A 71,155-nucleotide genomic window follows, 5' to 3' on the forward strand; every position below is an offset into this window, starting at 1 on the left:
ATGCAATTTCGCGCGTAATCCATAGAAGCCCTCCCGGAGTCGAGAGCGTGCGCCCGTATCGACAGAAAAGTCACGGACGAACAATCGCCGCCGCCCCTCGCAGAATTTCCCGATTTACAGACCAGTCCAAATCGCTGAGTCGCTGTGCTCCCGTATCAAATTCCAAATTTTCTATCTACATCGAGCTTGCGACGCCTTCTTCGATGTTGCCGTTTCATTAGCCTTACAACGTCTGATCCATTTTACCTCGTACTACTTACGAGTCACGTGTTGTTCCACGCGACGAAGAACGAACGTAAACATATTTTGAAGACGGATTATTAGAGAGTATTCCCGTCTGAGAGGGTCGACACCCCTTTCGGCTTTTCATAATCGTAAGGGCTGTAAACACGAAGGTGCGAAGGGGCCATCCATTGCATAGCGGGCCGCGAGCGGGTAAATCGCCCCCGTAAACTGACTCGTCGTTTACGAGCGCTCTCCTCTCGCGCGCTGCGCACGTACGTATCTACCTCTCTCGTTCCCGACCGGCGACGTTAACGATATCTCGTTAAGCCCCGTACGCGATCGAACGATTTTCTCGCAAGGCTAAGCATTTTCGCGCAGGCTAGAAGGGCTTTTCCCCATTCGCGAAACTGCCTTTTCCTTCTATTACGTTTACCACCTCTCCGGTCCTCTTCGCTTAACGATCCCCGATCGGATCCTCGGTTTCTCGGTTTCGCTTTAAAACCATTCTTCTAACGACGGGATCTCATAAAAAATTAAATTTCATCTCGTCTCTATTATGGACTTGAGTATTTCGTGCAATTTCAGACGTCGAAGTCGTCGACGTGCAAACGTGTCTTGTGATATCGAACATAAATACGTAAAAAATGAAAACAGGAAACCAGTGGTTTCATGCATCTTTTAGTTCGTCAGTGTGCACTGTTATTATATTGTCTCACGTCGATCGTCGACTATGAAGTTTTTGCCGGTGGCACTACGAACTGTTTCAATGCGCGCAAAACGATATAGATTTCCTGCCACGGTTCTTAATTTGATCGGCAACCACCGGCTGCGGCGACAACGTCCGCCGCTTCGATTCGGTCCGATTAACCGGTGAAAGGACGAAATAAAAAAGGAAAAACAAACCCGTAATTAAGGTTGCGCTCGGGTGTTTCGTCGAACGATACCCGACCAAACGGGTCATCGAATAATCGATAGTTTTAGCCCGGCGTGGCTCGCCCCTCGGATAATCTTCGACCTTTTCCACTGGCACGAGGACGCTCGGCGGTTCGTGTCGGGACTCGTAATTCAAGGTGCTTAGATTCGCGCGTCTGTTTTCGGCTAATTCGAGGTCGCCGTTTGCGTCATCCCGTCCCGCGTGCGGCAATGGATGTTCGCGTGTTCCGCGATAACTTCTCAACAACTTTCGACACGGCAGTCAGCGGGTTCCATAAAATCGAAAATTCCCCCGCACAAAGAGCGGACATTCCTCTTGAACGGTTTTATAGTCACACGAGGATCGCGCCTCGCCATTGGAGTGCTTTTAATCGGCCGATTCGACGGGGACGATAGTAACGTCGCTCGTAAATTAGCCACGCGTCTCGAGATTCGAGGAATCTCGGTGGGAGGGAGAGAGTTCTTTCCAAACACAGTTTACCGGGAAATTTTAAGGGAAAAAGATTGGATGGACGTTAAGAGGATTGTGGCGATAGCTCATGGACCGTAGGGAACCGTGAGTCTTGCCATCGAATTAAGAGCGGTAAGAATTTTCTTTTAGTGGAACCGAGAGGAATGGTTCAACTTTGATAATAAATTTTATTAGTTATCAACGCGTTATATCGTTCCAGACGTAGTACCGAGTTTGAAATATTTTTTACGAGTGATCCTCCTCCGAAATCGAGGCCCGCTTCATTCTCTCTCTCTCCCTCTCTTTTGCTTCTTTGGTCGGATTTCCCTTGACGGAAGGAAAATTTAAATTACGACGGAAACGGTATATATGTACAACTAAGGAACGTAGGTAGGGTAACGCTACGGTGCCGTGGTGGAAAGAACCCGACGAATACTGTCCAAGTTTATTTTATCTAAAATGCTTTTGATTCGGTATAGCGTGGTCCGTCCGCTGGAACGAGAATTTTACCGGAATCGAGCGTTAATTGCGGCCCCTTTAAAACTTCCACCGCCAGCAATTAAGGCAGCACGAATTAATTAATGTTTTTCAGCGCCCGCGGTTCTTCTTGCCATGGCTTCTTTGCTGTTCGTCGTGAGTACACTCCACGGTTACAGCCGACACCCAGGTATCGCGATCCCTTTTTTCCGTTTCCTTCCATCTTCTTTATTTCCCCGCCTCGATTTCCGTCCCGTTTTTCCCTCTCGTTTGTTCGACAAACTTTTAACGTAATTTCGATCGAGCGTGCGAGCTGCGGGAACGAGAAGCCGATCGATTATCAACGAACGGGATATTCTTCCTTTGTGCCTTTTGTACCCTTCGCGGTTTCCCCGGTCTATCTTCGATTTCCGTGGGCTCAAAGCGAGGCTCCCAGGTTGCTCTTAAAGCCGCGAACCACCAAAAGACTACCACCGGCATCGGTTGATCGTATTTTTCGGACGGAGGGATCCTCTCCCTCTTTTCACGAACAATTCGTCCAGTCCCGGACAGAGAATCCGGTCACAGGGGCGATGGGACCTTGGCTCAAAGGGAAATCGCGTATATCCTCTCGTTTGACTTCGCCGTTTTAATCGAACTTCTTTTCCTTCCTTCTTTAATCAACTCTGTTCCGACTTGTTTATCCGAGGATACCGTGTTCACTCACCCGAATGATCCTCTCACGTATCGCTACTGACCAGAGCATTTGTCGTTTTGTAAAAAAACGATTTTCTATTTTATGAACCGACGACTCAAATTCGAATCTAATTCGTCACGAGAGGTTCCCGCGCAAAGGCAGATCGAAAGCGCACGCGGCAAACGCTCAGGAAACGCTTCGTTGCAGCCAGAGATGAACCTTGAGATTGCGGTTTTCTTTTATGCCAAGGCTGTCGAGGCCTACACGCGTCCTCTATCTCTGTGTTAGGGACATTGCGCGAAGTCACGAATGCTGTAATTGAAAATCAATATTTGCGCTCGCGCTCGCCACCCTCCGGCTCGCCCCGCGTGGACGGAATACTTCATCCGACCGATCGAAATCTTTCGAGCGTGCACGGGCCTCTTACGTTTCCTCTTTGTCCCCCCCCCCCTCTGACTCTTTCGTTAAAGTAGGATGACGATTTCCGATCGATTTTTTTCAAGGACCTTTTGTTACTTCGACAAAGAATCAAAGTTCTGCGGAAGGAGCCTCGTCCGGAATTGACAAATTGCCTGATGTTTATTGATTCAGCTCGAGACAAGTAGCGACTGATTAAGCGGAACTTCGGCCAAAAGTTTAATTGTTCCTTATTCGAACTAATGCTAATTGTTCGCCGGCAGCGACCGTCGCCTAATTTAATCATAGACTTATTTTACTTACAATTAGAGGCTGCGCGAATAATTTGAGAAGTTGTGGATTCGGGACGCGTTTTCCTCGAGCTATACGTACGTACGTTTACCGGGGAATTGAATCCTCGAGCCGGGGAAATACAGTTGTACCGAGTAACTTCAATGCAACCAAAATCGATAAAACCGAAAAGAGTATTTATCAACACTGAAGGGAGATGAAAAAATATTCGATTTAATCTCTTTGCCGCGTCGCCTTCCTTTTCAGAGCTCGTGAAAAGGTCCGAGTACTCTGAGGAAAATCGTGTCGAAGCATCTTCGAGAACATAGATAGGCGAAAGGCTTTTCGCGGTTTGTTTCGAAGCTACGCTTTCCACCTGGGATTCCTATCTCGTCCATTTGAGAAGTCAGATGTCTATCGACTCGTCCTGCGGGTTCTCACCTTCGGACGCCGGCCAGAGGCATCGTGTAAAGGATCACAAAATTAACTAATTCGTGATCCGACGAAGGCACACGTCGTGGGCTTTTTAACTTGTTGCTTTTGACACGATTCCAAAGTTTAATCCATCAAATTAGAGATAAAAAGTTTGGAAAATAGTTGAGAATAGTAAATGCTTTAGGTAGAAAATAAACGATGCACAGGATTTGAACATTGCACTTTATACAAAGTTAATTACAGGTGAGCTAACCGGTAGTTCGCGGCTGTCGTGTAAGCCTGCTCGCTTATTACCCTACGAACGAGCATAACTTGCTAGCTGGCTAAAGAGTGGAAAAGGGAGGTCCAAGTTGTCGGTCTAACGACGTGGGCGTGCGCCGAACAAAATAGCGTGGAACCGCGGCCGATCGTGGTCGCATAATCAGCTCTATTGAGCAATCTAGCCACTATGGATCGCGGGAGATCGTGTATGTATTACAGCCTCGTCGAGGAGCCAGTGGTGGTCGATGGTCTGGTTCGGTCTCGCGACGGCTCTCGGTCGGCCCTCGCTTTTCACCCACTGTTCGCTCCTCCCTCCGTCGTTTCCTGTGTCGAGACGCGCGCGTATCCCCTGCGACACGGCAAATAAACGGAGAACGCGAGCTTAATTGCACCCTTTCTCTCGCCTCTCCTCTCGTCCCGCGAACGCTCCGCTGCAGTTTTCGGCATTCGGACAAAAGCGGCCTTTTTCCAAAACGAATATGCACGATCGTCGTACAGTGGTCGGAAATCCACTTACATAAAATCTTCGGGAAGTTGTATCGTAATGTTTATTATTAACCCCGTCCGGTAAAATGACGAGTTTAGCTTATCATTGATTTTATTATTAAATCGTTCCGGAAAGGGTTGAACAGGAAATTTATTATTATTAAACAATGACGATGGTCTACTATCGTATTCGCGTAGTTTATTTCCGATTCGGTGCTTTAATCAATACGAAACAAAGACTGAATGTGTTTCCGAAAATTGTACAATTCTATCCGAATTCGCGTGGAATAATTCCAGCCGCTCGGTTTTGAAAACTTATCCTCCGTAATTAGAGTAACGGTTCGTCGATTATCAACGTTCGTGTTTCGTTTCTTATAATGCAGATTTACAGGCGGAAAGCTGTTTGAACTATAAAAATATTGTAACGTCTGGCCGAGAATAGACGAAGCTAGTTTTAGGCGCATTGCGGCAGTTGCATCGGGTCTCTACTCCTTGGGCAAAGTTCCTTTCTCGTTTCCCGCGTACGCTAATTATCTTGTACTTTAAATTGCACGGCTTTGAAAGTTTCCCGGGCATCTGAGAAGAAGAGTTTCAAAGGTATTTCCATGGAAATTGTACTCTGATTGATTCTGACTTATCAATTCAGCTTGATCGCGCTTCACAGCCTCGCTTATCGTAAAAGAATATCCGAGAAGGAGATTAGCGTTCCAAGTGTCACAGAGACGTTAACTCTTTGTCGCGATCTTCGTCTTTTTATCTTCAAATTCTTAATCGCAACGCGTATTCGATTCGACGTAAATTTAATAACGCTTCCATGAAGCGCGTTCCTTTGGAGGATCGTTAAAACGTTTCTCTCCTCCGCCACTCGGAAAAAATTGAAGCCCAGACCTCAGTGGTTCTTAAATTCTCCAAGGGACGAGTATTTACTTCTGCTTTTAAAAAATTGTCGACCAATCGTTCTAGAGTTCTTCCCGCGAGATAAGCGACGACGCTTGAGCATTATTATATAGACACGCAGTCACTTACCTTTATCTTCGGACACCTTTGAAACTGTGTCGCGAACTTTCCTGCTGTAATTACAGCCGTGCTCCCTTCGATGTCAAGTTTAAAGATAATCGATTAAAAGAGATCGGAGAATTTGTTGCATCTCTTGTAAACCTATCTCCTTGGCTGACTTTACTATTCTGTTCTGCATACAGTATCGGGATTGGCAGGCGTCTAAAATGTATGGCAGTGGTCGGAGATCCGATCGATCCGAGTGCGGTTTTTCGCGAGCAGGTGCGCGAGTAGCCCGGCTCCGGCCTGGCTCGCTCGACATTTTATAATTCAGGATGCGGGGCGAGAAACGGAAGAAATTACGGGAGAGACGTTGAATGATCGTCGGCTGTACTCTCGTGCGGCACGAAACTTTTAAAGCTCATATCGATGATTTTCGGTCGCCGGAACGAGACCCAGAATCCGACCTGCCTCACCATTTTTTTAATGCCTATCGAATAGATATTAAAAACGTCTAGTGCTCTTCCTATGATTACTCTTCTTCATCGCTTTGTCAGACGTTTTCATTTGGATAATTGCAAAGTAAAAAGTTTTCCGGTCTCGATTCAAGGAACTCGTACACGCGTGTCATGAAAATGACGGCCGATCGAGATTAATGCCGTCGCGGAAGAGAGGAGTTTAAAAATCGGGTGAAAGTGGCATCCTCCGAGGCGAAGAAGTTAATTAAAGAGTCGGTAAGACGAGGCTGCGCGTCCGGAATATCGATTAACCCTCTTCCGGTAGGATTCAATTTGAAATTTTCAATTCAATCCCGATCGAAACGTGGAATTTATTATCTCGGCGTGGTGTCTCGTGCTATTATAATAATTTTAATAAAGCGATTCATCCTTTTGGCCGTCCCTTCCATCTATTTTCAGTTCCTGAGGCCGGGTCACGAGAATGCTTCGAAGAAAGATGACTCTAGGGCTTCGCGGCCCTGCGTCCTGACCTAAAACCGTGGTTCCGGGTTACGAGTCCCGTTATATTTTCGATGTACACTGACGAACAGAAACCCGATGATCCCGTCTATGCGAGAGGGAAAATAGATGAGAGACGAAACGACGACACGGTTATAATTGCCGCGCATCGATTTCCTCGTCTCCTCGATGCCAAGCCCCGTCTCTCGTTTCGTCGACGCCCGTCCGACACACTCGTCCTCTTACAAATCGAACCGAATTCGACACGGCGCCGCTGTTAATCGTTCACCGCGCCACGATTCGATGACTGCTCCGCTCGTCCCTGTCACATAGCTTTTCGTCCCGCCGTCCCATCTGATTCCTGTATCCCAAATCTCTAGTTAAAAATATTTTTCAATATGACAGGAGCGGAGATAATTTCGATATCGGTTTCACGGAAGCTTCCCAGTCTCACGGAACCTTGTTAACGTTCCTGCTATCTGTCTTGCTCACTGATCCGTTTTAATATCTTGCGGGGGTCTAAGTAGGAGTCTCAATTTTGATATCTTAGCGGTGGTCTGTTTTTCGATAGGCACAGGGCGAAAGGAGCACGCGCCGATACATATTCAAAGGACGGGAGGGTGGCCGTCTGGTCTGGCACGGGCCATTAGCATCGATCGTCTTCCGGGAGAGTCGGTCCGCGCGTCGACCGACCGTTTATCCTCTCGAGAATTTCCCCGAGTATCGAGTTAAGGTCGGACGGTGGTGCGCCTTGGCTCCGTATTGTCCCGTGGCACGAACGACCATTAATTCTTTCACGACCGGTTCGAAGCTGAAACGGCGGGGTCGGAGATCCACCGACGTGTCCGACTAACGAAAGCCGATCGTTTGCCTCGCGAGCTACCGAAGATCTTCGTAATCGCGCTCGTCCGTTCCGCGTACACGTAAATGGGTAGAGATAATGGGGCCAGAAGTGCGGCAGGCTGGAGGGAACGACCCTTTGGCTGTGTACGCGAATGGAGTTTCTTGCCCGAATGGCTATGGCGATGGATATTATTATTTAGCCCGGGAAACGGGGTCAAGAATCGCTCTGTTAATGAAACACACCAATTATCTATTCAACCCACCGTGAGCCCTTGCCTTTGTTCCCTTAAACGCCTTTGCCTGATATTAACGTGCAAACGAAGGTTAATTTATTAATTAACAGAAAATATAAACGATATTACTTAAGATCTAAATTACGAACTATCTCGGGGGAAGAATTGGGTAATCGCTTTTAATGAAATACGATTTATTTACTAAATATGCGAAATATATATATGTATATACATTAGGCCATACACACAAGTACGTAATCTCTTTCCGACTTTCGGGTTTCGGGATCGTCGACTGAGTGGCGGCTTCGGGATCAGCGCGGTTCTCTTTGCGCCAATCGTTTTGCCTAAGTTCTACGGAAAGCACGATTAAAGTTCCTCGCGAATTCACTTCAACGTCAACAATGTTTGTCCAGTTTCAATTTTTTCTAATTTCTTTTTTTCGTTCGACAAGGTACGTGGTAGATACGGCAGGTGTATACGCGCGTCGTAGCTATTTACAAAGTATACACAAACAGAGATAGAGAGTGAAGTGTCAGCGAAGAGGGAAGTCTAGGATCGCGATCGATGCGAATCCGCTCGCGCGAACACCGAACAAGTGAAATCACGTACTTAAATCAAATTCATAATAGAACGAGGAATTATTCAATCCGTTGAAGATCGAGTCTACGTTAGGCCCCAGTAATTAATTAGGTTCGTCAGAATAATGAGCGTGAACGGATTCGCGTCCACAGTGATCGCAAGCTTAAGATTAGGTCCTCATTACCGAAGCTTGTCGATTACTCGAAGGTATACGGAACAACAGAAACGGATCCTTCTCAAGGATTTCGAGTAGCCGACAGTCGGGCGGAACTTCATAGGCGCGAGGGTTTGAGCGTGAGCCGCGCGAGTATCGCTCGTCTTCTTACGGAAGTGTACAACAGAGGGTCAGAAGCTTCGAAGCCGTACAACAGGGTAGGTACACGTAGGTATCGTTGCGTGCTACGCGAAGGTGCGCGTCATGCGAGAGAAACATGGATATGCGCCGCAAGGGGATCGTGTGTCGGAGCCGTCGAGACGCGGATCGCTCTCGGTCGCGGCTCACGCTTCGCGATCCAGATCTACGCGCTGCGAAAGCCGCACGGCGCAACTGTTCGGTGTGCTCGCGTGCGAGCGAGCGAGCGAGTGAGTGACCGGGGACAGAATTTGGTGCGTCGCGTTAAAAGAATACCCTACGCGATTTCGAACAAATATTTGCCCTGGCCCCCGGTGGTGCTCGTCGAATCGTCCAAATTAATCGGCTTACAGGCTCGTAAATCGTATTTTCGAGTCGCGTGCCGTATGAACACGCGGACCGATAATCCTCTCGGCATCGATCGTCAAGATCGATGCGAGCCGATCGGGTTGATTCGAGTCTCTTAAACTACGACCTCGACCTTTAATTCCGGACTCGTCCCGTGACGATACCGATTAAATACCTGTGTTTTGAGAAACAAAAGAAAAGAAAAAGAATGAAAACCTGACTTCACGGTGCCGTGGAGATTCGATCGAGAACAGACTCCTGTTCGGGTCGCGGCCGTCGATTCCCTCGTTCCCGCCGAGAACGACCGATCGGCCGACGATCATTACTTCTCTGATCTTCTTCCCTCGCTGGATCAGCTTCTTCTTCTCTTCCCGCAGGAGCGCGGCCGGCCGCGTTCGTCGCTCTCTTTCCTAAACCGGTGGCAGTAGCCGTAACAGCAGAGCGCTGGCCACCGTCAGGCAGACGGAAGGCGCCGCGTTGCTCGCGTGTCCCTCCACTGTAACATGTCATAGAAAACCTGCTTCGTCTCGAACGACGACGTAGCCTGCTACGATTCATCAAGCGGAGGAAGGAGAAGGGACAGCCGGTGATTCGATCGATTCTCAAAACTGTTTACACGTTCGGTATAAAGAGTGAGAATTGAGTTGGTGTATCGTAGAAATTTCGTTTCGGAAGCGAAACGACGGCGTCGAAACTTCGGGCCAGGTCGTCTCTTTCGCTCGATAGTCGCGCGATGGAAAAGTTTCGCGCGGGGGAATTCGACGTCGTTCTGAAACGATTCAAAGGAGGCGGGGAATAGATGCGGCAACGCGACGTACGTCGCTTCCAAGAACGACTCGGACTAACGAGAAAATCGAAGATCGTTAAGAGCAATTTCGTCGAGACACGCGCCGTCTTTCTCCTGCTAGTTCGCGCGAGACCATCGTTCCTTCTCCCGCGGTCGAAGCTCCTCTCCGTCCGTCCCCTTTGGCGATTTCGGGCCGACGTTTACCCTTCGCCTTCGTTCGCCGTCCGACCGAGCATAGACCGGAGACCGAATTTCCCGGTCCTTTTCGCCTCCCGCGATCGATCGCCGCGTCCGCTCGCGCTCGCTATCGCGTCCGATTAATTTATCCCCGCTATTTCTTTTTTCCTTCATTTACATTCAAATGGGGATCGCGTAGCAACGCGATTTCGCGTACGACGTGATCGGGCATAACTAACGCGGAACTGATCGCTCCCGTTTCGAAAAGGAAGAAAGAGTAGAAGGGTAGGTAAGGCAAAAGAGGTAAACGAGCGTAAATTATTGTTTTAATTTCGGTGGTTCGCGGCGCTCGTCTCGAGGGAAAACTCGTAGGTAGATTCTGCGGCCACGGACGACGCCGATCGTAAAGCATCCTTAATTCGTTAGCGAGCGGGGGGCGATGCTTAATATCCTGCGAAAGTGACTCCTCGCGTTCCCCCCTACCGCTCCTTCTCCTTTGCGTTCGTCGTTCTCTCTCGCGCGCGCGCCTCTTTCGCACGGAAATAACGAGGTAATCGTTCCTCGTGCCGTCAGGCTCGCGTTAATTAACGCGTCCGACGTTTCGACGCTTCCCTTCTCCGTTTCTTCCTTTTCCCTCCCAGCAACACCGGGTCGCAAAAAGTGGAAAAGTAAGAAGGTGCAGAGCATTCAAATCAGATGGCATGGATAGTCGAACAAGGAAATGTTAATTAAGCACTTCGCTATTTCAGACTTTGTACATTTTGATTTGACGGTCATCTGATATAGATACCCGTTTTGCTGTGTCGTCTACGTTTCATTGAGTGGACAAGTCTCGTCGTAGCTTACCAAAAAACTCCGTGTTCCGAGTTTCTACGAACGGCTCGTCCGAGTTCGAGTTCAATTCCATGGTCGCCTCGCACCTTGAAAATTTATAGAGATGCGTTAATCAGACGATGACGATATTATTATAGCGACGGTGGTCGGGTGAGAGATCGTTCTGGCTACGAAATTACCTGACGTTTATTTTGTCGCCGGCGATGTGATCCGGCTCCAGCTGAAGTCGTAAACTGGATATCACCGAGTAGAGTCCGTGTTCCTCGAACACCATTTCCGTGTCGGGCTTCACCTGGAACGAAACAACGGGAAACGGAACGCGTGAGCACCGCGAGAGTGCGAGCAGCAATCGCGACCGGAGTTCGTGAGACAGTTCCGAAATTATTGCGCGTTCAACTGTAAAACCAATCAGTGACGTTCAACACGTGTATGATTGGTTTCATAGAAATTCGACGATACGGGAAGGTGTATTCCTTGTGTAGAAACGGCAGTTCGTCGGAAAATACGAATCAGCGGGTGTCGTTTTTGTCCGATTATACGGTCCCGTTAATATTCGTATAGGAGGTAGCTGTACTCCGCTTTATAGTTACGACGATGCCGTATAATATCAGGAAAAGGAACGGGAACGGCGAAACGATACGATTCGCGCGATTTAACGCGATGGCTCGCGGCGAGGTAATGGGTGGCAAGTTGGCGCGGCGCTACGCGACGTTTCCGAGATTTCCTCGGAGAGAGTGAACGGGAACGAGAATTCGCTGCCGCGGGCCACGCGGGCAAAGAGCCTCGTCTTCCGTTTTCCCGTCGCGCTCTCGCGAAATGGAAGCTCCGGGTTTGCCGAGGAAAATTTGCTCGTTCATCGTTCGCGCGCGATTCCTCGGAATCCTCGCGGAAGACAATGCGCGTGAACCAGACGTCTGGAATCTTCTTCCGGGAGCAGGGTGAGAGATAAACGAGCCTCGAAATTAAATCATTTTTAAGCTGGACGATTCCTTTGATCCATCTCTTTGCTCCCTCGCCCCCCTCTGCGGACGGTCGACCCTTTAACGCGGTTCGCCGTGCAATAACGCTGCACATGAACGGACTCGGTATCAATTGGATTCGTGTTATTACGTGCATTTTGTTTATACGAAGAACAGAGATGATAGAAAGAAAATAAAACACGGTTGGACAGGAAATACGCTTTGTCTCTTTGCTCGTCCGTGGTTTTCAACTCCAGGATATTGATTTTCGGTAAACATCGATTCGACTACAGACATAGAGCGCGCGAGGGGCTTCGTAATTGAAAGAGAATCGAAGATTAAGTGCAGCCTGGGGGCGAGTCACCGGAGGAAACGTCGGAGCCTGTCGAATCTTTTTAGGAACGTTTCCGAGAACGGTACTGCCGCGCGCATTAAGTAGCGCGTTAGAAACTCGCTCAACTCCTTAATGGACATCGCCGAGGCAAGTTTTCGCCCGGGAGAGGGAAACTTTTCGCGCCGTCGAGCTCGATTCGCCGTGAAGCCCCGAAAGAGTCGCGACGGCTCGCTCATCGGAGTAATCTTTAAAGCGTGTAAAGCTCGCGCGTGTCCGCGCGTCTCCCGCCTCAAACGCCTCCACTTTGCGGATTATACGGGGTCGTTCAGAAATTAATGTCGCTCTCAGCCGTGTAAAAATAACGTTATCGCTTTACCTCGTTAATTCCATCCAATTACTCTGTAAGTCTTCGTGTAGCGAGAAGATCCGAGTATAAACTAATAAACTTCTGATATCATTCTTCCGATAATCCAATATGTAAATCTCAACCGAATCCGACCGGTGTAACTCGATTCATTTTCGCGTAAGTACGTGCGGCGAGGATTAATTAGCAGTTAACAGAGTTTCGTTGTTCCCACCGTCTATTCCCGACTTGTTTCACTCGCGACGCGAATCCACCCGGTATATCTCGATTCTTTCTTCCGGGAGTCAAGGAAAAGTCGAGTCGAGTTTCGACGCGAAGGGGAAGAGAAACTAGGCGATGGTGTGGTCGCATGTTTATGCAGACTGCGCGTTGTGCGCCACGGCTTCCAGTGGCGCTCGTTAATTGAACCTTTGGCTCATCAAGCATCGTTGCCGTCGACGATATCGTTGGCCCTGCTTAAGCTTCACCCGTCTCGCTTACCTTTAACGACCCCGTGTTCCCTTACCTCTACGTTGCTCTCAAAATTTCATAACTCCAGAATCATAACTAAGAGGCCAATAAGAATTTCATGAAGAAATATCGTGGATTGAAACGTGTCAACGAAAGTGCTGATCATAGTAGAATAATTGGTTTCGTATTAAATCGAGAGATTTCATTTGTCAGACGATTTCCTGGAGACGAGCAAACACGTTTATATATCACTCACCTGTTCCCCATTGATGAACCACTTGAGAGTCGCGCGCGGATGGGACTTGCCGCTTGTGCAATTCAGCCCGAGGACGTCGCCCGTGGCGTAAACCTTCTCTTCCCCGGTTATCCTCGGCCCGCCTTGTGGTAGAACTGCAATTACACAATTCCGCTTTTCCATCGTAACTTCGTGTACCAACGAGTACAGGCTTTATTTGTTCACTTTTAATCTCTGTCAGCGTCGGTTTCGATATTATTTCTGAGTATCGTATATAATTATATGTAAGAGGACGAGAACGGAAGGCGGGGCGGCGTTGTAATCCGCGTCGCGTATCTCACGCGCGAAAGGTTGATCGCGTAGCACAGCAGGGAAAGATCAATCCGGCCCGTAGCAGTCGCGAATGGCTTCGTTGAATATTCTAAGCGGGGGTTGTCGCGACAGCTTCTCCGGAGGCTTATCGGCCGGGGGATGAACTTTTATCGCGATCGTGCGCGCTCACGAAAACGATCCGCGTCGTTTCACCCTTCCTTGAGTCCCGCGGCCCGTCGAGATTAAATCCCGGGTCGTGAACGCGGAAAATCTCGCGCAAAGATGCTCCGCCGATAGATAGAACGACCGGATCTCGTCGTTCGATCGATTCCCTCCCGCGAGCTTCTGCGAATCTCGCAACCTCTGTGCATTGGTCAACGGAGATTTAACGAGGGAACCCTTTGCCGTTCCTTCACTCGAACCGTCGTAAAAGAAGTCTTTGGTAAAGAGAAACTCGTTTGTTTGCGTAAAATATTGGTACTCGTCTCGACGAAATAATGAACTCGAAGGAACGACCGAAGTCTCAACGGTTTAAATGCAGTTTTTGCGATCCAGTGAGAAATTATTTGATTATTCCGGAGGAGACATTGTACGGAATGATCGTTGCTGACTCGGATAACCCGTTTACGAGCGGTAAACCGTTTGCGGATTGACGTTAAGTAGTGTACCTTCGTTGGCCGTGTATTGCGCGCGAGCTCGGAGGCGATCCTTCGAAACCAGTAGCGAGAACGAGCAGCAGGCAAATTGAAATTTACGAGGAACGCGCAACTTCTCCGCTTAAGGGACCCTAGACACGCGGGGCGAACGTTTTCCCGAAGAGGACTCGAGAAACCGTGGCACGCGGTTTCCTCTCTTGTTATCCCTCTCTCCCGTTTTCACGAATTAAATGGGACGATGGGTTCGCGATAAATGAAAAACCAGAAACCTATATTAGCGAGTCATTCAAGTCCCCAAAGATCAGAGGCAGACTGAAACGATAAATGCCTTTTGCATTTAAAAAGCATCTGAGCAACGTCGAAGCTGTAATAACGAGTGGACGTAATCTTCATATTCGTTGGAGGTGGATCTGGGCAAGTTCATTGATCGACCGGACCATTGGGAGAGGAGAAAAAGAAAAGGGAATTCCACCGAAAGATGCGAGAGGCTGGAGACACGCGCGTCGAAGCTTTTACGGTCGAGAAGCCTTTCCTTTTCGTTTCACCTCCTCCCCAACGGTTCACCGCTCGCGTCTCGTTATGTCTCGGAACTTACGATGCCGTAATATTTATCGGACTTTACGCGATACTAAAGTTTGAACAGCCTCTCGGAACGCGGAACGAGAGAATTGAACTTTCCTCTTGCCGTAGGTCTGGCGAAGGGCGTCGAACGACGTTGTATTACCGCCTGACTATTTCACCAAATTCATTTGATATTAACGAACGTCGACGTGGATGAATATCGGAACGTCTTAAACGGTCGCAGTAAAAACGTTTGCAGATATCGTTGTCTTAATGCCGTCGGAACACCGGTTTCGTGCCATTCACGTATCGCAGTGATAAGTGGACGACGACCCTTGGAGCGAAGCCTCACGAGGCGGCGCGCACGACCAGTTTGTTCCCGTTTTCGTTTCGAGACTCTCGGGTACGACCTTCGCGTGCGGAAACACTAATCTAGTTTTCGGCTCGATCGATTCTCCTTTGATCCGAGTCGAGTCGACACTCGTTAACAGGAACGGGTGTGGGGCCAGGATCACCCTTTCCCTCTCTCGAAAATAGTAATTCCGTTTGCCCCGGCAATCCCGGGAAATATTTGGCCCGACGATCCTTCTCCTTCTCCCGAAACTCTCTCGTAACCATGAAAGCTTTGCCCAAATTATGGCGGTTCGATAGCCGCGATCAAAGGATTATTAATTAGCAGCAACCAGGAGTAGGAATATATATACGAGGTACGGGAATCATGGGGTTTTCGCTCACCGAGAACTTCCATGTTGGCCTCGGCGCTGACCGAGTTGAAGCTGGGCGCCTCGGCGCTTACCTCGCACTTGTACTGCCCGCTACTGTGCAGGCTGACGTCCTGCAGCAAGACCTGTTGGTGATCCGACCGGCGGCGCTGAAACAGAATCGACACCTCCCCTAAATCCTCGATTACGATCGTCCGTTAAACGACGATGAGAAAGACGAGGTGTCGACGCGGGGAACGTCTACCGATTTTTCTTGTCTCGTTTCCCTCGACGCGCTTCAAATTATTCTTCATAGACAGAATATTACGCCTCTAGATGGGTAAGAGGCTTACGTGCTTAGATCGATTTATTGCCATAGTTGCTGGCTCCCGCGAACCGAAAGTTATTTCGCTGAGATGGATGGGGCGGCGGGCCAAGTAGAATAGCTGCGTCACTGATCCGACGCGGCGTCGCCTCGGTCCGACCGCACTGTTTGTTCAACCACGCGAGTTTGGCGAAAAGACTACGCATCGAAAATCCTTGACGATGTGGACAGAACGGGCAGATTCGCGTGTCCGATGCGGCGTTGCGAACATTACCAGCAAAATAGATCAGAAATATCACGTTTCGCCTATTTTCGTATGAACCAACTAATCATTTTATTAAGAGCGACGTTACGAATTTAATAATTAATTCAGTGTAGATCTTAAATAGTCTGAATCCTGACTGGTTTATATCGTGATATTTTAAGGGAGGTTTATTTAACTTCGCGTCGATGATTTTGGCTTGGAAGAAAGCAAGGAGAGCGGTATCGATAGACACACGATTGCTACTTTATACCGCGGCGAGTGGAACGAGGAAAAAGAGCACGGAACGAGAAGACCCGCAATAGATGGAATCGCGACGCTGATAATCCATTTATCCCGGTGCGCGCGGGTCTTTTCGCTTTCGCGTGTTCGCTCGTTCTTTCCTCTCCTCTCCTCCCGTTTCCACGCTCGTTACGCTACTCCGTCCAATTTCAATTCGCCTGAATTTCCACTCGCGTCCGCGGAGCTCGTCGTTTTTTCAACACGTCGTGCTAGTTTCGATTGAGAGACACAAATACGCGTTGGTAATAATTCTGAATAGCGATAACAGCTCGTAGGGGCTACTGTCTGGCATTTTCGAAAACCGTGAAACGAGAAATAATGATGGGCCTTCTTCACCCGTTTTTTTTTTCTCTCAAGTAGAAACGTCGACGTTTATTCAGTCGCGAAGTTTCCGCTTATCGACAAATCGATTTAGCCCACGGGCGAGAAAAGTTGCGGGAAAACAAGTGAGAGGAATGTCGAAATGCTCCGCGGGAATCGCATTACCTTGTCCGGCGGACGCGACCGTTCGATTCAGGTCGACGAAAGGAGGAAGGAAGGAACGCGTGGCTGCCTGCGCGCCATGGGAGACGGTAAAACGTGACTCCCTGTTGTTTCGCGCGAAGCTACAATCGCGTCGCTACTAAAATCAATCGATATAACGTGTAGAGCGTAGACGATACTTCAATGACCGATTCAACGACTAAAAAACGATGGAATGAATTCACGTGTAGTTGCTCGGACAAACTCGTTCAACTAGTTTTGCATATTCAATAAATTTAGTTATTCATACAAACTTTCCGTCAGTTTCGAAAGTAGGGAATTGAAAAAAAAGAGTTCGGTGGGAGCGTTCGACGCCAGAGTTCGGTTCTCTCGTCGCTCGAGAAGTTTGCTCCTCGAAGACGATTGTGAAGTCACCGCCCTTGGCAAACAGACGTATTAACAACCGGCGGATTAGTCGTGAGGGGAGTATCGTCGGGACCGATAAAGCGGTTAATTACCTTTGTCTCGATCGTCAATTAGCTCGCTGAGGGAACTCGGATGCGGCAGCGGAGTCGAATAAACGTCGAGGAAAGTACGGTTTAAAATTTTCAGATAGCGAAATTAAGAGGCGTTACGTAACGCAACGGGGCAAAGGGGCGAACGAGAGGGAAAATTAAAAGTCGAGGGAGCCGGGGAAGTAGAAATATACGAGAGTCCGCCCGCTAAATCCACTTAATTCCTGCTACTCCAATAAGTGTCACGAGCGAGCGTATCCGAGCGGAGGAATGGCCGTGGGACGACGACGGTGCGGGAGCGAAAAGACACGCTCGCTTTTGTCCACGAGAAATTTCTTTGTCGATATCGGAGAGCCATTGGACCGAGCCAGATTAATAGCCGTGCTCTCTCTCCGTCCGCGTCCCACCGCCCCACCGTTCTCTCTTTCAGCCCGATCTCGAGAAACGGGCCGGAGTAAAGGGATGAGCCGATTCGACTCACGTAATGCTCGTTACGCGTTCGAGGCCGATATTAACGAGCGTCGAGGAAAACGGAACTTTCGTGCCTTCCAAAACGTGAATCGGAAGCGGACGTATCGTACCGAGAATAGACGATCCCCGCGATCCGCTGCGCGTTCCTCGAGACCGCATGATCCCAAAAATCGATCCCTCTATCACGAAAGCCGTGGAAAAATAATATAGATCCCAATTGCGAATCGGACATTGAATTTTTCACGATTCTGTAATATTCAACGATCAATGACTTCTTTGCACCGTCTGACTTCCCACGTTCTTTGCGATACATTTTAGGAACCGAAGGCGGTTTAGGGTTTTCAACTTTACGTCCTCGCCTCGTCCCGACTGGAACTCGGCAGACGTCCCGATTCGTCAAACATTTATTCGCGACGATAAAGGCGGACCGCTTCCCGCCCACGCGAGAGGACAAACGCGCATACATCGGAACGGTATCGCGAACTTTATATATGCTCTCCTTGCTCCTATCTTCCTTTCGATTCTCCTCGGCTCGATGAAATACTTTTATAGCGACGTCGAATAAAACTCGAAGGAGAAAATTGAATAGTGGGCTCTCGGTTCAAAGCCGCGGGCGATTCCGGTCCTTAAGCGTCGGAGTCTAATACGGATCTGGCGACAGCTGGGCACGGTTCTTGAGCGGCTCGTAATCGTAAAAATGATGTACGCGCGGTTAATTGAAAGTTAATATTATTATTATTATTGGACGACGTTCCCGGCTTGTAACTGGAAACGACGTGCCGGCAGTGGTATAACTTTACGTTTGGCGCGACGAGGCGGCGCTTCAATATTCGACTACTCTACTAGTTTATCGTCACGAGCCGGGGAAACGGTCGGCTTCACGTCTTTTCTTCTCTCTCGCGAGGCTCGCAAAAACGCGAATATTCCCGCCGCGGTGTTCACCCGCTCGTTCGACTAAACGGTCACCCCTTTATGATCGCTCAGCCAATTTCTTGCGCGTTAACGATCGTACATGACTCTGTGAACTGCGCGAGGTGTGCCTACCGTACGTTCCACGTGCTATGAATGAGAAAAAAATATTGCCGCGATGACTGTAACTTACTCTCTCTCTCTCTCTCTCTCTCTCTCTCTCTCTCTCTCTTTCTCTCTCGTTACGATTTACAATTTTGCTGGGTCGAAAAGCGCGTGCGTTTACCTTAGGAACCGATCTCTGCCGATGTGCATATTCGTGAAAGGGTAATTGCGCGCGTTTCAGCGCATCTCGTAATGCACAAAAGAAGTCTATACACCGTTGGATATTGAAGTTGGATGCCGAGATAAAAAGAACCGGGGTAACTGCGCGCGCGCTCTTTCCCTCTGTACTTTTTTACCAAACAGCGTCTCGTAAATGGAATTCCTGCCAATGCCGCTCTACTCGCTTTGTTAGTTCCCCGAATACGCGGCGGTTTCGTTTTTTTTTTCCTTCTTTTTCAAACCGATTCTCGAAATCGTAAGGCAACGGTCGATGCACCGTCTTCGCATCTTACTTCTAAATTCCACTTTTACCGACACATTGATTTTGATTATCAAAAGCCGTTTACGGCAAAACGAGAATCTTATCTGTTACGCGATGTCCTACCGGTTCCAACGACTGTTGGCAGATAAAAAGCACGTTAAACCGGAATCGCATACGCCGAGCAAGAAGGCGGAAGCAGATCAGATAGCGGAGCCGTGGGGGGTGAGGAAGAGGGGACTTTCGACTCACGTCAACTTTAACGCCCTCGACGCGATAGGTGTGCTTGGTGAGTTCCGATTTGGGCACATATCTGTAGAATTCCTCGTGGTCCTTGTACCATGAGATGGAGTAGAGCTTGTCCTTCTCCAGGTCGTACCTGAAACAAGGGGCATCGACTCTTATCGTCCGATCGAAAACGCATCTATCATTTAAACGTATAACGAACCGAACGCGCACCGACAAATTTTGTTTCCTTCGCCAAGAAAGAATATAAGCAATTTGTGGTTCTCCTTTGAAGATGAAAATTTATTTAGATACACTGCGAATTGTTTGCTTTGTCGACAGATTTATGATATCGTCGTTTCACCGGCGAGTCGACGGTGTCGTTGCAGGGTTAGTATCGATTGCGAGCGGAGAGGAAGGAGATGAAACGATGCGGCACGGACCGCGGAATCGTTTCTCGATTAGTCTCGGGCTCCGGATCGCGCGAGTAATGGAAACTGTTCCCGACAATGTATACCTCGACTATCGGGAGACGTATTCTTCCCTTTACATATCGGAGATTTTTCTCGTTTACCCGATATTCCCGCGGAATCTCATCAGCCCACCTCCCACTCTTTCTCTCTCTCTCTCTCTGTCTGACTGTCTCTCTCTTTCTATCGTTCTCTCCCTGACTTGCCTCGCTTCGTTTCGAAAAATGCCGCCCCGATCCGAAATACCGAATCGAACGATTCGACGTTTGTTAATCCAACGTCGTCTACGGATAAACGATCGAGCTTGTCGATGGGCGGGGGTAAAAAACGATCCGAGTCTCTCGCGCAGGATAAACGGGTGGGAAGCGACCGTTGCACAGAGTTTGTAGGTATGCGCTTTAACGTGATTGCTATGATGCCCGGCCGGCACGAAGGAAGGAACGCGATAGGCCACTGTCGCGTGACAACTTGCCAACCTACCTAGCTACCTACCCGACAAGGGGGAACAACAATTACCGTAATTGATCAACATCCGCGATCGAAGCGAAATGCGCCGCATCAATTTGCTAATCGAGTCCTTTCCTCCGTTCGGTCCTCGATTCCCTTGACTGGGAACAGCGAAAAATCCCTGGAGGATCACCAGGGGGTAAAGATTATTTGAATCGAACGAAAATTGCAGTCTTCAATCCCTTCTATCCTGAATTATGAAATTCTTATGCTCGTTCATTCACTGTCCTCAATCAAAACAACATTCTCGATTGGTAATTGGTACTAAGTGGATGGGGGTAAATTTTTAAGCTACTGTCATGTTAACCTGGTTCACGAGATTAAGGCTGATTAATATAGAATTTGAGCTTGAATTTGGACGATTATTAAGACACTTGACTCAGTTTCCTTCGGTGTAAGGAAACACTGACGGTCTGCCTAATCGGCGATTAGCGACGCGATCCGGCAAAGCGTAGCGCAGCGATCGTATCGACGATAAAATCGCGAAGCGCAACAGGCTACTCGCCGCCCGTGCGAGATAGCGAAGCCTGGATTTCGTGGTTCGGGTAATCCGCGTGATAATTAATATTCGGCAAAGTAATTAAACTAACGCGTTTACGTTGCGAGTGGCGACGGAGTCATCCCGCGACGCGTCGCGATGCAACGCTTCGCATACCTTTTTGGGATGTCCTGTCTCTCTCGTCCCTTCCTGGCAACAGTTTCGACCAAAATGACCACGGTTAATACGCCCGGGCGAAACTTGTCTCGCTGGGAAAACTCGAGTCCGGGATAATTCGAGGGATTTTCGAACGCGAATTTGATTACACCGGTTCTCCTCGTTTAACCACAGCGATCGTCTCGATGACAAAGCCGTCGATCCGCTGGCGATTCAATTTTATATTTCTTACAAGTGGCCAATGAAAGAATTCAGTAAAACATTCCTGAAGTTAATTACAGATTTGACGGGGGGAATAAACCGTCACGCGGTGTCTCACGTGTCGAAAGATTTATCTCCAATTAAGCACTGTACATAATTATAACTGTGTGTCTTTTATACGTACAATGCTCGTATGAGATATTACCCTTGATTTTAAACTTGATGATACGTGTGCTTCGGTTTATGGTTACGAGGATTAAGAGTACGATAAAGTGGGATGCACGACGTATCGTGCAGTCTGTTAGTCGAGCAACGAGAATACCCGCGGCATGGCAGTTGGATCGTTGCACCGTTGCAGGAGCGACACGGTCGCATCGTCGCATCCACGTTACCCAAGGGGGGTCATGGTTGCGCTCACTCCCTCTCTCTTTCCCTCTCTCTTGCTGTCGCCGTCGTCGCCGACGAAGCTCCCTAGTTCCCAGCTGCAGCTACCGGAAAAGGGATTGCCGCATTCGAGCGTAGGTGCACAATTTGGAGGGTTGCGTCGTGGGATTGATTTGCATCCTCCGGCTCATTTGCCGGGTCGTGTCCTGCGGGAACTCGCTCCATCTCTTCCGTTCTCTCTTCGCTTTCTTTCCCCTTTGTAGCGGCTTTCCCGAAGCTCTCCCTACCCCCCGTACAGAGCCCTCCAATTTTCTCTACCGTCGCGCCTGCTTCTTTATTTTTCCTTCTGACGTAAAGACTCAAGGCGAAAATTTTCTGCCTCGATTCGTGCAGTGGGCATTATATTTGTCGTGCACGACCGGAGAGAATTAATTATCGTAGACGTCAAGATTAGTCTCGCAATTAATTATTATCGCCATTGTTTTTCACTTGATGTTGGCATCCTTTGCACTTGGATCTGTTTGTCACGGCACCGGTATTACGGTATCCACGGTTGAAAGAACTCGGTTCTTTGACGAAATGAGAAAGGGGTACACAACAGCATGGCTCCATCGTCAATTAACGAGTAGGTCCGGCACGACGCAAGAGGTGTCTCGTCTTTATTGAACGCGCCGCGCACTAATTCTGCGTTTCGTTCGCATTCGCGTAAAGGCACTCTTTGATGTAGGAGAATCCGGCCGACCGGATCCCGGATCCGAGTGCCGACAAAGATCGAGGAGAGCGTTTTGTGCTCTCGAGATAACCGACGGATGGAGGGTTAATAAGGGAAGCTCGTGGCAGAATTTGTAACGAAGAAAGCGTCGACTGGGAAAAGTTACGAGAAGGAGACGAAGGAGGAACAGGGGAATGAGGTTGCAGCAGTACATCGGAAACAAATGCCTTTGAAGCTCGTTCTTCGGACTTCGCCTTTCGACTGGAAGGAGATCCTGTTCAACGGTTAGTCGTGCTCGGAAGAATTCGGCTCGCGCGAATTTCCCAGACATTTTCATGGCGAATTCAGAGGAAAGGAAGGAGATCCGCGGCCAGATTCACGGGGCCGAAGTTCGGTCGCGCGCGCATCGAGAGTCAAGAGCTTCAGAGGATGAAATAGGACAGAACGAGGCGAGGCGACACGCCGGATAAACCAACAAGCGAGCGTTCGCCGGGGACGGTAAACTAATTTGCAATTTATACCTACGCCGGGGAACGATCCCATCCTCTCTCTCTCTCTGTCTTTCTCTCTGTCACTCTCTTTCGACCCCGTCGTGCCCGGCTGGCACCTAATATCAAAGAACACCAGCCCATCTTTCTTATCTTCCCGGAAGAGAAAAAACAGAGATCATCAACATTTAGCTTTATTTGGAATTTCCAATGAAAGTCTGTTATGACAAAGTAATATGAACGTGGCTTTTCATTTGAATACTTCAAATAATTTTCCTTTTCCGTTGGAGTGTAAGGAGTCTCGCTCGATATAACCTACTGACTCGAATAACTCTGCTCTAATAGAAGATCTCGGTTAAACAAACGACGGTACGGGACCCCTGCTTCTCAACCCTTTCCGCCTCTTCCTACGGGAGGAGGATCGTCTCGATCGAATACGACGGACGACTCTCTGAATGGACGTGAGATTCGCCGGGTTCCGTTTGAATAAATCACGCCGACTCGGAGTTTACGAGAGCGGGTAGGTAGGTAGGTAGAGATGCAAAGTTCTCGTTCGAAGCGAGGAACGTCAACTCGGCCTCGAACCTCGTTAATTACTAAACTCGTCTCCGCTTCTCGTCCCTGTCACGTCGCTTGACATCCTTTTCTGATTCTCCTTTTTCTTCCATTTCGGTGCGGCGATCCGCCCCGGCTCGGATCGAAACGATCAGACGTTCGAAAATCGAGACGTGAGACACGTGTCTACTAAGACGAAATTAAGTGCGCAAATAGTTAGTGTGCAACGTTAGATTCGCGAAAAGAATGCTCTTCAGTTACGGCACGTGCCGTAACGAGCGAACGAGCGAAGGGAACAAACGATCGAAGGGTGCAAAGGCGACGAGCCGCTGCAGCCTGCCCCTTTTTACGTGTGATTCCTTCGAGGTATCGCTGAGACGCACACACGCCGAGGAGGAAAGGCGTGCACTCCAATTTGCCGACGCTTCGTGCACTTTTCAGCATCTCGTTTACGACGTTACGTGGAAAGCATACTGCACACTCCCGTCGCGTCGCGCTTTGACGTACGATACCGGGGCGAAATGGAAGGAAGGATTCTCTGTTACTACGCTCGTTGTTGCGTCGCCTCGCGTCCGGAGAAAGAGTACGCGCGGCTCAATCGACGGGCAAACTTTCCACCGGGCGATATTCTTCGGGTCCCGGGGGACGCGAATCGATCGACGACCAAGGATAACGAAAACTTTCAGAGAAGATATCGGCAATGAGGATAATACCTTATGAAATCTTATGAGACTTCCCACGACCCAACTCTTATTCACTCCTCGTTTTCGCGCGATCCTATTGCAACAAAATGAACCGTACCTATAATTGAGACAGCAACATTCTTCAAATGAACGCGCGACAGTAAAAGATGTTTGTCGAAGAAGGAAACTGAAAACGATTCGAGAGACGGGCAGAGTCATGACTTCGTGTTCCTCGAATTAATCTGAGGATTTCACGAGAAGGGATCAGAAGGTTGATTCAATCGATCGGATTCGGTCCAATTTGCGATGTACGATCAGTGAGATCTGCCGCGGAGGGTCGACGACACGTCCCGAACAGAATGATTTTTAAGTAAAAATCTCGCGGCCGATTCCCGCGACCCCTTTTCTTTTTTTCCTTACCGTTTTTCGCGCCGAGCACTCTTTAGACGAGTCGCGATACCCAACGGCCGACCTTATTTTGCTTCGTGAAAAGTCGTTGAGCCCCGTGCCGCCACTAATTAGAATGCATATTCCGCGACCAGCCGTAATTGTAGGACGCGCAATGCTACGCCATAATTTCATTACGTCTTAATTAACATGGTGGTACGAGCACGCGCACGTGGCCGTCGGTTTAAGGATTCGCGGAACACCGTCGAGGATGCGGAAAGGGTTAAAGCCTGAGGCACCCGGCTTTTGATCCTTTCCGATACGTACCGCGCTTTATTTATACAAAGCGTTGTGCTTCGCATGAAACGCGATTCGGTTTATCGAATATTTCCACTGATTTCATTTATCCCGTCGAAATTCCACGTTTGTCCGCTCGGTTAAAAGTTGTTAACGGGGTTATTGCGTTAAAATGCGAGCGTGCGAAGATAATGGAATAACACGTGTTTGGTTACTCGCTCCGAGTAACGTATTTAAAGCAGCTAAAACTTTGTACGATTATTACACGAAGGTTTTCCTTGTCCTCGTGCTGCGCGATAATAAGCTCGCCAAGAAAATGGAGAGGAGCTACCGCGGAACGACTTCGGTTTTATGCCGCCACGACGCAACGTTACATTCCTGAGATATCATCGTTTCGAAATGGTAACGTTCAAACGCTTTAACATCGACTGCTCGTGTCATCGAATTTTTCCTGTTACGTAACCGAGCTGTTCCGCATCTGTTATGCGGAACGGTCAGCCGGGATGGTGAGTCGATCGCGTTGTTTTTACTATTACGATCACGCGCATCCGTTTCGTGGAAACCTTTTCCAAAGGAATTCCACGCGAAGCGCCATTCGGCATTTTATATCTAAAGAACCAATTGAGATCTCGCGACGAGGAAACGTAACGTATCGACCCTTTTCGCCTTCGTCTTCCAATAGACATTGTGCATATTTGGAAAGATCAAAGACTGAAACGGGCGATAACGGCTGGCCGGAATTCAGAATCCGATCTACACCCTGGTGCCACTGGCCAGTTCCCATGAATCGTGGTTAATCGAGATTCGTTAACAGAGATTCGGTGAAACCCGTCGTCGTTTCCTACCGGAAGAAACTTTGATTCCGCACTAACTGGACTCGTGCAATTACCGGCCGGACGGCGACGCGACCCAGCGAGCGGGGACGGGGCTCGCTCGCAGAAATACCAATGATGGATGGTAATTCAGGAGGCAGGCGTATTCTAATTAGCTAGGGAACGAACCATAGAAGTTCGGTACGTTCTTCAATTTCCGTTTAAAATATTTACGAAATCCGTGAGACGGTAACGGGAAACACGCGGTGAGATCCGCGAACGATGTTCGAAAGAGATCTCGCGGGAGTTGGGAAAAAGATCATGGGCCGCGCGCGGCTCGATGCCTTTCGGAGGCAAGCATCTTTTTCAGGCGAGAAACCGAACGGAGGTAGAGGAAGAGGAAGAAGCTTTCCCGCTCGGATTGCGGTCTACGATATTGCGGAGTATAAATAAATAAAGCGCGAGGAGAGCGGAAAGATATCGAGATTCCTAGCTCCAAGGGATTGCCGCCGATCCATCCTCTTCTCCCTCGTCTTATTTTTAATCTTATTTACTGTCCGGCTCGGACGCTAAGCGTAAACTCGATACGTTATTGGCTGGCATCTTATCGATGTCTTTACGAGTTCTTCTCGCCCAGTTTCCTCTACCGTAAATAACCGAGAAAAATCGTACACGACCCGTCCTCGCGCTACCGCTGCTTCCTATTTTCCGACGCATGCTTACATACACCACTTTTCAAGTTTCCGGATGCATCGTGAAAACAGTCAGAGAATACTCTAATTGAAAGATCGTACAATGACTTAATTCGTGTGACAGACGATCCACCATAAATCATGAACAATTTGAATACGATTGTATTTGTAATACATTTTTACGATGTGTCCTAAGATTCATGAATAGGGGTGCACGCATATGGATCTTCTCCTCGGGCACGAACCGATTTATCTCGCGTCCGTCAACGTCGAACCGACGATTGAAAGTTGATGAATAGCAACACGACCGTTAGACAATGATTTCGGTCAGATTCCGGTTACGATTTTGGTTGATCGATCGGCGCGGAGATCGATCGTGAACATAAGACAGGCTCAGAGGGAATCGTCTCCCTTTGACGACGCGACCAACGCTCGACGTTGCACCAAGAGCACTCTTACCTGCACTCGAGTAGCGCGTTCTTGCCCCTGACGGAGTACGCCGGGACGGTTATGCGAAGCAACTTGAGACCAGCCACTGCAACAGAGAGAGAGAAAACAAATTTCTTTTAGATACGAGAACCAGTGTGACGAAGTTAAGGATGTATTGGCTATACAGTCAATCCCAAAAGTTTATGCACTTTAGAAACGCATTTTTTAAAAAGAAATCAGACGTCGGAAGAACATTGCNGTACTTAACTGGATATTTCCTTCTATACTTTTTAGCACTTAGCTATTTATTATTAGCATTATTCTTCCGACGTCTGATTTCTTTTTAATTATAGGAAATGCGTTTTTCTAAGGTACATAAACTTTTGGGATTGACTATGTAGCCAATACATCCTTAAGCGAAATATTGTCCAATAAGTAAGATATCATTATATCAGAATATGAAACGATGATTAAACGCATTTTGATATTCGTCAGCGAATGGACACACACTATTTGTATTTAATCGGCACAATTTTTCTATCTACGCCGGTCTTACGTTTTTTCCGGGCTCTGATCCTTGACCCACTTGGAACAATATGGGCATTAAGAAAACGGTACTCATCGGAAGGATACCGAAATCGTCGACCTTCGCGTGGTCGATTCGAACCAGACTCCACCGTAGCGAAGAAAAGCTTGGAAAGTTTGCAGCTCGATCGAATGAGAGGGTGGAGGGCACGAAGGGCGTCCGCGAGTGGATGTACTAGATGCTCAAACAATGCTCGGCAAACTCCATTGTGTCGTCCTTTGTGCCCGCTCTCCTTTTCTTCCCTTCTTCGGTCCTAAACCCCTGTGTAGGTCAACGCCGCGACGTAGAAAAGCAGTCGCGATTTTTTTCATTCAATTCCGGACCAGGCTCGCGTCAACCCTGATACGTTCTCCGATATCCATTTAAAAGTAAATCCACGTTTCCCAAATTAAAAATGCTTGAGTCCAGAAGTGATGTCGTAACGCTAGTGATTGGTCAGCGGCAAGATCACTGGAGAAGGAGAGGCAGGCCTACGGGGGCAGGTGGGCAGGCAGGCGGCCAGCCAGCCAGCCAGCCAGCTAGCCAGCCAGCCAGCCAGGTTCAAAGGGGTTTTGCGTTTAATTAAGCTCGCGCGATATTTTACGACGGTGACGGTGCGCGTGGCTATTCCACCGAGGGTCGGCCTTTCTCTGGATCGTAAAATATACCGACCGTAATGCACCGTTACGCGGGCACCGTGTAGAGACCGGCAGGTGAGTTCGGTTTGAATTATTCCCTCGGAGAGTCGCAATTTTTCGTACGTCCTAACGTGATTTTCGAGGCGAGCCCCACACGGGAGGGACGGCGGCGGCAGCGCGAAATCTCTCTCTGGTATCACGTTTTTTTCCCCTCCTCGCGAAGCGTAATTTCTGCGCCGTGACTTTCGGGCACCGCGACGGACATTTCGCGTACGTGGCCGGCTTGTAAGTTACCGCTACGGAAAGAAGAAACGTCGCGGTGCGCGGTTAATCTCTTCCACGGGCGCGTCGCTTAATCCGGGGCTCGCGATCCAAGATACATTGTCCTCCTAATTACGCGGGGCCACGATCTTAATGGACTTGGAAATGCCGGGCGCGTCAGTTCCGTGCGCAAATTACGCAAACGTGGCGGGACTCTTTGAAAAGAACGCATCCCCGAACAACGAGAATCGCGTTGTTTTAAATGCGAGCCGCGAGTTATCACCCCGGCACCGCGCGTTGTTTTTCATTGCTCGAATTCCTCCGCTCGTTCTAATTCATCGGAGTGGGTTGGGTCGACGGCTCGTGGAAATTATTCTGAGTGAATCGCGAGAACAAGCCCCGGGCTCTGCGAGAATCGATAATTCTGCGAATCGACTGCGAACCAACGATTTGACGTCTCGTTTTGGCTTTGCGGCGACCGAAGGTTCCCGGAACCTGGCCACGACAATAACGTCGCTTACGGTGTACGTAGCGCTATCGTCCATTGAATTAGAGTGCCCGCGGCGTTTCGAGACAAACCAGAAGGAGAGCGAGCGAGACCCAGGCTGGTGGACTACACGGAGCTTTTGGCCGAACGATCGTGACGCGGGTCACAAGTGCCGCCCTATCGGCCACCACGATTCGCTTTCTCCTCGCTCAGAAATTAATTGCACGCCGGTTCGACTTTGAATAGCCACTCCAAGTCGGTACCCTCCGCCAAACTCGTCTACATGAACGCGGGTTCTACGCGTTGTCCATCCCCCACCATCCTTCGCCTAACTACGAATTAACGCGACGAATTTCTCGAGTCGTCCGAAATACCGATCGTCACAGTCGCGTTTTGGAATTTAATTCGATCGTGACACGTTCCGTCGTCGAGTTCTGACGTCTCGATGACCGATAACAACGATCGAATACTTGAAACACGGTACAAGTCTACGGAGACCTTCAACGATTTCCTGGGAAGCCGACACGGAGAGCGTCCAAAGGAACTATCTTTGACGTGTCTTCAGTCTTCGACGCGAGGTTTCCCGAACGTCGACGGAAAAGAAGAGAACGCGCGCGTCGTGTTTCCGGACGAGAAACGAAGCTCAATGAGCTCCACTCGTTACCGGCCCAATTAATCCTGTTTATCTCGAATCGCGGATAAATCGTGCGTTCTTTTTTCTTTTCTACGTTTCGAACGAGGTGGAGCTCGAGGACGCGTCTCTCGAAAATCACGGGACAAAGAGCGTCGGAAAACGGTGCGAGCATCGTTTTCATTTGCACGCTGATCCGTGTAAAAAGGAATCGTGCGAGTAGTATTGACACGTGTTTGGTCCGACCCGCGGGAACAACGACACCGCGGTTTTGAAAGCGATCACCCGTGTCAATGCGCCATTGTGACAATGGAAAATGTGTAAAATGGAATGAGCCGGGCAACGATTTTACAAAATTGTTTGGCGACAATTTCGTTCCGTGGATTCGCGAGATCCAGTAAGAAGACGTCGTTTGCCGTGCGAAAATAATTCGGGTGGTGCGAGTATCGCGTTACTTCGCGAGGAGGGTCAAAACGCGAGAGACCGATCGAAGTTGTTTGCCCAATAAAGAGAGCGTTGCTCGAGACGGACGTCCGAGGAGTCGTTATCTCGTCCTATATAGGTCTGCTGTCCGGCCAAAGGCAGCCAGCCAAGGCGGTCAGAGCTCGTATCTGGTCACGCCACCGCACCGGTTAAATTCCCCCTTACGTACTTATCGCGAATTAAAGCGCTCCTTCAAAGGGGTAGGCCGGAGACACGGAAAGGTAAAAGCGGTCCCTCCTACCCCATCCGTCCGTCTCTGTATTATCGCGTTTCGGATGAGTTTCACGCGACCGCGCAACCGTCACTCGACATTAACGTTTCCATTATACGATTACGACTAAACCCATCGTTCCCGATTTATCCGCGGCGCGTACGTCTTTCGATGAAATTCGTCGACCCGTTCGTGAGATTGCGGACCCATCCGACGTCGTTTTATACGTCTCGATGTTACCCCGAACGATCCGCGCGGGTTAACGATCGCGAACACCTACGTAAACTGTGCAGACGCTCGTAACAGGTGTACTCGCGGCGATAAAAACACCCCCAGCCGTGAGCCCTAACCTCCGATGCAATTTTCTGAAACATCAGATCCGTAAATCTGTCCACATGTCAAGATAATAAATTGCATCAAGAGCAGTGTACGGCAATCTCATGTCGCAGCAATTGCGCAGTTAAAATCCTTAGCTCGGACGTCCGACGATACGATTGATTACGACGAAACGACACAAAAATCAAGCTGCGCGGTTAATTATCCTTAGGAAAATCGAACGGGGACGGGGGGTTGAAATGATCTCGTCCTCCGTTAGATCGATGGCAATTTGTTAAAGCATGGCGTGCGACTGGATATGCGTGCGAGTTCAGCGCTGTCGAGAAATAAGTGGCGAACACGGAATGTGCTAGCCCCGGGGCCGGACAATTCGGTACGATATAAAAGCCGCCACTCCCGCCCTGTGGTTCCCTATCTTTCGTCCGAGTGGCAAGCCGCGTGTACCCTCCGCCCTCCCAGCGTGTACCTACGTAAAGGTCGTGGGCGATAAATTTATCCGGACGATAAGAGCCCGATTTTTGTCTTTACGAGCCTCGCCGGGCCCTTCCCCGTCCGCGGAAGCAGATATAGAAAGGGCGGCTTCCGGGTTATGGCGTGACCGGCGTCACCCTTCACGCGGCGAAGCAAAAATAAAGAAACACACTAAAAGAAAGGGAGAACTGCCTAAAATGCACGCGAGCGTTTCGCAAAAACAAACAATTCCGGTCTTGATCGAATTCAGTGATTTCGAATACGGTCAATTATAATTGTCATTCGGATCGAAACGGGAACGACCAGTGAGTAGTGTACGTCGAAAGGGCTATCGCGTAATGCTATCGAGGCACATTTTCCCCTCGGACGCTCGCCGGGCGGACAGCCGCGTAAAAACCGCGTGGAAATCGTAGGGTGATTCCCCTGGTCGTTTCCGCGCTTCGGGGTAGAGGAAACGGAAGAACTACGTACGGGACGACCGGTTTTTCATCGATTACTCGCGGCAACGCGACGCCGGTTCGGGGACGGGGGAGTGAAAACGAAAAGAGCAGCGATCTATACGCTCTTTGTCGGCTGACTCAGCTGAAACGCACGCGCCATTAATATTAATTATCGTGTACACACGCGTCGTCATCGCGAATACTCTTTTTTGGGGCGGAAAACGGTTCAGACGGCACTCGAAATCGAGAGAACGGGCCTCTCTCGTTCCCGTTCAATCGCGACTTTCGCGGAGCACGAGGGAGCCAAGTGGCCAGGTCTGCGATTAATTATGAACGACGAAAGGACTCGCGAACGAGGCCCTTCGTCACGATTCACGGGCTTTTCGCGTAGAAACTAGTAAGTAAATGAAGTGCGAATATCCGACACGAATCAATATTGGGGTCGAACTGGGTCAGTGCTCGCGCCGTCGAATAACGCGAATGATTTATGTGATCGCAATTCGCGCGCGTAACGAATTCGTTGCTGGATTCTTAATAGATGAGGAATTCCTAGAATACGTTGTGTAAGCGGGTGGCACAAAACCCCGACAAATCCGGATCAGGATCTCAATCGAAATTTTCGTGCGATTAGGAAACTCGGATAAGAATAGAGCACGCGACGGGGGATGAACGGGAATAGAGGGTACGGGGTATTGGAAACTTTTCTCGTTGTTCGTCGAAACAGAGGGAAGATGCGAAAAGTTTAGTCGCGAACTCGATACCGTATCCCGCAATCTCCCGATGAACGGGACCACGCGCGTGGGCGGGAAAAGAAGAGGCGAGCATGGCGAGACGCAATTAGAATCAATCATTCGATATTTATGGAGTGGCTCACGGCGTCGGAACGAGCCGGACTCCCTCTCGCCGAGTTAGTTTCCGCGCCGCCCTCGATGTTCCCCGAAGGGGTGCTACGGGTCTGGCTCAGTACACATAACCCTTCCATTTACAATGATACGATAATAGCGTAACCTTCGTGCGAGCACAGAGGAACGTAGACGAACGACCGGCGTGGATGTGTTTCGCGTTAAGTTCGCCGCGCCGAAACTGAACGAGTTCCATGATAAAGTAACGAAGAGAGGGGGAGAGGGAGAGAGAGCGAGAGAGAAAGAGAGAGTGAGTGAAAAGCGCAATGCAAATAGTGGACCCCTCGTTTGTGAACAGAAACGAGTTCGACCAGTTGTGATATAACGAAACGAATTCGTTAATGAGAAAAACAAGACTTCTTTCTATCGGACGGAATCAATTTACAATGTTCAATTCGAACTTTAATTGGCTTCTATTAGCCATTGCACAAATGGTTAAATTGATAATTACACCGTCAAGCTTTAACGGAATCCTGAAGGGCTTCGTTTAATATCAATTATGCTCGTGCATTAATTACGTTTTATACTCTGTTGAAATGAAAGTGAAACGGACGTGTTAATTGCTTGAAATTCTTAGATCGACGTTTCGCACGTGTTTTTTGTCCACTGCACGTCCCTTGGTCGTAAGTGTCGCGAGAGAAAAGGGTCGCAGACGGCTGGGTGTACAACCGAGCGACGTATTTGAATGTTTAATGAGAGCCGACGATGGGCAGCCACGTTGCTAGTTGCCGATTACGTACGTCGTGCAGAAATTTCCATTTAGTGGATCGTGTTTCCCGTGTACGGAAACCGACCGACTTTCTCTCGGTTTTCGCGGATATACGTGTGCACTGACGTCTCGAAATAGTTATTTATACGGCCACGGTGGCTGGCCCGTTGCAACGGAATCGTACCGAACCTCTCATTTCTGTACGTCTGCGTCTGTGTGTGTGGATCACCAAATATAGACGGTCGATCGAATTCGAGTTTAATAATTAAAACGTTACCTTCACTCTTTATGCTTGACTAACCTCGTACCTATTTTAATTTCGTATGACGTATGAATCTGTAATGGTGTGTACAGTCGATGCAGATTAATTTTCCAAACAGGATAGGATAATCGAGTGTCGAGGAAAGGTGGGAGAAGAAGAAACGGTATCGAACGAATTACGGGAAGTAAAGCGTGTAGAACGTATGGTTCGATCTTGCGATGGACTCAGACTCGGACGCGTTCGACGCGGAATTCGAAATCGCTTTGGACCCGAGCCAGGGGGGGGGGGGAAGAAGGAGCGCGAGAGAGGAGTCCGGGTCTTTCGTTCGATAGGAAGTTCGTCGAGGGGGATGCGACGACGCGACGCGACGCGACGTCCTATTGTTCGTCGACGATGCGTCTTTTCAAAGTTTAAAGGCGTCCCGATGACGAACGAGCGAGTAGAGAAACGATTCCTTTCTCGCCCGAAGGAATTCGTCGGCGTGACGGCGAATCGGCGGACCGCGAAGAACAGCGTTGCAGGGATAATTTTTATTGACCGAATCATGATTTAAGGCGGTCAAAGCCGACCGATGAATCCCCCCAACGTCCTCTTGTACCGGTGACGTTCGCCGAGCAATTAAAGTCCTGAACGTGTTTGCACTTTTCGGTAAACGTTTCCAGCAAAAACAGCCGTGTAATGGGTACACTGACGTTCATAAATGCAAGAAAAACAGTAAAACCAACGTTATGCTCGTACTGCTCCCGGATCACTGAGTGTGCAGTAGTCGTATGAAACGTTTGAACATCGTCGATCCAAAGTTTTTTCTCGATCGAAATGACTCTTCTGTCGATGGCATCCTCGATTGACACTAATTAATTGTTGCAGATACGGTTTTATAGATTCTCTAAATTCTCTGAATTCGCTCTTTTAAACTTATCTATTCATCGAAATAAACTTTCAGCCGGTGATAAAGGAGGTATATTTGTCGGTCGTGCATTCAAATTTGCACGTATCCTAATATAGCCGGGTGCAGCGAAAAGAGTGAAAAAGGAGGATCACGGGGCAGGAAACAAGACCGTGAGAGGAACGAGTTTGGGGTAATACGCGATGCGGTTTTATGCGGCGCCCCTCGCCCCTTCTGTCCCGGGTGTAGTTACTTTTCGCGTATAGTTCATCGCAGCGCGAGCAATGAAAGTATTATTCCTAATTATCCCGGAAATATAAAAATACTAATGCCTCTCGGAGTTCGTTTCTCGGCGGGGCACTCTATCCTCGTGTTACGAGCCGACGCGACATGTAAAAAAGAAATTTCTACCGCCATTTCCGCCTGGAAGCAATCATTCTCAATGTGCACAGCCGAGCTAATAAAAGTTAAATTACCTTTCATCGTCTGTAAAATACTGTTTAATCATCGACTCGATAAACCGGACTACGGCTCTGCTAGATTTCGAGCAACGAAATAAATAATGAGATATGTATCGTTCGTACGAAGGAAGAGGGAGGGTCGGAGTATGAAAGTCTTTTTTAATTTACGGCCAGAGCTCGAAACGCTCGAACTCGCAGGGAATCGCTTAACGAGGCGACGCGGGGACCATTTGGAAAAGCGCGGCGCGTCAACCGGTAGACACATACGGCGCGCGATGGAAAAAAGGGGGTCGAAGGGGAATCGATTCGTGAACGCCACCGGAGCGGAGCGTTAACGATTCGACGTGGTGCGGCGTGGCGCGGCGGCACCAATCGTTTTATCGACGAATTAAGCCGAATTAAGGCTGGCCCTGCGGGACGCGGACTACGCGCGATTTCACACGCCGCGCTTTTCCTCCCATTGAATTGCCAAAAATTGTTTTATCATCGTTTGCCATCCGCGGCACCGACCCCCGCGCCGATATCTGTTGCACGGGAAGTACTTTAACGGGCACGACCCATTTGGGAAAATTCAATGCTCCTCCTCCACCCCTCCATATCGACCACCTTCGGTTGACCGGACCTTTCGATACCCATTTTCCTTGTAAGTACGTTTCCACGTTGGTCCGTCCTCTCTCAAGAGGGAAAACGGAAAAGCAGAGAATTCGTAGGTGGCCGCGCGCGAGATAACATTTTTCCAATTTCCCGGACTAATGTAAATGCTCTCGAGAATAGAACGGAAATAATCCGTCGGACTAATTTCTCTACCACCGTTTTTTCATCTCTCCCCTCTCGTCCTTCTGCTCTCCTTTTTTTTTCATCAAACTCAGTTTCCTCCAGACGTTTTCATGCCGCGGGAAAAAAAGGCGCGCGCGCGCGCGCACAGCGCACAGTAGTGGAGCGCGCGCGGCCGGGCAAATAAAATCCGACGAATTAATTAGAAATGTACAAGCAGTGCCGTTGCGCAAACCGGGGGGAAAATACGAAGCGGTTACGATTTAATGAGTTTGCGTTCCGTTCTAAATTGCGGGACAAAATTACGGCCGATCTCTGTCGGAGAACTCGCTGGTCGCACAACGAGCCCCGCTTACGCGTCGCGTCGCAACGAGGAAAAAATCAAAGCGTATCGCCTGTCCTGAGTCGGTTAACGTGACGCCAAGTTATCTGGGGCAAAAAGCTTAAACGTGTGTAATTCAAACCTACTTGCAGCGCGAGTTTTCCAGGGATATTCACGAGGGTTTGAATTCGTTAAAGGTTCAAATATATTTCCGTATTCTATAATGATTCCATCGACGATCCAAGGCCGATCTCAGCGGTGGGAATACCGAGGCGATCTCTCGGTTTCTTTTTTGCAGTAGCTACTGGCTAGCTGCGCGTGGAAAATTAGAGGATCCGTGGGTCGAGAGAACGAGAGGAACTGGCCGGGGAACTCGATTTACATACCTCGACGGGCCTGGATCGCGTCGGATCAAGTTAGCAGGGGGCGACGAGTGAACTTAATTAAGCGCGTGCGCGAATCGTGACGGTTCGCGGCCGTACACGTGCCCCGTGCCCTGGTACACTTCGTTAAATTTTATTCGCCGTAATTGTGACTGCGTCGTCGCCGCGGTCGGCCCAACGGTGTTCCCGACACCGAAAACGGGCTACCACGGGGCTTCGCCCGTCTCCTCTCTTTAATTACATCCTCCACCTCCTCGTCGAGGCTTAAGACCGAACCTGTTAGGTGTACCGGAAGCGCATTTTCGAACCGCGAAAGGGTTAAAGAGACACCCACTCGTCGACGGATCTTTTAGCGTCACCCCTCGTTAGCGGAACGTTAATGAGAAAAATCTTGCCGCTGCGTTCGAGCGAGACGTGACTCGCGCCTCGGACCGTCGCGCGCCGTTTTAGGACCCGACGATGATTCGTACGCGAGAAAGACGGTCGCGAATAAAAACGGTTTTTTATCGCCAACGAGATAGAATTGCCCGATAGGAAATCGTGTCACCGTACGCGCCGCTGCTGCTGCTGCTGTTGCTGGCTCGGTTCTTTTCGGTGGCCATCGAATCGATCGATCGTATCGCGACCGATCTGTTCCAGTTATCCTTCCGCTTTCCGTTCCCATCATTTTCATAAAGCTCCGCTTAGATTAAACGAATCGACCGATTCAGTAAAATTCACGTGCAAACGAGCATTCTTTGATCGTTCCATAACTGTTCACTATCTCAAAGAGTATTAAGCGCCGAGTCTGATCAGATACGTTTCATAGATAACACAGATATATTATACTTGTATTCAATCGAACCGATGGAAGTTCAATAGTTTCTTTGACCTATTAATAACTTATTACTAATAGCCCGAGTTACTAATTGCCCGAGAGCACTGACAGCAGGGCTCGCAATAACTCCGTGGTGATTCGTCGGTCCGCGAAATTCTTTCGACAAATTACGATCCACGCGTGAACGAGGGGATGCAGTTTTACCAGCCGGGACCAACAGTTTTCCTAACGATTTCGCATTCCATTACACCCGTTTAAATTCGTCACTTTAACTCGCGTTAACGTCGTTTCGCGTGTGACAACGGTGGCCCGCGATATTTCGTTTAAACCCCCGCGAATTGGACATTACTACCGCGCGAACGCGTCCCCAAAACGTTCACGGCACGCACACGGCCGGGCCACCGGCGATTGCAACGCGAATATTTAATGCAACCGTCAATTATTCGAATTCGGTTGGTAAATTGGCACCATATCGATTACGCGTGCAGCTACGCAAAAGGGTGCATCGGAGCCCGGCGTACGCGTTCACTAATTACGCGTGTTTCCAGGACAATGGCCGAGGTCGAAATGAAAAATAACCTTTAAGCAAGGAGAAACGGTCGCAGAAACAGCGGCTGGACAATTTTTCCGTTTTCCACTGCCGCCGTTGCTTCGACGCGGTGAAAACGGTTTATTGGAGAACGACGCGTTCGAGTAGAAAGGAAGCTGAATTACGGAACGGTGATAAAAAAGTAACGCCAGCCCTCGCCGTTCTGGCTAAGTAATCGAGGATATAAAATATGCAACTCCCTATCCCTGGCTGAAATGCATCTTCCTTTTTACTCTCTCTCTCTCTCTACCCCTCTCCCCTCCCCCGCGTTGCCTGGCCGCGTAATTAACGGGTCGAACGGTAATCTACGGCGACAGGGAACTAATGGCAACCGTGAACGAAAGGAAATCGCGCGAATCGAAGTCGCGTTTCGGATCAACGAACACGTCCCTCCGTCGCTTCTCGGAAGTGCAACCCGTTTTATTAAATGAGTGTTCAACACACGATGGTGATTATCATACGCGACAGTGCGTTTGTTACGTTGCACGACCGCCTGTACGCGATGCATAACGATTTGTTTCGTTCACCGATCTTGGCTCCGCAAAGAACTTCTGAGTTGCTGTAAAGGCGAGAAAGGAAATCTGGAAGGAACGGACTCGCTCCGAGTCACTGCGGACATTTCTCGCTTCCGGTTCGAGGAGGTCCAAGTACAGGTTGAAAAGCGCTGAAATCGCACTTCCTCGAGTAGGTGCCTTTCTCGGAACAGCGAGCGAAACGACCGAGAGCTACGAAAGAGAAAGGGGGCAAAAACTCGAGCGTAAGGGAAGGAAAGGCAGCAGGGTGGAAGTTATTAGAGCTCACTACTCGGTGTGCGTGTAGCCAATAAGTGTTCGCGGTTGCGAGCCTGTGAAACGTTTGAGAGAGATCGGCCAGAAATAATTAGACTTCGCCTGCAAATTTTGTCCACGGTTTTTGCTTCCTCCGTTCGTTTCTAACCTGGAACGCGCTCGGAGCATTCGTGATAATAAATGCGGACAGTTCGAGGAAAACTCGTATAGCGGTCTGATCCAAGGAAACAACGTGGGAATTTTGTCTTGTACGAGGAAGTTGCTTTCCGGTCCCAGATCGGCGAAAGAAACGACGTTTTCCGAAGAATTGTCGGGCCAACAAGAGACGCGGAAGCCCGTAGACGGTCAATTACGATACTCTTGGGAAATAACGACCCGTCAATAAGCGCGCATCTCCATTTCCAATGGAAAATGAGACGACGACGACTCGGAGAAGACGATACTGCGAAGCATTTATCAAAAGGGAGTACTGGCTCGGTTTCTGTCCCATCGAGGGAAGGGAAACCGCGGGAGAGGACGTGATAGAGACGCGCGGGCGGGCAGCGAGTAGGAAAAATGATGAGCCAGAAATAATTAGCAGGGTTGCGGAGCAGTCCCGAACGAACGCAGATGTGCCAAGTCCGTATGAAAAATTAATGACATCCTGTTCTCGGCAATCTCCTTCTCTCCGCGCCCGCGCCTCCGTTCTAACCGTTCTTTTTTTTTTACTTTCCTGGGTGTCAAGTTTATTCCCTCATCGGTTCTCCCTTTTTTCGCTCGAGCCTAGTTTCTCCCTTTATTGCCGTCCCCCCCCCCCTTCCGACGATCTCGCGTGTCTCGACGAAATTTAGCCGCGCCACGATCCCCGATAGGCTCTATAATTATCCCGTTTTATCTTCATCAGGTGGGGTGGCTCTAGGGGAGCGAATTCGCGACCGAGCGGGCAATACGTACAACCGTCGACTCACCGACCGCTCGTTCCAAGCGCGTTTTCGATTTGCTTATCCACTCCGATACGCAACGTCGTCTTTCGATTTGTCATCTTTCCATCGAACGAACGACTCTCTACAACCGTCGTTCCTCTTTATAATTTGTCTTCGTTACGCGCGTCAATCACTTTTTCGTTTCCCGTCCCGTCCCGTTCCGTCCCGTCCTGTTCCATCCCGTCGCGTCGCGCCAAACTTCGACGATGTCGTTTTTCATATTTTTGTCGCACCACAAATATCGATCGACGAGTTACACACGCGACCCGTTTCGTAACGACGGAAGCTGAACCCCGTTGATCCGTTTAAAACAATCGCGCGTCGAATTATCGTTTTTTTTTTTTTTTTATCAGAAGTTCAAAGACCAAATTCCGGCCTGGCAGCTTTTCTTTCAGCCTTCGATTCGGCCAATGAACGAGCGCGAACTCGAGCACGAGCGATCACGTTTAACCAATAGGATTCGAAGAACCGCAAAATAAAAAATCATAGACGTTGCGATTAATATGGCTGCGTGCGGCCGCTACCACAAATGAACCGATAGAGAAATATTTGCAGTTAATATTGTCCCATTATAAAAGCGACGTAGTATCGCGTCGGTGGACAGGCGGGCCCGGTTATAACGCGGAACCACCACCCCGGGTATTGATAAACGAGAGGAACCGCGACGCGTCTGTTCGGCATAATACCGATAATTTATGAACGCGAGCAGCCGACCGAGTTTCTCTCCTGCTGTGTGTATATATCCTCCGCAATTAGCTCGTCGATTTTCTGTCTCAACACGGCGATGCGACGCGTTCTCCAAGTTCGCACCGCTCTCGAAAGCATGTTTTATTTATTTATGTTAATCCATTCTCCCCGGATAGTCTTACCTGCGGAGTTTACCGTTTGAAAATTTCATATTCGAATTCCCATTCTCGTACGTACAGTCGGCGAAATACCCTGATACCCTCGACCTCATCTGGAAGACGCCCGCTTCCGCTCTCCCTCCTTATTACCTTTAAATCTTAACGATCATCCCGGCCCCGATCGCAGTTTCGAGATGGATCTACTCGACGAGCGCTCAGGCGCTGGAGACTTCTCAACCCTTTAACGGCTGGTTAAAAATCATAATCGGGAGTGTAATTGGCCATCGATGAAAGTTCAGTGCGAACAGAATCGACGAACATCTCGCCGAGTGGAGGCAATTTACCGTTTAATTTTTCGCTTCGCGAAGGCTTTTACTGGAACGTCGTAAATTCAACCCGTTCTCTCTGTTCCTCTTTCTGTTTCGTATCTCTTGTCGCGATAACGTGGAAGAAACGGTGGAACGTAATTAGAAAGAGTGCTATTTTAAAAACCGCGGCGGTACCCCGAAACGAGAGTCAGCGTTTGCGTCACCGGTCCTTCTTGGGGTCCTCGGTATTTTTAGTCTCTCTTAGGGGTTGAAGATTATTCAGCCGGAAGGTATCGGTGACGAGAACGAAACGGCTATTCTTGAATTAAGCGAGCTGCATTCTCGAAAACGCAAAGCGGATGACTTGACGCTGAAAATATTTCCCTCAAAAAGATCTCTGGTTCACAATTAGAATATTGCCAAAAGACTACAATTCGTAAATACTTGCTTCTCATCCTTGCGGCAATAGAATTTGATCGACTAAAGCTCATTTCGATCTGCATAATTTCCGCGAGTGACGTTTACTGATTCGATCGAGCATATAAATATAACCAGGCCAATACCAGAAGTTTAGAAACATGTTCTTTTCTATCTACGGTCACTTGAGATTCTGACGGTACTTAAGCACGTTACCAAAGCGTTTATGATTGAAAATAAACTCACCTTCTTGTCCGAGAAGCACGGCGATCAAGAACAGCGTAAGATCCATCTCATCGGGTTCGTTTGTCCGGTTCCTGGTTGTCCTGCTCCCTGCTCGCTACGATCTAAACGCAAACGCACACACGTGTCACACAACACTGTCCGTGGAGAATCGCTGATCGCGCAATCGCCGGAAATTTCGATTCCCGTCTCGAAACTCGTTAAATACTTCGCGTCGACGATTTCGTCCGCCGGTTTCCGCGATTTTTGAGCAGCGCCGCGTCATCCGATTTCCCGTTCCGATAGCGTTTACCCCCAGACAGTTTGGCACCGAGACAGGGCCCGTCTAAGAGGGCGGGTAATTTTCTCACGGATCTCCGACGACGATCGCTACGTCGACGAAAAATAAGACTTGAAGATATCCCCGACCGAATTCACCGAACCCCACGTACTGACGTACAACACTTTTTTTTTTTGTATATGTACGCGATTCGTTTCGACCGAGTTTCGCGAACAAGGCGATTCAACGACGGAAGTTCGACTCGGTATCCCGTAGCCTGCGGTGCGAACGAGAGGGACAGAGAAAAGATCGGGTGGAGAAGCGCGAGAAGGAAAGGCGCGAACGGGGGAGCGAGAAAAAAGAAAGTACACCGGTGTAGTAACGGGGAGTACCGGCTTTTAAATGCAACTTGTTGCAATCTCGCCCAAAGCTCCGAGCCTCGCCGCCTTCTTTCGAGCTGGGAAATCGTGCACGTGTGTCCTGGCACGCGTGTTCTGTACACGTGAATCGATTAGAAATTCGGAATAACGAAACGAAGTAAGAACAGCGAGCGAAAAAGCAGCAACGGTTCTTGGTGCGGTGACCGAAGAACACGCGAATACGTACGAGTATAAATACCCTGGGATTTTTTTTTTTAATCGAGATCGTCACGAAACGCGAACGGAGAGAAAGAGAGAGGGCGAGGTAGAGACGATTCCCACAGAGGGTCAACGTACACTGATTGCTGGAATCTCGAGGTCAACTATGTAGACGAGCGGTGACCGAAATTATTAACCATAGGCCAGTCGGTGTTTACTCGACGATACCGCCCCGTCGACCGTACCCGCGACCGACCCTTTGTTTTTCTCCCGATGACACGTGCGCGGGCGATGTCCAGGTGGACACACACACGCACGCACGCACACGATTCAAAATTCTCTCTTCCTCTCCACTTTTCCATGTTCCCCCGCTTCCTCCCTCGAACCCCTTCGCCGTGTTTCCGACTGTATAACGCGAATGCGTATTGATTTGACCGAGACTATTCCCTTTCGGATCCATTCAAAGAAGGGGTGGAGCGGCAACGGGGGTCCGCTTGTTTATATGTTGATATAATTGCATCGACGCGGCCCGAATTCTTTTAATGGGAGAATCGATAATCGTGATCCCCGTCCGAATCAGAGTCTCTGTACGACGGAATTGATACAGAGCAAAAAGCTTTCACATTTCACGGTTTACAGAATCTAATAGCTGCGCCGTACAGTAACGCGATCGATCTACGATGCGACGCGTTTCGACACTGTATTATTAATTCGCATCGATCACTCGAAATTTCCTCTGTCGAACGACGGGATCGACGCACATCCCGTTGCAACTAGTATATCAATGTCCTTGCGTACGATTAACTTCCCAGTGATCCCTCGATCGCTCGAGATTCCCCCTTAATCGAATTTCAAACTTCTCACGGTGAAGCGGCCGGTAGAGAGAGGAGTTAGCAGCGATATTCGATCGGGATTAAGAGCGGCTTACCGCGGCGCCGCCGACACAGCGGCTGCTTCACGAAAGGCTACTTCCGATTCATCGGTCGCGCACGTTCCTCCGAGCCGGACGACGTCGAACAGGAGAAGCGGACGAAATTCCAAGCACTCGACTTAAAAACGAGACCGACGTATCGGGAATCTCAGTTGATTTCAAATAAAACCGCGAAATTCGAATGTTTGAGCCGTGAAATCTCTGACTTCTCGCTTGTACCGTTTCTAATGCGAGTCGACGCTCGCATCAGAGTTTCGCGGTGAGACACAGAGCGAAGGTCGAGGGTCTCGAAGAGGAAAGCTCGCGTCGCGGATGGCCGATGCCGACTACGAAAGCTCGACGTCGCGCCAGTTTAGGTCCGTGCGCCGGTAGGTCGTGTCTACCTGGGCGCGTGCGCGCTACGAACGGTGCAGGTGCGAAATACACGCGGCACTACCACCACCGCGATCGAAAAGCCGTGTGACACGGGATTGTAACGGCCCATGCTGCGTCGAGATCCGATCTTTGGCTTTCGACGCTGAATCCGAACCGGAACCGAACTTTACTCTCGTTCAACTCGAAATTGTCGAACAACGTAATTCATGTTCATGTACATACATTATGTAAAAATTTAAAATCAATTAAATTTATGTCTGTGCAGGCGGTCAATAATTCGAATGTAACAAGAACTTCTGTGTTGAAAGGACAATTCGTTTTGTTTTACAACAGTCTCTGCTCGATTGTCTGATTAATTAATCGCCATTGCTCCTCCTTCTCGAACAATGCTCCGAATCAATTACTTAAAGACTGCTGAAGTACTAACCGATTTTAGCAGCTCGTTTTATCGTTCGTCTATTCTTCGCTCGTTTTTTAATTGTACAATGTCCTGTTCACTAATTATTAATATCCGATCCCCATTGCGGGCCAGACTTCCCGCAACGGTAACGATCGATACGAAACAACAGTTAATGCCACTCTGATTGTTATTAGTATTCACGAGTCCAGGAACGTGTCCCATTTCCGAACACCGTGGCTCGTGCTCTTTCCGGCGGATTGAAAATAATTGAACAAGGACTTTCAATTTTTGTAAAGTCAGGGAAAAGGACACAAGTCCCGTTTGACGTCAAGGATTCGAGGCGATGAGTATTTGTCAAGGGTCGAGACGGGTCACGCATTTGAAAATATAAATCGATTAATCGTTCGGCAGTTCAAACATTGGTGGCAAACGAGGAGGCAGGGGGACCGATAGAACCGAAACAATTATTCTGGTGTTCCGGTATCTCTTGAAAGCCGATGTGCGCGAATGGATTCGAGGGGGCACTTTAAAGGCGATAATAAGCTCGGTCGTTTGTAAACGCGTGCCGCGGGGAAATCTTCGCAAATGGAAAAAAGAGGGGAAATTAACTTTCCACCCGTTCTCTTCCCCGGGCGATTCGTCGACGGGGCGAGAGGAGTCGTTTCTCTGGGAAACGGAGAAAGAAAAACGTGTTCTCTACTCTCTACCCACTGCGGGATCTCTCGCGGCCGTTATGCTTTTCCTACGAATGCTGCGCGCCGCGCCGGCATAAAAATTTCTCCCTAACGGGATAATCGTTTCTTTTTCCCTGCCGTCCTCTATATTCTAGGCCCTCCGCTCTCGCGTTCTCCTCCACTTCGCTCCGCTTTGTTCGGTAAACTGAAACTGACGCAACAGCCAATTTCGTTCGTTACGGTAACGATAACGATAATTGGTAACCGAGCAAGTAGTCGAGGGGAGCTCGCGCCGCGGATCAAAGCCACCGGTTGTTGTCTACAAAAGTTGCGGCATCTTCGCGACATCGTTTTTTCCGTCGTATTTTTGTTGACGAAAGTCTGAACGCGCGGATTGTCATTTGATATCGACACCCCAATTTAATATTTTGTATCTGGCAACTGGAGCTACAACTTTTCTCAAACATTTTTCGTTAACGTCAATAGTTAACGAGTATTTTACAAAAAATGAAAAAACAGTTTATTGTAAAATAATCGTTAACTATTGACGATAGAAAAAATGTTTCATACGAAACTCGTAGCTTTTGACGGTAGCAACAACTTCTGTTTGAAATATTTTTCGCTAGCAGCAAGAGGTAAACAAGTATTTGCTAAAAACGGAAATTTCGCGAAATATAAAGGGGTACTCGGGAATCTGGAAGGGAATAAAATCTCGGAAAAATGAAATCTTTTTTCTTAAAATTTCGAAAAATTCTTCCAATAAAAGTTGTAGGTAATGCTAGAAAAATGTCGTATACAATTTTCTTCTATCTCGAGCACTTCAGGGCTAATCGATTAATTATTTCGCTCACTGATTACTATAGGAGCCGACTGTTCTTTCTTATACTGCGCCGCAATATTTGATTTCTCTATTGATTCTATATCCGGAAGTTAATTCCGAGCCTTTATTCGTTGCAGCGATAAAATTTAGAAGAGTGAAACGGGTTGACAACAGGATCAGTGTACAAAAAGGATGGAGGTAAAGAACGGCTCGTTGTATCAGCGTGTAACGTGGACGTACAATTCCGTGTCAGTGGATCGCCTCCGTTCCGTGACGCTCGGTGATGCGTTTATCGTGGGACGGACGTGTCCCGATAAAATCGTTGCGAACGTCCACGGGAGAAGGCGGGCCAGGAATCGGAGAAACGAATGTTCCTGGCGGGGATGGAAATCCTCCCTTTGCGCTCGTTGCGGTACTCCTTTGAAAACAGTTGCGGTACAAATCCCCCGGTTCGTAGGTTATAGGACGATAAATTCCATTGTGGTCTGCATCGGATTGAGAAGACAGCGAAATTGTTTTCGCTGGAAAACCGCGCGCATATGGCCGATCCAACGATTTGCGGTTACGCCATCAAAGACGTTGTACTTTGGCCCCTCAGGCAGAACGGCTTCTACGAGATTGGCGTAAATCGATTATCCCGTTCATTAATCGACCGGGCGCGCGATAAACGATCGACGAGAGTTCGGCTGGACCTCAGGATTTCGTGGGACGGACGCTCGGAAATTACGTCCATCCAAATACCAGTTCCAGATAGAGGGACCAACAAAATTGTATACGATCACACTCACGTTCACGAGTCTCGAGACACTTCTATATCGTCTATCAAAACTTCGACAAACGTTACAAGTTAATGATTAACGATTGTCTCGATCGAAAAATAAATTACAACAAATAATTATTAAATTTTCGTGCAAAAGTTCCAATGGAAAATGAGTATTCATAAAATCTGACAGTTCTCATTTGTTCATTCGTATTCTTACGTACGATTGATCGTTATACGTTTTCTACGATGTGCCGAGACTCATGGATGACCGTGTACGTCTTTCTCACTGGCGGTCCCGCTCCGTATTCCACCGAAATGACGTCGCGTCGGAGAATCAGACGCGTTCTTCGTTAGAATCGCGCTTATCTCGAAGATGAATAATTCATCCCTCCATTTATCCTCGGCTGACTCCCGTTGGAAAACGGTCAACGGATAAAAATAATATTAACATAAAACGAGTGATTTAGCGACGCGTGAAAAAGTTCTTCGCGGCTTCATAAATCGTGCGGAAGGAACGTGAAACGAAGTTTCAAGCTCTGTCCCATGCGAGAATCCATACGCGGTGGTCCGCGTTAACCCTCGTAGACGAGGGGTGCGCGCGCTAAATGACGCGAAACGTTAATGCGACGCGCTGGCCGTGTAACGAGAACCGCACACCCTTTACAAGGCAATCGAACAACGGGAATTCCGGTCTAGCCCGGAAGTCTTCGGGCCGTGGATCAATTCCTCTAGCCTTCGGTTCATCGACAAACTTTCGCAAATGGAAACGGTCGTCCGTATGTAGAAGCTCGCGCTACTTAACCCGAATAAATAGGAATCTTCCGCGTCTGCTGAAAGATAGTATCGACCATCCTTTCCAGCTCGTCGCACCGGCAGCCCCCTGTGTCCCTCCGCTTCTCTCTTCTATCCCTTTTTGCACGCCACCCTCGACGGCACACCGCACCGTTCTCGCGTCCCCCGTCTCTCGAGCCCCTGTTGCACCACCTCGAGCAACCTGACCGTCTGAAACGTAACCTGTCGGAGAAGGGGCGAGCAGACGGTGGGCGAAGGGACGACCAGAGACCGAACTCGAGGGTGTAGCTTTCACGACCTTTCCGGGCCACGGAGTTAATATTTATCGAGGCTGCCTGTAATTTTCTTGGGAGCTCTGGGTGCGGACTCCTCCAGAGCCGAGCCGCGCTCGGATAGCGCCCGGGAAGGGAAAATAATTAAGGTTACCCAGACCAGTCTCGCTGGATTCGGCGATACCATATTTCTTTTTCCCGAGCTCTCCCTGAGATGTTTTTCATTCGACGAGCGATGGTAGCCATCCTCGAAACGTATCCGCGATCATTTTACTCGCCATGAAAAACGTTTTCACGTCGTGCCGAATTTAACGTTTGACACATTTCCATCGTATCGAACGTACCGTTCGTACTCGACGACCGGATTTCACGTTTGGCATAAAAACCATTAGGATTATTTCATTTATTACTGATCAAACGAATAATCGTGGACGGTATTTTAAGTAGATCGGTTCGAGGAGTTGGAACACTTTTGTCCCGTTCGACGACGAGTAATCGGGGGACTGAGTCGTTTGCGAATTTTACGACTCCTCGTGTATGTACGCTCGAGCTCAACTCCTCCGACGGAATCGATTCGTGTTTGCACAGGTATTCGAGGCTCTGTTTTTCTCGCTCCCCCACGTTCAACGGCGTACTACTCCCGACTGATCTACTCCCTGTTAGCTCGATGGCCCGAATCCATGCTGTTCCACGAAAGAGGAACGGCATCCGTCGTAGAACAATTTAAATCCATAAAAACGTATCAAATTCAGTCGAGAGACAGAAAGGTATTCATTGCCCTCGATCTCTTTAAACGCACGTATATGCTCGTTCGCGAATTTCCAAACGCACAACGAAATCTAATTAAAAGATCGTGGTACGAGTACAATTAGATTACATTAGTGACCGCGTAACGAGCCATGAAATAAAGACCCATAAAACTCTTTTCGAACGAAAGGCAGAAACGCATTGCCGTTCTCCAAACTTGACAATTTATTATATCGGATAGTCCTTTTGTCCTCAAGCGAAATTATATTGAATTTAAGCATGATGTAACTGTAGTTGTGATAAATAAACCGTAAAGAATAATTGGTTAGCAAAGATAAATATCGTAAAAATTTGTGCTGAATGCGTTCCAGAGAAATACGATGCACTGCAAGCCGGGGCGACCAGATGATAGAAGCATAATCAAGATGAGGCAGCACAAGCGAGTACTAAAATACCAATAAAGTCAAAGGATTCTTAAAGTAAATTCATATTCTTACAACGTCTTGTGCGACCGGATGATCGACAACGAGTCGCGGGGTCCGCGAACGCGGGTGCAGGGAGTCTTATTGAATATACTTTACTGCGGTCGTACGAATTCGGACCGTGGGTTAAGAACCACTATACTAGTTTTATGTTCTTCCGTAAGTACGCTCTCTCGGAGAAGTTGGAGGAACGCGTTGCGTTCCGTCATGTCGCTCGCGACATAGGTAGAAAAGTGGGTAGGGGAACTAGTTATGAGGCAACAAGTAAGTTCGCTCGTTTCGTCGACGAGCAATGACAGACTCGAAGAAGGAAGGAGGGTCGGGAACCTATGGTCGTTTGTTGCGTTCCCCGGCTGCTACTTCCTGCTTGATTTACGATCCAAACCGAGCGTGCGCGCGCGCGGGCGACCTATCGAGCACGATTCCCACCTGGCTCTCCCGATTAATTGGTCCACCCCTGTCGCGAGGTGTTAATTTATGGTCGTGCCAATCTGGCTGCGAATTGTCAACAAGTGGCCGATTCCCTACAACGAAAGGCGAGACGAGTCTTCGTTTTCTCTCGGACCGGATTTCTCGATCCTCCCGCACTCACCTAGTTATACACGGCCGGCATCGATCGGTAACGAAGAGAGAGGACGAGGAGAAAGACGGAACAGAGGGGCTGGGGAATAAAAATTAACGGTAAAGCGAGGGACGGGAACGAAACGAAACAGAACGGAACGGAACGGAACGGAGTGGCGCGATCCTCTGGGAGGCCGAAAATGCACTTTTTATCGCGGCACATCTTGTATGCGCCGTGGTATCAGGCCCGCGCATACATATTTCCTAGCACGTTTCCCGCACGTAGCTACGGCCCCACGTCTCTCTCGTTCTCGATCGTCTCCGACGGCTCGGTAAACGTGCAAGGTCGACCGTGCCCGTGCCTTTACGAAGTATCGAAAAATCAACGAACCGTGCCGGCTGGGAGACAGAGACGCGAGCTACTCGGAAAACCAAAAAATTCTCTCGCTCTCTGCGCGCGCAAAAAAGGAGTGGCGACGTCCGCCTGGGACAGGTTTTTATCTCCCGGGGAGGGAAACACGTAGAGCGGAGGTATATTAATCTAGCCGGCGGGCAAGAAAGTATGAGAAATAAAGTCTTTTTGCGGGGTCGCTCGTTGAACCGGGTACTGGAATAAACAGAGGACCGCCGCGTCGGATCTTCCGGCGCGAGCCCGAGAGATTCCGAGGTGCACGGCGACAAGAAGATTAAGCGGCTTCTCTTCACCGGAGCCGTCCCTTCCGGCGTTTAGTCGCCGTGGAAAGTACGCGGGAAAACGAGCGGCCTGGACGTTCCTGAGCTGATACGCTCGATCCATTTACGTACAACGCGTTTAACCGAGGGAGAGAGAGAGAGAGAGAGAGAGAGAGAGAGAGAGAGAGAGAGAGAGAGAGAGAGAGAGAGAGAGAGAGAGAGATATTTCGGGAACCGAATCGGGAGTTCAGCGAATCCGTTAATTACACCGGTGGGAGAGAAACGTACGAGAATTAGTGTCGCGATTAAACGAAATTCAACGGGCGATGGTCTATCGACGCTGGCGCGAAGCTACTTTAATCCGTTAGCGACCACTTACACACGTTACCTGCGGCTAAGATTTATCGTATCCCGTTTTCGACGCGATTAAGAACCAAGACGTTCCACCCTTGACTCTCGAGGGTGAGAGAGTTCTCGCAAAGCCGCGCCGCCGCCTTCCTCTTAATGGCTTATACGCGGCGAACAAGTTTCCAGGGACGCCCCGGCTATACACGGACGCGTATAGTGTACCCGCTGCCTACTCGACCGCCACGAGTCTTTAATCAATTATGCAAATGATTTGCGGACTACTGCCGTTCCTCCCCTCTCCTTCCGTCGCGCAATCCCGAGTTTCCCTTTCCCTTTGTGCGCGACGTCGTCGCCCCGCGTGATTCCACTCCCGCTCGTCTGGACGCGTTCCGACCCCCATAGCGGCACCGCAGCGTTCCTTCCGCTTTTTTTCGTTTCCCTTTTCCGCGCGACTCGCGGCTTGTTTATTAAACCCCTCGAATTAACTCGCGCTAAGCGCGTTCGCTTTCTACTTTCCTTCGCGTGATATATTATTTAAACTTCGCTTCACTGTTCAACCGTGGAAGTACAGACGGACGATACGTGGGTATTTAAAATGATATACAAACATGACTGCATACAACGTTTGTACGTGAAAAACAGGGTATTAGTTTCAATATATTTGAACACTTTCGTGTATCCTTCACTTCTCTCGTCATTAACCCCAACATGATCCGCCCACGCTAGTGTACGCGTATAACCTTTTCGTGTGTCTGCTCTTCCCTCTTATCCGTGTTCGTCCTCGTTTCCCGTCCTGGCTCGCTCGCCACGGTCCCTCTCTCTAACGAGTTATGTTTCGCGCCCTCGTCGCGAAAGTTCGGATACGAGATTACCCGTGCTGGTCGACTCTCGAGCATCGTTTCCCGATATTATGGAAAAGCAGACAGGCAAAGTCGCGAAAGCGAGATGGAGCATGGAACCAGGACACGAGAACCCAGGAGAGAACATACAGTCGGTCTGATCCATCCTCCCCCTTCTCTCTCTCTCTCTCTCTCTCTCTCTCTCTGCCCTGCAGACAAAACTCGGATGAACGCCTCCGTAGGAACGAGATTTAATGCCACTGCTCTAGACGTCTCTCGTTGTTACGCGCCAGTATCACCGGGAGAAACAAGACACGGCGTATTTATCTTGGCGAACGCGACGCACCGGAGGAAAAGCGTATCGGCAGTATCGTTTCCTTTAACAATGGGACCGGCGAAAGGAAAAGTGCGCAGATATCGAAATATCCGGGCGAAGTGGAGTGTATCGATAACGGAGTTCCGTCGTGAACGAGCAAGGAAAATCTCGAAAACGAAGGAAATGTCGAACGCTCCTCGAGATACGGATTGATCTTCGAGAATGGCTCCATTTGGAGAAAACAGTTATCCCTTGTTATCGTTCCGTGGAGTCGTCGTTCAGAACGAGAAAAAATCCTCGTCCTCGTCGGAATTTCGGGAATTCGCTGGCGGGTCGTCAACCGGGAGCTTAACCTGCATAACGAATTTCACGCGCCAAAGAACTACGGACGTCGCGTCGTACAACCTCGCGGCAGACGTTGCGAAAGAACGGGAATTTGTATTTCTCGGGGTTAAAACACACGCTCTCGCACTGAATGCACGAAGCATCTCGTGCCGGCTTTAGTCCCTACTACCTCTGGGACCTGGTTTCACAGGGATAACTGGACCGGAGGAAACGTACGCGCTCGACGTCGTTCCCCGTAATTTTTTAAACGTTTCCACGATAAACAGTCTCGCTGTTCCTTTCATAAATTACTACGTACGATGCTGCTCATGACTCGAGTACTTATTGCCCGTCAAAAGATCTGACGAGCGTTTTAAATTGGTGACCGTCTCGCTCGAAAAATTGTAAATTATACGGTCGGTTGTGGATAGATTCGATGAAATAATGTATCGAAACACGAACATTTCAATATTTTCCTTTTTTTTAACGTAGAATTATTCCCTGCCCAGTTGTACTACGATTTCCGGCCCACCCTGTATAATACCGATTCGGGTGTTTTAGTTCAAGCGATGACAGGCATTTAAATAGATACCCATTTCGATAAAAGTCACTTGCATATAAGGTCACAGGTCAATATCGTGTTACTTAGACTTCCATTGCATTTACATTGTCTTTCCATTTAACAGTGCTCCTCGCATCTTGCGATCTAGAATTGATAAAACTGCACGATATTTCTTCTCTCGCACTGGACGATTTGAGTAACATTAATTAAGAATTTATTCGTTACCCGTGAAGATCAAATAAAATTCAACGTGCAGGACGCGGTATATTTGTCGAAGCGAATTTTGACCGGGAAGATCGGGAGCCGTTTGTCTTGCGGTTAAAAATATTTATGGAAATAGGGGGTGAAATGTCGTTGGGAAGACGTATGCGCGAGGTAGGAAACCGGACAGACGGATGGATGGGTTTGAGTGGAAACGGAGCGTGGAAGGTGAGCCACGAAAACGAGGCCGGAATAATCGTTACCGAAGTTTCGCGCCGATCTCCGGGATGAATCGGCTGACCAAGATCAGACGAACCGCGCCGGAAGTCGACCAGGGCCCGCTCGGTCCGAGGGAACTTCCCATCGAATTAGAGAAAAGTGTTCTCGCCGCGACAAACTTCTCCGTTAATCTCCTGGAAACCCCACGGGTCTCGATTTATCGACGATATCCGATACGCGGAGCTTCTTCCTCCGATTTATTCTGACCCCTTCCCTCTCGTCCTCCCTCTTCCTTTATGTAACGCCAGACTAATAAGAAATGGCATCGGAAATAACTCATCATTTATCGATTTCATTAAAGCCAGCTTTATATGAGCATCGAGCCCGACGGAGTCGCTATATATAATTCTTCTTCGAGCGACTTTCGCTCCAAGGTTGTTCCGGTATTTTTAGACTTATCACGCGAGACATCGAAATAAGAATTAGATTACATGGTAACAGGGTTAAACAATTATTCAATATGAAAGATGGAGTACGGGGGTGAGCGAACCGGGATCAAACCGGACGAGTCGGAAGAACGACTCGCTCTCGACTCATTACTTTGAATTATTCGAATAATATTTCCCCGTCTGGCCGAGAAATCAATGCGTCTGCCCGGGCGATGCATAATTCATGGTACAGTATCGGACAGATCGAAGATTAATAGGCCTGATCAGACGCTCCTCTAATCGACCGCTTACCGCCTACTTTCTCCTCTCTTTCGCTTCCAACCCTGCTTCCGCTTCCGTTTATCTCTTTCGGAAGCTGTCCCGCATCCTCGTTCGATGGAAAGTAGCCTCGGGACGGGAAGTTCGAACAATCTCTGGATCCATTTTCCACGCGAGAACGGCTCCCTCCATTTCTTCACTTTGACGAATCGAGTTCATTCCGCGATGTATATTCATCGGGAACGCGAATTAGAAGGACGCGCTTAGCAAACCGACCGGAGTAAAAACGCCAGGCCAACGATCAACGGTGCTCGTTTGCGCTGAAATTCGCTCGCCCGGTCTAAACGCAGCTTAAAGTTAACGCGAAGACGAGCGAAAGCGCAACCACCGTACGGATTAAAAGTTGGAAACGTTTCCTCGCGAAAGTTTCCCCTAACTAAGATCGCCCCCGCATAGTTCGCCGCCGGGTTGACTCTGCTCGCCGTCCTGCGTCGCATCGCGACTGGATTATCCGATTAAAGGCGGAACGATCGCGTTAAAATCGCTTCCGCGGTAATGGTTAACGGGCGGAAGTGTCTCCAAAGAAAAAGCTACCTACGGTGACTCATATCTTGGAGAATAAAAGTTCGTCTCTTCGCATAATGGGAGAAACAATTTAAGCCGCCTCTGAAGGAGAAGACCTAATTGAGACGGGCACGTACAACCCAATAACTTTCGAGTTCGACTCCGGAAATTAAATGACGTGACGCAAAAGCCAAACGGGGCGAGGGAAAAAATAGCCCGGAACGGTGGAGTTTAAAAAGAACTGCACGCCGGCAAGACCGAATGTCGCGCATTTGGCCCGAGTTAACCGAACTCGGACGGGACGAGTCTCGAATACATTTCCAACGGCCGATGGAAAAACTTTCAACCGCGACACGAAGAAATTTCGGCTCTTCTTACCGCCGTAGTTACCTATATAATCTACAGCGTGCGTCACGGCAGCTTGGTCGAGAAATGCTCGCGAGTCGTAAGATCAGATAATAGGAAGACGCGACACAGGCGGCAGATGATTCGTCTCTCTCTCTCGTGCATCAACGAGAAACTTCGTTATCGGTGTTTCCGTAAAGATTCAACCGCTGACTCGGTCGAAACAGCGAAGCGATCTGACCATTACTGGGAGACTTAAGAGACGTTTAAGGAGACGTTAAAAGAGCATCGCTAACGGAGAATCGATGACGATTACCGTTCGCGTTTTAACCGAACGCGATAATACCCGGCGGCGAGTCGAATTTCAAATGATCGTTGCTGCGCATTGTTGCGCGTTGCCTCCAGATGTTGGCTATACGTCATGCGTTGAGGAACGTTACACGCAGCGGTCGTATCAATTTTCCAGCGAATTTCCACTGCCTTACAAATTGCCACCGCGGCTGCTAACTAACCCTGCTCAACGAAAAACGACCGGTCATACATTATGGCCGATGTAACGTCGTCAAGCGTACGGTGATCGATCAGCGATCGACGATCGGAGAAAAACTGAGATTTAAACGAATGCATTAAAGGTCCCGCGAATAAGATAATAGTGGATGCACGACGTTCTGCGTAATTGATTTCGCTTTTCGTGGGAACCGGTCCATGAAAGAACGCATGAATCTCGAAATGGTAGAAGGAAGCGTCTATCGCTCGAAAAGCAGGACCGGTTTCGAAGAAAATAGGCGAAAGGGACAGAGAGGAGCGAAAACTTGGACGGAAAATGTAGATGAGAGTTACACGGAGAAGAGTGCCGTGTAGGAGGCATATAATGGCGAGTATTACGGGCACTTAGTCACTTTTGTGCTTCGGCCGGCATTGTGCTAAGACAAAAGATGGCGAATCCCCGGGAGCGATTCAACTGTCCCGGCACGAGCCGCAGCCAGTCGCCGCGGCGGCGGCGGCATGGCACTCGAATAACTACCACCAAGGGGCTCAGGGCAAAATTAAGCCAAGGCGGGATGCCGCGGCAATTCGCGACCGTTCACAAACATTCGCCCCCTTCCCTCTGTCTCTCAGCCCACCCGCACCCTGTTTGTTATGGTCACGAGCTCCTGGGCGGTTCGTTTCGCCGTTTCATTGTACAAACAATATCGGCGAATCTGTCGGTTTTCCCACACTACCACCGACGAGCGAGAAAATTCCTGCAGAATAAAGGAGGTTCAGAGGACTCGTGACCCTTGACAAAAATAACGTGAAACGTTCACGATTGACCAACGTCGTGAATACTTTGGTAGACGAGATCGAGACCAACGATGAAAGAGTCTAGAACGAGTACTTAGTTCGCTAATTCGAGCGAGCTGTGTGTCGGTGGCAGAATCGTTGAAACTATTTGTACCGACTAGTTGCAAATACGCGAGAGCAACGGTGCCGGCCTTGTGCGCGTTTGCGTTCTCTTCTGAAAGCTCCCGATACGCATTGTACTGTTCCCCTTTGTTATTTTCTTCTGTCGAGTTTACGCGCCCGCTACTAGTTTCGTCTGCGACAATGCCGCTCGGTGCTTCTTCTTTCCCTCCCCCAGATTCCTATTTCTCTGTACCCCCCGGCCAAGGCGAATTCGTTACGCTCCCAGCTACAGACGTTAGTTACCCTTTTGCTGATTATTTTTCACAAAAAGCTGCCGCGGAAGCTTCGACGAACACTCAGGCTCGCACGCATCTGTTTCCTGCGTTTTAATACTGTACATCTCGCTGACTAATGCGTGGTCAGGAAAAAATGTTCGCTTCGGCAAACGAGAAATATCGTCGAGGAGACTCGGTTCGATCGCCTATCCCGTCTCTTCGCGACCGGGGTAAGGGAATTGGATGGACGAGTGAAAAGGCGAGCCGAAGTTGTAGAGAAATAGGCGGAGAAACGGTTCGGAAGACCACTCACTCCCGGTCGCGGGCTCTTTCATCTCGAACATCAAAAGGCAATTCCCGAAATTATGGAGATTTTTCCGAAGAATTTCGCGAAATCGACGGTATTCTAGCTGAGACCGCGCCTGCCCTCTTTGTCGGGGTATAAACGGGTCGGCCGGTCGCGGAGGGACGAGGACGGAGAGAGTCGGAATAAATGAGAGGCCGTACCCTGTGTACACATGCATATATCCTCCTCTCGACTATCTCCGAGTTTTTGACTTTTCATTTCTACGGCGAGACTTCTCTTTATACCACCGATCTTCCACCTTTTTCATCATCTCGTTTTCCATATACTTTTCGCACGTGGCGATTAAGGTTACATAGTCAGCGAAAAAGTTGGTCAATTTATCTGCAGAAATGAACTGTAAAAGGTGTAAAAAGTGGAGAGACGCGCGTGACGGGAGCACGTGACGACACGGCTTATCGAGTGTCGTCTGACCAGTGACCGAGCCACTCCACTTCGTAGCCGGCGACTCGAACGCGTGGAGTTTCGTAGCTGGATATTTTACGAGCGGTTTTCTCTGTCGCGGGGGAGAAGTCCGATGACGACGTTTCGGTGTTCGGGGATCGGTTGATATCGCCGTGGAACGACTTATCCGCATAATTTTACGCGACGCCCATAAAGTACATTTCTATATTTCACAGGGTAGACCGTATCTTTCGTCTCGATCCTTTTTCCCTGCGACGATGTTATCGCGTAGCTCGCTAATGCTCTATACGCTCTACACATGGTTGATTCGTTACGTCGTTGCATCCGGGAACAAAGACCGAGATAACGCGAGGGAATATCCGTACGTATCAGGAGAACGGGACAAGCATTCGCGCATAATACGGTTTATTGTGCTGTAAAATGGAGATCTCTCGGCATGTATCGTTGACTTTTCCCGCTTGCCGTACTGGCTAATTAATTGGGTAGCAATTGCGACCCGCGTGATTCAGCTATTTTAGGAATTAGGAATGATCCCGAGTTACTCGCGAATTCTTTTTACTTCGATGACAATTTCAAATGACGTTTCCCACTGACTCCTGTACGTCATTAGATAAATAAAATATGAAGAGAAGCTCGGATGTCTAAATAACCCAGTGACTCGAATAAGTTGACTTCAGTCTAATTGTTTCCACGTAGCCGTTGAATAAGGAGTCTCGTTAATAATCCCTTGACGTCTGCCGCGAGGAGTCGTTTGCTGGTGATCGTAAATTCTTCCCGAGGGTCGATCCTCACCGATTGAGTCGCGGATTCGCGAGACACACCGTTACTCTGTTGGGACGGTGCGCGATTAACGTAGACGCCCGAATTGATTTCGCGATAACGAGAGAGGTGAATTCTCGTGTCGGTAGGTTCGAGGATGCCTCGTCTCTGAGGTCGACTCGGCTCGTGGGACGCGATTTGAATAATCGCGATGGCTCTTGAATCGGGAAAAAAGTGTCAATCTGCACGCTTCGAGAGCATGGAACTTTCTCCCTCCCTTTCGGTGAAACGAGAACGGCGCGCATGGGGAAACAGGGGAGAAACGCAAAGAGCCGAGCTACCATTAGCGACTTCGTCGACGAGGATGACGACAACGTAGACGACAACCCGTAGCGGCGGCCGTCCAATTAGCGTTAATCCTTGTTAATCCGCGTCTCTCCAATCTGCATTCCTTTGTTCTTCGTTCGGGCCGCTTCGCGGGCCCGACTATCGCGACAGTTTACGAGGAGGGAATATTTCGAGTTTGCGGCGAAGGCGAGTAGCGAGACGGGGAAAACTAAACGCGTACACGAGAGGAGAGAGCGAGAGAAAGAGAGAGCCGATGGATAGAGAGAAGCCGGAACGACGTCGGGATTCCTACCTATCTCCACGTCGAGTTTCCACGGCAATTTCATTCGCGACTGTCGATCCTTCGGTCCGCGAGAACGGGAGAGAGTACGGCGACTAACTCCGAGAAAATACCGACGCTGGCCCGCATGAAACTGGCGTTCTCTTCGTCGCGCGGAAAATGTTGACGCGTACCACGAAAATAATAGCGAGCCCACTGTCGATGAAAAAAGAAGTGGAAGTGGTCCGGACATTCGGCCAAAAACCTCGACTGCGATCGATCCTTTTTCACGTATCGAGCCACGCGACGGAACGTGAAGTCTGACGGCGTCCGCGAGATCGAACGTGGATCCGTGGGAAGGGGGCTTGCTTCCGATACACAGGGAGATAGCGGGACAAAGAGAAGCGTCGCGCTCCTGAAATGTTTGTCCCTTTCGCAAGGCATTGTCGATGGATCCCGTCTGTGTATGGACGCCTCTAGCCGAACGGCGAGACCAAACTCTCCGGGATATGCACGGGATATCAAAAGTCCAATGATGCGAAGGTACGATGGGTGAGTTTCGACAGGCGGATACGCGGAGAGAGAAGGACGAAGTGAGGGGCAGGGGGAGCTCGACGAGGGATGACGGACACGCGGAATCAGCCAACAGAGGACAGAACTTCGCCGTCGATCTCTCTTCATAGGATTTTTAACTCCAGAAGAATCTACTAAAATTCTGAAGTCGAGCGAACGTGCGAATTAGCAGTTTTTAAAATCTTGGTTCAACGCGCGTTACCGCTATAAACCGGAGAGGCAGTGATGAAAATATTTTCAGTCGGAATCCTTCGGTAGAAATTTATGCGTAAGCCGGCCGAAAAGAGGCGAAGGAAATGGAACGTTAAACAAATAAAAAGTGGAAAAGGAATACGAAATCAATGATGGATAATGGAAACCGCGCATCAACCGAGAAGAGAAGCGAGGAGAGGCAGAACGAAATAGACCGGCGTCACCGGTCGCTCCGCTCACATTGTTACCATAATCGGCCTCGGTTGGGCCCATTGTTTGTCATTCAATTTTCCCACTGGATTTCCATCGCGGACAATGCCGGGGACGTTTTATAAGTCGTGGGAATTACACGGACGAACAGAGCTCGTAAATATATCTGTTGAATCGTGAAAAACTACGTCCCTGTTGTCGCTCCGCGTAGAATGGACCTCTCTCCCTCTGCTCTGCGCTTTCCTCTCGCGCGTGTCGCGCGGTTCTTTCTTTAGAGAAATGCGTTTTGCGGCTCGGGACCGGGCCTCTATGTATCTTCTGACGCGTACGCGCTTATATCGGACGATCGCGCCGGGATGCAACGTGCCAGCGAGCCGACTAAAACCCGGGCAGCGACTGGAAAACGCAACGACGGAACGACCGAGTCTGGTGCGCGGGCGAACGGACCAGCGAACCATCCTCGTAAATCAGTGGAATTCCGGGCTCCGTTCCGGGGACAATTTTATGATTTAATCCCGGTGAATGCGCGAAGGCTGTGGTCGTGTTGCTAGCTTCGAAACCCGAGAGAGTTCGCTCCGCGATACAACACTTTGCCTAGATGAATTTCGCGCGGCGCCGAACGGCGTGTAAAAATGGTTTGCGGCCGACCAACGCGGGAGAAACGTGAAAGAGGCGCGAGCCCGCCGCGTTCCGACGCAGCTCGACCAGCGTGAAATTTCAGGACGGCCGACCGACAGCGCGCGCTCTCGTCGCAATTTCTCTGAATTTTCGATCGTGCTCGAGAGCGTTATTCGGTTAAACCGATAACAAAACGTAGTCCTCGATTACTAGATTGACAGCGCCGCGTCCAATCGATTCTGGGACCAGCCCCGTAATTATCCTCGAATACCGACCGAAATTTTCCGAGCCGATTCTTTACAACGAATTCTCGTCGAAAGCGAGAACGAGGAGGTAACGAAAATCGTCTGGTTCGTAATACGCGACTTACGAATTTGTTTACGGAAAGTCATCTGATTTTCCTTCGAGCGTAGCCTTGGTCGGAGATTAAGAGTGGTCGCTAAAGGGCATCGTGCGTGACAAAGGGTGGCAGAAAGGCGGTGAGATCGGTTCGCGTGACCGCCTAGACTCAGCCGAACAAAAGGTTTCTCGTATTCGTAAATCGCAAATCGAATTAAGCTCTCAAGCGGCACGCCATTCGCCCCGGATCCGCGAATTCCCTTCTCGCGTCGCCATATAAAAGGAAAGGATCGTGACGGTCCGAATCAAGTGAGTTGCGGAACGTATTCACGACCTCTCCGCCGCGTCTCACTTCAAAAACGTGTGCATTTTCTTCCTTTTCTCGCAGTCGCGAGTTAAATACGAAACGAACCGATCGCGAGCGAATCGTGAACCGGCTCGTCGTCCACTTCTAAAGCGGCTCCCGTGTACCGAGCGTAAAGGAATTCTTCGAGTCGTGCCGGGATGTTATTACGCAACGAGACGGTCGTCAACGGTCCGTTGGCTTACATCGGCGAGGAAACCGGGTGTGTACGCGTAAAGGAACGTCTTTCGACAGAGCGAATACCTTCGAGCCGATCGAGTCACTGTCTAGTTTCACGGCCGAGGCTCATCGGTCTAACCAACGTACCATGTACATCGCATCGGTCCATGAGCGACTGACCATCTGCTCGGCTTGCGCAAACAGGAGCAATGAAAACGTAGGCGAGAGAACTGGCCACTTTTCTCTTGCCCCTATTTACGTAGGGCGAGTAGAAGGCGATGGTCGTCCCGTCCGAGCGACAGTTTACTCGATTGGCTCTGCTTAGCCAATGAAAACTGGACGTCGAACATTTATGAGAAACGAAATGGAATTTTGAAACGCTGCTTGTTTCACTCACCCGTTCAGGTTCGTTCCATCGATGCGAGAAAGATTTTTGGGATGGAACGTGCCGCCGGAATACTCGGAACTCGTGCATCCCCACTGGAGAGGCTTCATAGCACCTGGAAAATATTGGCACATTGGAGTCGCGCTCATTTACTTCATACTGTTAGTCATGTCTCTCGTAGGGAACTGTTGCGTCGTGTGGATATTTAGCACGTAAGTGTTTCAGCCCCGACGTCGTTCGGGGTGGTAGCGCCCTCCCTTGACGTGCCGTGAAAACCACCCCTCGTACCGGAGGGTCGCTTCGAAATACCCTCGCGTTTCAGTAGATCTCAAGCTGACTGATACCGATCGACAGTATCGAAATGATCGTAACGTTTCAGATCAAAATCGCTGAGAACGGCGTCGAACATGTTCATAATCAGCCTAGCTATATTCGACATAGTAATGGCGATAGAGATGCCAATGTTACTGATAAATAGCTTCATGGAACGTATGATAGGCTGGGAAATCGGATGTGACGTTTACGCGATTCTTGGGTCGATTTCTGGCATGGGACAAGCGATCACGAACGCTGCCATCGCTTTCGACAGATACAGGTTACGATAATTATAATTGTAGTCATTAGTAGATCGTAGATTCATAGAGGAATCGTATCTACAGAGGATACAAGGAATGCATGTGACCGAATGTGAAAAACAAAGAAAGTGACAAGAGAAATTTCTATTTAAAATACTTCTTTCCGATTGTTTCATACTTCATAAAGATCTGCGGTCTAGTTATCAGTATACGGAGATATCATTGAATCCTACAATTTTCGCAGAACCATTTCCTGTCCGATCGACGGACGGCTTAACTCGAAGCAAGCCGTGGTTATCATCCTTTTCACATGGTTCTGGGTGATGCCATTCAGCGTTTTGCCGCTGGTGAGAGTTTGGGGACGATACTCTACTGGTAACGAACGCTCTTATCTTCAAATAATTTTCTTGTCAATTACTCTGAGACCATTTCTCTGATACTCGATCTCAAATTTAATCGCCCCTCGAATAATACTAGAAAAATGAATACAAAAATTAAAGGCAACCTGAGACTCTGGTTCACAGTGTTCGCTTGAAATTTTCCAGAGGGCTTTCTCACGACCTGTACATTCGACTACCTCACGGACGACCAAGACACGAAGGTCTTCGTCGTGTGCATCTTCATATGGTCCTACTGTATACCCATGATTTTCATCGTATACTTTTATTCCCAGCTACTCAAGTCTATTCGCAACCACGAGAAGATGTTACGGGAACAGGTTGGACAGAGAGATGAATCTAGGGTCGAAACGGTCTCTAACAAAGTGTTCTCACTAATAGGCAAAGAAGATGAACGTGAAGTCGTTGGTGTCGAATCAAGACAAAGAGAGGAGCGTCGAGTTGAGAATCGCTAAAGTGGCGTTCACGATATTCTTCCTGTTTCTGATGGCCTGGACACCGTACGCAACCGTCGCTATGATAGGCGCATTTGGCAATCGGTAATTAACAGGCTGAGGATCGCATCAGTGTCGGTCGTTTGACTTAGCTTCTTAATTAAGCGATGTTTTGATAAGTGGATTAATTTGAGCAACTGCGACTCTCGATTCGCCGATCGTTAAAAACAAGTTCTCACAGTTTTGCCTTGTAGGGAACTTTTAACGCCAGTGTCGACGATGCTGCCTGCTGTGTTCGCCAAATCGGTATCTTGCATCGACCCGTGGATTTACGCGATCAATCATCCGAGGTAACGAGCCCAAGCACCGCGATATCATCGACGTTGAATACAAACGAAATGATTATCCCGTGTTGTATACCTCGCCCTTTTCTCTGCGTAGATACCGACAAGAATTGCAAAAGCGATGCAAATGGATGGGTATCCGCGAGCCGGAAATAGTTCACGATACCGCGTCCGCCCAAACGGAGAAGATTAAATCGGACGACGCATAAATCGACGTTAAAACGAACCGCGAACCACGATTTTTGATCGTGAATCGAGTCGCCCTGAAAAGACCACCACCACCACCACCACCGACACCGCTACTATTACTAGTGCGATCTCGATTCCTCATTTATACTATCGATTCGCGTAATCATTTTACGTAATTGTGTACGCCCGATCGTAAAATACGATGTACTACTAACTGATTTTACGCTTGTTAAAGTATTATTAAAGGTGATTACAGAGCAAACTGTCTTATTAGATTTGTGCGTCGTACACTGCGCAGACCTGAGCGAAGTTACTTTCTAATACGCTAACGGAAACGCAAACATCTTTGCAGAATTAAAAACATCGCGAGCCAAATGTTAATTCGTTGTTGCAGCATTTTCGTTCCATTTTTAACGTACGCTTGTCTAAGCAACATGTGAGTTTTCATTTCCTCGAGCGGCGCGTGACGGGAGCAACGAGGGGAAAAAAGCATAGTTTCTCGTTGCGCTTGTTACGGAAAATTGAGAGGATCTCCTTACACTCTCGTTATTCTGATCCCCTTAACTTCTCAGGAATCCTCGTCCTTAAGATTCGCAGAAAGACGATACTTTACGCGAGATTCTTTTAAAAAAAGAAGGGAGACTGCCCTTGCGTACAGATTTGCATTACTTCTTTGCACACGAAAATATGAATCCACAGAGTATCGTGTTCATTTCCTTTTACTTAACTAAACGGAAACGAATCGTTAATACAAGATGCAAGTCATCCAGCTCTCGATTTTACTCGCGTCGTTTTAATTCCGAGGCCCGGCGAAAACGGAGGTAATGAATAACATGTAAACTCACGGTCGGAAAGCTTCCTCGGGAAACATCGCTCCATGAATACGCGCGGATATACACGGGAAGAGATTCGGTCGCGTGAAATATACGCGGAAAAAGAACCAGGGTAGAAGAAAGGAGACAGAACAACGGGAGCCACCTTAAAAAAAACTCGCGATTTCGCCCGTGACAGATCCCACTAATACTTTCCAGGTTGTTGCGGCTCGCTCAAAAACTTCCAATCCATTTGTGTTCTAAGCTTTACTCTCAGAGGTAATGGAACTCGTTCGTGATAAAAGTTGGAGATAATTCGAGTAATCGGGATGTTTTCCGTCAACCGAGCAGTTATTATCTGTTCCCGTGGATCGGAATCTTAATTGAATAGTGTAAGGGTACGAATATCGTTTAATACGATTCGCCTAGGAGCTTCATACCGAATCGTGCTCGGTTAGCCTTTATTAACTCGCGGCGGACACGCTGTACGTACTCGTACTACTCGCGACTCTCCACGGACAGTAGGCGGAGTCAACGGTTACTCCGGCAGTTTGGTTAATATGCAGTTAGTACGTCATTTGTTTCTCGCCGCTGGGAGGGCTTATCGTAATCTCTGACGTCATTGCTCCCCCACGGTTTCTCGTCGCGTTAACCGACGAAAATTCGCGGACTTTGCGGATACAAGACATTAAGCGTCGCGGATGGGAAACGTTCCTCGACATCGACGATTAATCGCGTACGCTCAGCGCTTCGTAACCCTTTTGTCGTTCTAATAAAATTCTTTAAACGACGTCTTCGAATTTTTCATATAAATTATTAATTAAAATACTGCTGTTCTATGTATGCGGAATAAAACACTTGTGATGCTGATTCGAAGAAAGAATTTTTCCATAAATGGATTAATTAAATCGACGGATTAATATCTTGGACGGAAATCGAATTCGATGAAACTATTTAATAAGAATCGTCTCTCTTTTATTCAAGAAATGGAAGAGCGTATCTTAAGACGACTCATCCGCTAAAATGTACACGCGAGTCATCGAACGATGGAATTTCCAATCGAGTGAGATTCCATCGAATTCGCTCTCCACTCTCTTTGTCGGCGGCGCCGCCGCGCGCGACTTTCGCACAATCAAAGTTTTCCATGGTTCGTCCCGCTGTGGGTAAGCCCGCTGGGGAGAAACGAGAGCCGTAGAGGACGGACAAAGAGAGAAGTCAAGAAGAATGAGAAGAGGGTAGCGAGGAGCAGCGCAGTTTGGCAGGGCGAGGGTTCCTGGCCTCCAAGAAATCCTTGATTAGATGTTCCCGTCAAAGGAACTCTCTTCGTTTTCCGAGGATCGAAAGAAAGAAAACGAGTCGCCTAACGGAGACGGACGAGCCAACCGGCGAGGAAAAAGCGATAGAATCGGTCCGGGGGAGTGAATTAAAAATTGTTCCGCTCCGCGAACATGTCGAAGCGGGGAACGTACGAATAAGGGTGGCGCGTTTAATCGAAGTAAGGGCCGCTTTCAAGGATAGAATCCCACTCGGTTTAAGATACGTCCCATCCTATTTCCTGCGAGGTCGCACCAGCCGACGACGACCAGTTATGGACGTTGAAAATTCAATTACGCGGGATTTATGTCTGCTGGTCCTGGGCATATTTATTATAGGTGCATTTCCTTCCAAGGTGGCTGTCGCCCCTGTCCAGTATCGAACGCTGTGTGCTATGAGATTTGATGAATGCGTATCTCCTTTGTGATTCAACTTCCAAGACTAAGTACGGTACGTTAGACCAGTGTGTTATGAATATAAACCGAGTACGACGGGGATGATATCGTATTCCATGTGTGAATGCGTTCGACGATTCGAACAATCAGGAGTTATGGTCGGTCTGCCGTTATCGAGGATGCTTTTACATCCGGTCTGTGTTTCTTCGCTTTAGAGCCGAGCTCTTTTTAAAGCTGTATTAAACTTAATCCCTGTTAAGCGCGGGGTAATAAACTCCACGGTGCTCATTAAGCACTGGACTCTATATACAGTCTTTTTGCTCCTCCCGACTAGCAGCGGGAGATGTATATTAACGCCCAGGCAATAAATATCATCCTTATCGGCGGCATTTCGCCACCTTGTTATCGCGTATTGATTTTCCCTGCGCGTAAATGCGACCGGGAAGAGAAAAAGTAAAATCGCCGGACAGAAGGGTGCGTTCATTAAGTTTCAGGACGTTTCCGAGCACTCGTTATTTATAAAAAAATACTTGAAACGAGTGACCGTGGGAAACTGTCCCCGTTGGAAAATCACATAAGTTATGAAGAGTCGTAATAAAATTGTACTTCAAACGAGGGGACAGACACAATTTTATATACGTACTCCCAGGACATTTTATAGCATGTTCTAAGACTTATGAACGGGGGTGTATTTCACCGGAAACGTTTGAGAATTTGCTTACCTCGCGAGTACTTCTTATCGCGTCAATGATTTATCTCTCGCGTCGCGTGCTTTATCGGATCTACGATAAACGAGCACCGTTCGAAAATAACACGCCGTTCAGAGTTTCTACTCGTCTAACACTGGCCGAGGATGAAGAGCCTACGGAAAACTTTTAAACAAGTCTAATCCGGCGTGATCGAATCTCAGTTTTAATTTGATCATCTCCCTTGGTTAAACCTTCTGAGTAACTAGGATGCGATTATGCACGAGCGAGCACTAGTTTTCCCCGAGACTCGTTAGCCGACCGGTTTAAAACGGTGTTTTACTTAAATTCTTGGCGCATCGCGGGAACTGCGGATGAAAAGAAGATCGCGGGGGCGGGGACGGGGTGGATGGTCGTAGTAGAAGGAGAAGAAGACGTTGAGAACACGCGTCAGACGCGGCGCGGAATTACGCCGGGAGAGAAATTTGAGGGGACGAAAGAAAACGGTGGAAACTAATTTCAAAGCTGTTAAGAGCATTACGAAGGTATGTCCTGGACGGACGTAGACGGGCGTAAAAGCGTATCCAGAGACGAGCGCATTTAGTTCTTGGACACAGAAACGAGCAGCGCGGTTCACCCTGGGACGAAACGAAAGAGCAACGGGCTCCGTGGAACTAGCGAAACGGAGTTCTCCGCATGTGTCGGCACTCGCTGAGAAATGTACGCGTTGTGATGCGATGAATTGAAGGAAGCCCGGTCTACGACATGTTTCGTGATACGGTATCATCGTATCTCGTTTAAAATTTAAGAAGTGAACGGATACGGTGTTCTATGAGCGAATTTAAAAATGCAAAGACGAAGTCGAGGCAGTGACTGAAGATCCTATTGGTATTGAAATTTCGAACGGAACCGTCCCGTGCGCGCAAGAGAGTTCGGAAGAAAAACAAGTGAGAGAGTTAAAATTGGAATCGGCGAGGTGGGGGAGAGCGTTTAAAGCGGAAGGAGCAGAGTTGGCCCAGTGCGACGCGGCTCGGACAATAGTTGGCCGTCGTCAAGGGGTTGGCCAAGAGAGAGAAGAGTCAGCTGAGAGAGGGAACCCTCTCTCCTACGGACTGAAATACTAAAGCGAGCTTAAGTGCGTTGCCATAGGGACCAGCTGGAGCCGAGGGGTGCGAGAGAGCACGGGGGATGGGGGTCGTTCTCCGCGAGAGAGAGGAGGCTTTGCCTGCCTCCTGCCTGCCACGTCTCGTCTGCGCCACAGTAGTTTCCGAAACGCGCTAAACCGCTCGGAAGTAGCCAACGTCGAGATTCGCTTTCCTCGACACAATTCCTGAACGACGAGGAGACGTGCATTTACTTCGGCTTCTTAAGGCGCGTTTAAACCGAGCGAGCGAGCGAGCGAGCACGCTCCTTTTTCGATAAAATTCGACTGTGCAAAGTCGGAAGTCGAAAGGTCGACGATCGAGCAAACGCTCGTCAACGAGTCAGAGAACATGCTCATTTGCACTTGAATCTTGCTTAAATGGGAGAGCAAGCAACGTTCCGAACAGACCTCGAGAATAAAACTTAACAGAATAATTTTATCGGAGGAGCAGAACGTATCGGGACAGTTCGTTCCGCGTTCTCGTTTATACACCGCCTTGAGAACCGTGGCACGACCTGTACCTCTCCCTCTCGTTTCTGTTTAACCACGGGGTAAACGCGAATCCGAAGAAACATCGCATCGGTCCGCCGGCTGAATTGTCGCGCACCTATACCACTAGACGCGGCCGCTCGATTTATTATTTGCAGCGCATGCTGTCGCACGTCCGTAACAATACTTCGTAAGTCCGCAATTTGCATCTCGTTGCAGATGTATTCCGTGTCGTTCGTGTATCAGCTCGCTGGCACGGTCGTTAAACGAGTTTCCTCTTTCCTCGTTCCACCCGCCCTCGCGCGCCACTCTTTCCCACCCGTCGAGAGAACGCTGTAACAGCGTTCTCTTTTCCGTTTCCCCGAACGGTTCCGCGAGAAGGGGAGGGGGAGCGGGAACAACCCCGTCTCTCTCGGTAGTTGACGCGGCACTCGCGCGAGAAAAATAAAAATTTGATTATTCGCTTCACGATTCGCTCGATCATAATTGCGAGGGAGGGACGGAGACGTACTCGCGTCGCTTCACGAACAAGAAAACTCGACCGAGGAACTGAATTACGTTCCTTGTAAACCATGCTTCGAGATTGCGTCCCGTCCACGGGGAACGACGGCGCGTCCCTCGGTGTGCGCGCACGCCTCTAAAAACTCTACCGGCGGTATTAATCCGCTTTTTGCACGGAGAGACCACGCGGAGGTCGGTGAATCGTTTAAAACAAAAGACGAAATTTTTAGCTCCGTTGTGTTTCTCAACCAGTGTGTTTCGAGGGTCCTTCAGGGAGTTCCACGAGAGAAGGGGCGAGACATTCTCTCCCTCTCGGGTCGATGCTTCCCGACCTTTTTCCCCCAACCGTAATTCCGCATTCACTTTTTTCGGACAATCGTTCTCCTCTACGTGTGCGCGCTGTCGTTTCCTTCCTCCCTTTCACCCTTTCAAACGCGTCCCTTCCTGCTCTCGACCGTTACGGTGTCCCGTCCAGGCCCTCTAAAGAGCGGAAGTTCCAGACTAACGCGGGGCGGGAGGAACGCGGAGAGCGCGCGGGAATGGAAGATCGTCGGACGGAAACTAGGCAAGCTCGGTCAGCTGCAATACCGCGATACACAAACTTATTGGTGAAACTCGTGGAAACTTCCGCGCGAGGCTTCCGGAATTTCAAGATGGCGAATATCCGCATAGCCGATTAGCCGAGAGGCGATAGGACCCAGGTATCTGGTGATAAAATTCTACCACCGCCGCGGTTGAACGTCCAAAAGAGGGTCTAAATACGATTTCCGGTTCGCATCGATTATTCCCCGTAGGTTCGACGGTCGTAGCGGAGGGCTCGCGGACCGACGCGAAATAATCGTGAACACGATCGCCTATTTGTAATTGGCGCGAACAAAATTAGCGGGTGCTGGATTCGTTTCCGCGCGCGCGAATTCCAATTGTAAATGGCGCTTGGTTAATTAGGTCGACCATCTGACGATTCGATGCGAGGGAAATTCGAGGTTGGTCGCGATAATGGGCTATATTAATTATAAACGTCGCAGCGGGCGTTAATTATTCAAGTAGCAGCCGAGCGATAGCATCTAGTGGCTACGCGTTCGCGTTGCGTCTACGGCACCGTGTAAAACTCGTATTGTTTCGTCGAAGGTACGAATAGCTTTTTTTCCAGAGCAACCACCGTTGCCGCGGCGGTGGCCTCGTTCAAACGACACGAACATTCGTCGTTCGCTGCCTCCTTGCCGCCTCCCGCCCGCTCCGAATCAACGGCTGCTGAAATTTTTACCGACCTTTCGCCCGATTAAATTTTCTCTTTTCCCCCCTCGGGCGAGGAACTGTAACGCCCCCGACTTTATGATCGCGTCGACAGTTCTACCTTTGCCGTATTGCGACGAGAGATTTCCCTTATCAAGTTCAAGGTTCTCTGTGTGTGTGCATTATTGACTCTGTTCCTGGTCGGGATGAAAATTGGCGAATGAAGAATAGGAGCTGTGCAAAGCGCAAATCGTCCAGACGAATCGATTCCATTATTCGTAATAGCGAGTAAACGACCGGTGTAAGCCACCGGTACGCTAATATAGAAAAGAACTGCGAGAGAAAAAAGGAGCAGGCAACACGGAAATGCGAACGTGTCGCGGGCGCGGCGGGTTACGGCAGAATAATGACCGGGAGAGAAAAGTATTGGTGCGAACCTCTCTTTGTGAAACCGGTCCGCCTTTTGTACGCGGTATCCATTAACGAGAGCCGATTACGAGATCATCTCGCGAAATCTCGAATATTTTTTGCCGCGCGGAACTCCGAGCCGCGCTCGTAGATCTCATTAGAGAGTATCGATGTCGCGTGGCCTTCTCCGATGGAAAACGAGATAAACCTCGCGCACGGCTTTTCGAAGAAACGATAAAAACGCGTGTAAACGCGCGAAAATTAGAAACCGTTCTTTTTTCCCTACACACGGTTCGAGTTGCACGACGCGGCGGTCATAAAAGTTAACGAGCTACTAGCCGAGGGAAGGGAGGGATCGTTAAAAGTTGCTCGGTGAAAATTCGTAAAATCGGATGCACGGTGTCCCGTAACGGACGTAATTAAGTAACGCAATTTGGCCTGATTCTCGCAGGAGGACGTCGCGTCGCCGTCGCAACTTTCTTCCCTTTAATTCGCCATTCGCGCACGGGTAAACATCGCGCTGCGGATATACACACGCGAGTTTTCGCCCGACGAACCCGACTAAAAGTGCACTCGACGCATCCACGCGGCAATATCGCGCGAATCAGCGAGTTCATATTTTCCAGGATACCTCGGAGAGGGATGCGTTTCTCGAGTATTCTTCGAATCCCGAAGAGGTGGTCTGATCACGTCGCGAGCACTCGATGCGCTTTGGCTGCCGCTCGGCTATAAAAACACCTTCTGAAAAGACGCTGTTAAGTAACACGGTCGCTCCTTTTATATTCAGTGCGACAGGATTCGAAACGCACCCTCGACCTTCTTTCTCCACCGAAGAAAAAAGTTCCTCCTGGAACTCGTCGTTTCTTCCGTCGGGAAAATAAATACAGCGGCGTAACTAGGCGACGCGTAAAAATGCAGCTCGGTCGCTCCGCGACGGGAAATATAAAAGGGAACGTTTACAAAGGTTTTCATGGTTTCCTTGTTCGAAATCGAGTTAAGGGGCGCGAGGGGGGAGGGCGTTCGATCTGGCGAACGACTTCTTCGATGGGATTTTGATTCCGCGAGAATTTTCTTGACCACCCTTTATAGGTGGCACGCACACCAGTGGCACACCGACACAGTCGCGGGTGAACCGAGGAAACTCAGAGCATGCGCTCGGGTATCGCGAACGTAGCTTCGTTCGTCTCGCTTCAGTCGAACCCCGGTTACGCTAGGGGTAGAACGCGCTCGAGTCGTTTCTCGGCAACGTGCTCGCCACGGTACAGGGGTGGAAACAGAGATCAGAGAACGCGCGACCCGTTCGAGATGAATTTGAATTCCGTTCGTGATGACTCGTGACAATTTCGTAACGCGCGATCTCTTCAGGAAACACGCACGAGGTGCAGCGTGGAAAACAGAAACTTTCGAATGAACTCGTGCGGGTGCGTTGAGATTTCTATATAAATTATCACAGTGGTGGTAGTAGTGGGTTTCAGTGGTGCTGGTGCTGGTGGCAGTGATAATAATCAGTGATAGTGGCGTCGACGACGGCAGTGGCGGCACGTGAACCTACGTCGAACACGTTAGAAAAGATGCGGTGAACCCTCTGCTACCTTTCAAACCGCACCGACCGAATTTCTCGTTCGACCATCCAGAAACAGGTGAGATTTTATTTTTCGAACAACTTCGCATGCCTCCACTTTGCGAAAATAATTTCGAAAGAAGGTCGCACGAATTCCCGTACACGCGAATTTCGTCCAATGTCAGAGTTTAATCCGTCCGAGAAACGAAGTCGATAAACACGAACCGAGTGCACGTTAGTTTGGAGAACAGCGGGCACGACCACGCGTAGAATCGTTCAAACTCGTTAACAAGTCCAAGAACTCTTAACAACGTTTCGCCGTGTCTCGCGGCGAATATGAGAGATGAATTTTCAAACAATGCGAGCACCGATCATTTGCCGGAAGGAGCGTAATTTCGCTAATCGCTGCCAAGCCGTGCTACAAAGATCACAAACGCGTTTCGGTGACTCGAAAAAATTCCCCCGCTCCCATTTCGATGG

At 49.1% G+C, this 71,155-nt stretch overlaps 3 protein-coding genes across 7 annotated transcripts in view; 2 read left to right on the forward strand and 1 right to left on the reverse strand.

The window, feature by feature from the left end:
* Positions 1–7,836: 7,836 nt before the first annotated feature.
* LOC108627695 (uncharacterized) lies at positions 7,837–42,890 on the reverse strand. 4 transcript variants are annotated; one of them, XM_018029067.2, is made up of 9 exons: positions 42,571–42,890; positions 40,809–40,909; positions 26,645–26,720; positions 19,370–19,496; positions 15,343–15,478; positions 13,100–13,233; positions 10,916–11,028; positions 10,749–10,822; positions 9,253–9,434 (listed from the first exon to the last, which is right to left on the reverse strand). In XM_018029067.2, exons 2-9 carry the CDS (start codon positions 40,852–40,854, stop codon positions 9,349–9,351), a joined length of 792 nt encoding a protein of 263 aa, XP_017884556.1. In that variant the 5' UTR covers positions 40,855–40,909; positions 42,571–42,890; the 3' UTR covers positions 9,253–9,348. The 4 variants fall into 4 exon arrangements, with proteins under 4 accessions (XP_026671834.1, XP_026671835.1, XP_026671836.1 ...); XM_026816033.1 differs by lacking the exon at positions 13,100–13,233 and having other exon boundaries at positions 7,837–9,434; XM_026816034.1 differs by lacking the exons at positions 13,100–13,233; positions 42,571–42,890 and adding an exon at positions 42,441–42,562 and having other exon boundaries at positions 7,837–9,434.
* Positions 42,891–59,788: 16,898 nt separating this feature from the next.
* Rh5 (Rhodopsin 5) lies at positions 59,789–62,394 on the forward strand. Its single transcript, XM_018029066.2, has 8 exons — positions 59,789–59,850; positions 60,213–60,404; positions 60,572–60,787; positions 61,012–61,142; positions 61,313–61,485; positions 61,547–61,704; positions 61,854–61,949; positions 62,041–62,394. Exons 1-8 carry the CDS (start codon positions 59,789–59,791, stop codon positions 62,150–62,152), a joined length of 1,140 nt encoding a protein of 379 aa, XP_017884555.1. The 3' UTR covers positions 62,153–62,394.
* Positions 62,395–70,321: 7,927 nt separating this feature from the next.
* Lar (tyrosine-protein phosphatase Lar) overlaps positions 70,322–71,155 on the forward strand; it is a 224,635-nt gene continuing 223,801 nt past the window's right edge. For both annotated transcript variants that reach the window (XM_026816022.1, XM_026816024.1), the window contains exon 1: positions 70,322–70,754. The gene's annotated coding sequence lies outside the window, so the exon portion shown is untranslated. The remainder of the gene's footprint in view (positions 70,755–71,155) is intronic.

The sequence above is a fragment of the Ceratina calcarata genome, unplaced genomic scaffold (assembly GCF_001652005.2).
Source record: "Ceratina calcarata isolate Rehan_Ccalc_2016 unplaced genomic scaffold, ASM165200v1 scaffold48.2, whole genome shotgun sequence".
NCBI lineage: Eukaryota > Metazoa > Arthropoda > Insecta > Hymenoptera > Apidae > Ceratina > Ceratina calcarata.

Excerpts from the sequence above, each read along its gene's own strand:
- LOC108627695 (XM_026816033.1), bottom strand. The coding sequence starts at position 40,854 with ATGGATCTTACGCTGTTCTTGATCGCCGTGCTTCTCGGACAAGAAG. Across the intron at positions 26,721-40,808 it reads CGTGCTTCTCGGACAAGAAG|TGGCTGGTCTCAAGTTGCTT; the intron begins GTGAGTTTATTT and ends TCTCTGTTGCAG. Across the intron at positions 10,823-10,915 it reads GGCGACAAAATAAACGTCAG|GTGCGAGGCGACCATGGAAT; the intron begins GTAATTTCGTAG and ends TAAATTTTCAAG.
- Rh5 (XM_018029066.2), top strand. The coding sequence starts at position 59,789 with ATGTTATTACGCAACGAGACGGTCGTCAACGGTCCGTTGGCTTACATC. Across the intron at positions 60,788-61,011 it reads ATCGCTTTCGACAGATACAG|AACCATTTCCTGTCCGATCG; the intron begins GTTACGATAATT and ends CAATTTTCGCAG. Across the intron at positions 61,950-62,040 it reads TACGCGATCAATCATCCGAG|ATACCGACAAGAATTGCAAA; the intron begins GTAACGAGCCCA and ends TTCTCTGCGTAG.